We start from the raw sequence: 72,089 nt of genomic DNA, 5'->3' as shown, positions 1-72,089 counted from the left end.
TTCATTCCTAAAAGAAAATAAACGATTGTTTATCATCTTATATTGCATATTTAGGAATTGTATATCTACATCACGCAGTGAAACTTGAAAGGTAAACTTCTTAAGAAAGATCAACTGTAAAATAAACCTCAATTACAATAAAAATGCTTTAGAACCTAATGCACAACATCTAGAAGTCTAGGCTAGAGACGTATTCTAGCTTCATAAAGCCTGGTAACTATCATTTTCATTGTAGTTTGGGTGATTCCTCCTCTTCGATACAACAAGTTCCAGTATGGACTTGTGCTCCCACGTATCGTCGAGTATATACTGGGAGACGCCAATAAGCTATATCCTTTATCCTTAGGAAGTCGTGTCTGCCACCCTATCAATCGAAATGCACTGAACACTGCATTCAGGAAGATTGATTGCCGTACGTAAGAGTATATTGCAGTTTTTCAATTGGTTTGGTAATCCCTCTATCTAGATTACTAGAGCAGTCACTTTAATTCCTTTTCAGACTCCTTAAAATAAAAGGTCCATTTGAGCACTTGTCACTTCGGGCTCATTAAAAATCGAAGGCAACTAGAGTCATCTTTAGCTTTTTCTCGACTCTTAAAAATTGAAAAAGAAAGTTGTGTCAAAGCATCATAAAATTTATTTTATTTGGAATAACATCATTGTTCCCTCGTTGGTCTTAGGTTGAGAAAATGGAGTCCACCAATCAAGGATTTCCCCTTAGGTGGAATCCTAGTCCTTTATCTTCATGGGGAGATATTGGTGCCCCTTACATGGCTACATTGCCCCTTCCAGGATTGACAATTGGCCTACCAATATGGATTTTCTCGACCTCTGTCATTCAAAACACCTTAATTCCTGAATAATCGAATAAGCAACCAAATGATACTAGAGTTGTCCCCCCACCTTCTACTTCATTTGTTTCTCCCTCTCCTTCTTCCCCTTTAGTTGGTGAAGCTAGTGACACTGAAAACCAAGTTACTGAGAAGAAGAAGAAGCCAACGGCGAAAGGGGGCAACCATACATTGTCTGGAAAAAATCCACACACTGCACCATCCAAACCTAAATCTCCATGTGCAATTTGCAAGGGGGACCACTATCATCGAGATTGTCCTTTCATCCCAGGGATCTTAAGGGATTGGTCTCCCCGTTTGCATAATCTGGTGTCTTCAACCTCTGTCGATCATGTTGAGAGTACACCATCAGCGCCCCGGGAAATTTTTTTTTTGGACCCTATATTAGGTTGGGCGAACCTACCTATGGTTTAGTGCATGATTTTCACACATGGTATTGGACGCGATGGTTTTTCGGTCCATGGTATTGGATGCTTCGGCATGTATAAATATGTATTGTAACATTGAAAGGAAAATAATGAAAAATCAAGCTGGTAGTCCCAGTTTTGGGATCCAGGGAAAAATCTCTGTGCATATGTGTTTTATGGGTTATGCTCTCGCATTGTTTATTTTCTTTGTTTAAGAATTCGTATGCAGGTAATTTCTGTACAGGGTTAAAACCTACATTTGGTATCAGAGCTGTTTTGGCTTCAAGGGGACGCCTTTGTTGCTGAGGGGTTTCGCTCGGGCCTGTGGTAGACTCTGTTCAGTGGGAGATCTGCGAGATCGTTTCTGGTGGTGAAAGAAGATGGCGAGCAGTGGAAAGATCGAGATTGAGAAGTTCAATGGTCAGAGTTTTGAGTTGTGGAAACTGAAGATGGAGGATCTATTGGTCGATAAAGATCAGTGGATCGCGGTAGATCCGGGTACTAAACCATCGGGAGTGACCGATGAATAATGGAAGAAATTGGATTGGAAGGCAAAGAGCACAATATGATTGTGTGTCTCAGATTCAGTATTGCTGAATGTATCAGGGGAAGCTACGGCAAAGGCTTTGTGGGTCAAGTTAGGGACTTTGTACCAATCTAAGTCTCTGGTGAATAAACTGTTCCTGCGGAAAAAGCTGTATAACCTGAGGATGAAAGATGGAGACTCGGTGACAGAGCATCTGAATGCGTTTAATACTGTGGTAAGTCAATTATTATCTGTTGATATTAAAATTTCAGATGAAGATAAGTGCATCAGTCTATTGTGTTCTCTACCAGATTTGTGGGATAGTCTGGTTATTGCAATAGGTAGCAATGCAACTGCTTTGCAGTTTGATGAAATAGTCTCAGCCTTGCTGACGAAGGAGATGAGACGGAAGAATATGGACAACCAGAATGGTGATGCCTTGTCTGTACAAGGACGGTCCCAGAACAGAAACAAAAGTAAGTCATCAAGTGGGAGATCTAAATCTAGAGGGAGATCTAAATCTCCAGGAAAACCTACAAAGGTGGTGTGCTGGAAATGTGGAAAGGAAGGGCACTTCAGAAGGGATTGTAAATATAAAGCTCCTGATAAAGGAAAGGGATGTGATGATGCTCCTTCTGCAGAGGCGAAAACCACCTCAGATTAAGGTGGGGATGTGTACTTGGCTTCTTCAAGTACACATGTAGATCATGAGGCATGGTTGATTGACTCAGGTGCATCCTTTCACTTCACTCCCCATAGAGAGTGGTTCTGCGAGTATGAGAAATATGATGGTGGTGATGTCTTCTTAGGAGATGATAGGAAGGCTAGAATCATTGGTTGGGGAAAAGTAAAGTTGAAGTTGCAAGGTGGAAGGGTTAGAACACTTCCGGGTGTTCTACATATTCCTGCATTGGCCAGAAATCTGATTTCTGTAAGCAATTTGGATGATGCAGGTGTAAAGACAGTGTTCGAGAAAGATACCTGCAAGATGGTTCGAGGAGCACTGATATTGATGAGGGGAGTTCGGATTGGAACTCTGTACAAGCTGCAAGGTAGCACTGTTGTTGATGGGTGCAATAGTTCTATGGTTCCTGAAAATGGAGTAGAAAATCTAGTGGTCTCTGGAGAGAAGACCATGTTGTGGCATCAAAGGCTTGGACATATTGGAGAGAAGGGCCTTCGAATACTTCATGGTAAAGGTATGGTAGAAGGTATGAATGATAGCTCTCTGGATTTTGATTTCTGTGAAAATTGTGTGTATGGGAAGCAGAATCGAGTGAGCTTCCCCTCTGGTGGTAAGAGGACGAAACAGATATTAGAGCTTGTGCACAGTGATGTGTTTGGACCTGTGAAGGTTCCATCACTGGGTAAGTCTGTGTACTATGTATCATTCATAGATGACTTCTCAAGGAATACATGGATATATTTCCTTAAGAAGAAATCTGAAGTCTTTGAAAGGTTTAAAGAATTTAAGGCTCTGGTGGAAAATCAGACAGAGAAGAAGATAAAGGTGCTGAGGACAGATAATGGTGGAGAATTTTGCAGCAAGGAATTTGAAGAATTTTGTAAGAAGTGTGGTATAGCACGGCAGAAGACTACTCCATATACACCTTAGCAAGATGGAGTCGCAGAAAGAATGAACAAGACGTTGATGGAAAGGGCAAGAAGCATGCTCAGTGGTGCCGGGTTAGGACAGGAATTCTGGGCAGAGGCGGTGGATACTGCACGTTACCTGATCAACAGATCACCCTCATCAGCGTTGGAGGATAAGACTCCACAAGAAGTATGGACTGGTAAGAAACCCTCTCTTTCACATCTGAGGGTATTTGGATGTGATGCATATGTACATGTTCCAAAGGAGAAACGAACCAAGTTGGATAGTAAATCTGAAAAGTGCATCTTTATTGGGTATAAGGATGGTTTAAAGGGTTATAAGCTTTGGAACCCAGTCACACGGAAGGTTGTGTACAGCCGAGATGTGGTGTTCAGAGAGGTAAAAGATGTTATTCAATATGAAGTCCAACCTGTTGGATACCTATACTAATAGGTTTCATATTTCATGATTGGCCAAGGAAAGTCCAAATATGCTCTGCTTTGGTATAACAAAGATCCCATATTTCCCAGAGAACAAGAGGTGTGTAATCTGTTTCAAATATTGAGGACCTTATTTCAATTTTGTGGATGATTCAAAAGTTTAAACTGGATCATGCCATGTTTCAATTTTGAGTTATAGAATAGAGAAAGAAGTCTGTCCAAACTGTTTAATCTTGGCAGACAAGTAGTTTAGGTAGAGAAGTAAAGGTTCCCAACAGCTTAATCTGGGACCTTGGAAGAGATAAGGGTAGAAGTAGATAGAAAAGAATAAAGAAAAAGCCAAAGAAAAGAAATGGCAAGTAAGGGTTTGCAAGCCTAAATGCACCCTCCAAGGAGAAACAAAAAATGTTAGGAAAGTAGCTGGGTAAGCACTTGTGGTTGCAGAAAAGGTATTTTCACCATTTCACACATGTCAAGAGGTGTTTTGCCAAGGCAAAAATCTATCAATGTACAAAGTGGTGAATTCCATCAAATTACAGCAAGGAGCATGACTAACCTCCCTCTCCCCCTTCATTCCATTACTAACATTCCCTTTCTTTAGCTGAGATTTATGAAGAGAGATCATGGTTTTATGATGGTTCTTGTTCTTTCAGAAGCCACATTTCTTGTCTAAGATCTTTTCATTTTGATCTACTTTCAAAACTAAATCAACTTTACATAAACTCAGTAAAATCCCCTTCATTTGCTCCCCTCATTCATATTAACCTCTAATTCTACTATATAGCTCCCTTATCTTACCCTTCCCCTAATAATACTAACACTATGGTGTATAAAGCCCCAAAATCTTATAAATACCCCTTCCTTTGGCATTATAGCCATATGTTCTTCAAAAGGGACCAAAATGACCTCTGGTCACTTTGGTGAGCCTGTCCCACCCCACTCCCCCTTGCTACAAACCAACTTGCTCTTCAAACCACCATTTGCATTGAAAAACCCTTGTAAACCCTCTTTTACCCCTAAAAAACCTTTGCAAGAATTACCCAAAGTCAAAAACCCGCCTCTGGCGCATTTCCAAAGGGTTAGCGCGTAGTTTGATTTTATGAAAAACATTGAAAAACCATTTAAAAAACCCACAACCCAAAGTTTTGCCAGCGCATATAACCCGAGCATGTTGTTGCTCCGCCCACCGTCGGATCAAGTCCCAATGATCCGACGATCCACGATGATATCGGAGGGGCTCCCATGCTGGTCTTTTACCGCCCGAGAAAGTGACGTTGCGTCACGTCACGGGCAGGCCACGCGTCAAACGTTAAGGACTCTCGGAGCCGGGTCTGACAGTTCTGAGACCGTACCTAAACCGCCCCGAGAGACCGTAGCGGCCAGCCCTAACCGTAACCGCTACGGTCCTAACCGCCACCTGTTTCGCATCAATGCATCGCCATGACATGTCCGCTTGTCCTCGCCCCTGTTATTCGTCCACCTGGCCGCTGACATGGCTGCCACCTCATCGCCCCCATGGACCAACAGTGTATTGACACGTCACCCGATGACGTCAGCTGACGTCACCTCACCTTGACCCACGAATGACGTCATGCTGACGTCATCACTAAAAAGCGCCAAAATCATAAAAAAAAAGCCCATATTAAGCCAAAAAACGTCTATTTTTCCATTGTTTGCGCATTTCTCCACTGTTTTCTCTGCATGAGCGTTTACATCCTAAAACTCTGCCAACCTGCTCAATTGACCAAGGCGACCTCCAGAGCTCCAACCGTGCATGCCTATGCGACCTCTGTTCGTCAATTAACAGGTATTTATCGTTTTCTGCCCTCCATACGCCTGTTATTGAAATTGAAGTTACTCAGAAGGCTAAGGAGACCTTAAAAATTATATTTTCACCGGCCATTTCCCTCTGCACGTCCACATTCGCAATTGTGAAGCCCAAAGACACCAGCCGAGCCTTAATAAGCTGTAATTTCGCTCAAAAACAACATTCACTGCGTATTCCCGGCTAATTTCTTGTTAAGCTCAATTCACCCGCTGAAAGAGGACATAGTGAGACCATAGAGAAGCCCTGCTCCTGAAACAAACAGTATTTCAACTGCTGTTGTGTAATTTCCTCCTCTGGTCTCTGAGAAACAAACTGTTTTTACAGAAAAACTCTTCTATTCTGTGTTGCTTCCATTTAACTATCTACCTACAATTGTTGAACTTTGAAGAAGGCCATGGAGACTCCTATTGCTCTAAATATCAAGCCCCTCAATGCTCCTCACTAGGAATTAGCATGGAAAGCCCTGGGAGACATGGACTATCAAATGCTGGACTGGTTCCTTATGGGATCCAAATACAATATCCAGATGATGAACGAGTTGAAAGCCCAGCACATGAGTGGGGCAGACATCCTGGGAATTTGGGACTCAAACTTGCCCATCTACAACCTCCCCCAAGTAAATCCTATGCCAGAGTTGATCTACAGCTGCCAGGAATGCTATGACCAAAACCAAAGAGCTGTCATCAGCCCCACAGGCTCAGTCTTGTTCCACATCACCTCAGAGAGTATTAATGAGATGTTGCACTTCCATACTGCCAAGCAATTGACCCCCCTCCATATGCAGGATTTGATAAACAAAGGGAGCAAGCTGTCAGGTGACCAAATCATTAAGATTAATCAGCTGTTTGTAAGGCCAGGCTCTGACACCATCAGAACTCCTCCTATTGGGTATCACTACTTGAATGATTTGGGCAGGATGTTAGTGGATTTAATCAGTTATGTCCTAGGATTCAGGGGGATGGAGGATGTGGATGATAGCCTAATGACAATGCTGTCTATATTCTCTCCTGGTAAACCCCCAGCTGTACATTATGACTATGCAACCTACATTGCAGATAAAATCCATGAGCAGTTTATGAACTTGAAGAGGGAAAGACTATTCAGGTATACTTCATATATATACCATCTATTCTCGTTCTATCTGCCAGCCACCTTCTCTTTTCCTTTGAAGCAACTCAATGCCCAGGGAAGTCCAAGGTCAGTTGTGTTCTGGACTTCTGTTTTTCATCATACCTCTGTATCACCTTACACATACACTGAGTTTATTGACTTATTCATTTATCCAGTCATGACAATATTGCATGGTACTCCTCCTCCTAGACTAACTGATGACATGAGAAGAATTCTCCATTTGAATAAATCCTACAGCATTGGTAACTGGTACCTCTACCAGAACCACACAGTCATCAGAATATATGGCTGTGAGTTGACCCCTTTTAGGTTGCCAAGGTATGTCCCCATGAGGATTTTTGCCTTGGAATATTTCAGACAGTTTGGGAACTCAGACTACCTCCATTTTCAGAGCAAGAAAAAGAAGTCACAGCTAAAGGTGAGGAGCCAGCTGGGTCCTTTCCTATATAATAGAAAAGAGGAGGGGTGGAAAGAGGCAGACAGTATCCTGGAGGGCCTCAAACTGCAAACCAGCTTTGAATGGATACCCTATGACCCCAATCATTCTGTCTCCCTCAGGAGGATAAAATTTAAATTCGGTAGCTATGCACACAAGAGACAACCTGAGATTGAACAGTATGCCAATGTATCAAGTTGGGAAGAGGGTACCCTAGAGGAGGAAGTTACTAATGAAGAGCTACTAGAAAGAGAGGCTAGAAACATTCAAAAGGAAGCTGACTTAGAAACTTGTGGACAGGTTCCCCTCTCATACAAAAAGCAGCTTGGAGCAGCTACTACATCATCAACAACACAGCAGCAAGCTGCCGGGAAAACACCACAAACAGCCAGTCAAGATAAAGGGAAGCAGGTGGAGCAGCCACCCCCATTGACAGAAGAACAAGTGGATACATTGCTACAGCAGCTAGAAGAGATGGAGCAACAGGAACAAGGGCAGCAACAAGAAGAGGTACAATATAGTGAACAGCAGCCCTTGCAGCAAGAAAAAGTGATTGAGGCTCGAAGCTCCACTGAGCAACAGGCTCAGACAATAGTGCCTCCTAGGGCAGAGACTACTGTTGATACCTCGGTCCTCCAAACCCCACAAAAGGAGGACTTAACCAGGAAAAGAGATAGAGAGACTCCCCTGACTTCATCCATAAATCGGGGAGAGAAAAGACAAAGACTAAATGACTTTCCGGAGGATGACATAGCAGTGAGGCAAGCAATGGGCATGGGCACACCCAGCCGAGAAGTGTCAGCCAGTTCATTCCAGCATGAACATGATAGAGCTATGGGAGGAGAGGTCAGCTCCTCCAGCCAGCACAGAGAAGGACAGTCAAGCATCAAACAACAATTTATTGACATTAAGAGGAGAAGTGATCCTATTAAAGTACAGCTGTACAATCATTTGCTTAACCTGGCTCCTACCAATCAGCAAAGACTCATGTCTGCCTTTGATGTAAGTGAAGGCAAGATGATCATGAGTCACTTCATGCCCACAACACTGCATCCTCAATCTACCTCGGATTATCTAAGAACCAACATGGAGGTTATGGCTAAAGACATACACCCTATGGATAAGATCGAACTGCATAAACAAACTGGTGAAATGGTGTATGCCTCCTTGGCAGATGAAACATTGGAAAATTATAAATTGAAGAGCAACCTGGATAATACAGCCTCTCAGCTAGAATTGGAGAGAGCATCATCACAAGCCAAGGACAACAGGATCAAGTCCTTGGAAGAGGTAATTATAGAAATAGGACATGATCCTAAAGATGTTAAAGGCATCCAAGAACTCTTGAAGCTAAAGGATGCAGACATGGCGGCCTTAAGAAAGAAAATCAAGCTCCCAGCTACCATCCATCCTCAAACAGATGAAGTTGCCCAGCAAAGGCAGGAAAAGGATGCTACAGACCTACTGATATCCCTGTACAAGGAGCTGGTTCGGACTCAAGACCAGCTAGGACAATCAGAAGCTGCAAAGGCAGCATTACAGACAGCTTTGAAACAAAAAGAAGAGGGCCAACCCTCCCAGCCTCCTCCGGTGATAATCAACCTTGAGGAAGTCCAGCCAACAACTACTCCTCTTCCTCAACAGACAGGGCCTACAGCACCATCTACAGCACCACCTACAGCAACAACTACACCAACAACAGAGCAGACTCCTACTCTGGATATGCAGAAGCTGCAGGCTGAAATCCAAGTCCTTGAATCCCAAATGAAAGAGCTTGATGAAGTCAAAAAATCTTTGGCCAAGGTGAATGAAAAATTTGACAAAAGCAAGCAGAATGAGGCAGCAAAGGAAAGAGAGGTAAAAGCTCTAAAAAAGAGAATAGCTGAACTAGAAAAAGAGCTTGCACTAGAAAAAGTAACAGCAGAATTGAAAGCAGTCCTCTGGGGCAACATTGGTCGATCCATCACCAATCAGTGGCAGTATATTGAGACTATGGATGAGAAAATAGCACTCATCACGAAGGCAAACAGGGAGGTACAGAGAGCAAGAGCAAGCCTTGGCCACATGCCAGATGCTGCCAGCAGAATGATCAATATTTTAAATAACAAGACAAGCTCTCAGCTGGCCACAATAGGAATTACCAACAGGACTGAAACAATCTCAGTAGTTAAAAGAGTCTTGACACTAAGAAGCCTAATTGGAACGCTGGAGAGGAGAACATAGGATATGCAGACCGAGATCAACAAATTCCTGGACAGATTTGTGGCATTACAAAACAGAGGCCTCCCCGGCATATTAAGCAGTGTAGGAAGGCTGCTTACCCTGGAAAATTACATCAAAAGGGTTGATGCGCATGCTGCAGCACAAATAGCAAAACAACCCAGTACCTCAGCTGAAACAGGGCCAGCAACAGGGCAGAATTTGTATGATAGGGTGGATAACCTGTTCTTTATTATGAATGAAATTGATCACCTGTTTGATACCCCACCAAATTTCTTTAAGTATACAGAGGCAGATGAAACTTTGGGGGCAATCGTAAGACACCAATTGCCCACACAGGAAGAGTGGAGGAATTTGACACAGGTAATCTTATCAGGCCCGAACCTGTAGGGTTGGTTTTTTCTCCAGTTTATGGGCAGTCATGCACAGGCTGAACTTTGATAGATAAAATCTACAAGGAAGAGACAGATGCTGAGCCAATTCAGCAGAGCTATTTACTCACCACAGCAGCAGTCACAATCACAGGTGACAAACCCAGAATACAGCGTACAAGCCATAAAGTCGGGTTCTCCAGCATTTAATCAAAGTATCTCAACCGACTCAGCAGATCCCAAAGGCCAAAATATCTTCTGACAGAACATTAAGATGCCTTTATTTTGTATTCAATGCTGTAATAAATTTCTGATAAAAATATCTCAAAAGTTGGTGAGAATATTAAGTCTGAGATAACTTAGAACTCAGATATTTTGTAAAGAATCGCAAGTATATATTCACCCCTCGCAGAAGCTGAAGGGGTTGTTGTTATTTTCATTTTGGGCATCTCATTTGCTGTAAAACTCTCAGAGAAATAATACAAAGGGTGAATGGAATTTCCGAAGCTTGGTGTACCTTGATGCATTGTGATGAATGGTGGATGTTGCAGGATTCCAGAGTGTTTCATAAAACAATAAGTCTTTCTTAAATCTCTGTGTTACATGTTTTCGAGTCTTTTGTTCTCTTTTATTGTCTAAATGTTTTACACTTAATAGCAAAGTAGAAGAATAGTTCCAGGATTTAATCACTGATTACCCTGAACTCAATCTGAGCTATTATCCATGTTTTCTTCAGATACAGTGAATGAAGTGTAATTCTTAATTGCTGCACTTTAAAACTATATCTTTTACAGTGATAGACATCCCCAGGGATTCCAGTTTTGCTCCTGAGGCATCTATCTGTTTCTCATACCTAGTTTGGTGGAAATACTCGAATACTTTAGTGAAAATTCTTAATTGCTTTCACTGGTTTTTTCACCTGTTCGTGTTATAAAACAAAAATTTTGTTGTATGAAGTATCCAAATGGCCCTGTAAGTTTCACCAGTTCACCTCAAGGTTTCTAGACACCTATACAGCCATAGACTCCATTGCCCAATGATATTTGACTCTTTGAATACTACATCATAAGACCTAAAAGAAACTCTTCAACCAAAACATAAACAAAACCTGTGCATAATAGCTAGCCTAAAACCCTATCATAAACAGTTACAAATCATAAAGAGAGAGCCCTCTCTGATCACAGTTTGGCTAGAGACAGTGATCCAAAGATTGGTTAGTGGTTACCCCGGCCGTATTCCCTTGGGAGTCATAGGGAACAACCTGGGTGTTAACATAATTGGCGACTCCACTGGGGACCTTCATAAAGATTTTTCAATTACTATCTATCTTCCGAAGCTACCATCAAGCCCGAAACTAGCCAAGAGGCCTTAGGACTGTTTCTGTGCCGCAGGAACAGCTTTAGGGAAGAGCTGATTAGGGAATCTTCATCCTAGCTTTGAAACATATATAGCCGTTCCAAAATTTTCATCCAGTCCTTGCATTTATATAAACTTCTTGTACAAATTCAAAAGAAATTAGAAGCTGGCTCCCAAAAGAAACCCAAGCCACACTAGGGCAAACCCTGACCCTAATCAACCTATCATTGTTGATAATCCAAATATCATTCCAAAGAACATAAGGAGATAGCAAAAGCAGGAGAAGCCTGCTGATTCAGATATAAGTTCAGATCGACCTATCCTTATTCCTACTCCTTGCAAAGTTCTTTTCCGGTCCACCCCTAGTTCCCCTAGTTCATCATCAACACCGCAAAGCCCTCCTCTCCCATCTTCACCATTTGCACATACTCTTTCAACCAGTTCCCCGCTTGTTACTCATACCATTAACCCTGTCACACCTGTAATCCCTTTTGTCCCATTTATTCCTGTCAACCCTGTAAATCCCATAAACATGGCTAACAGGTATGCACCTCTGCAGATACCAGCTAATGCTCCAGCTCTACCCCAAGATTACCAAACCAAAATCTCATTTTTTGACTCCCATGGCCCTTTGACAGTTGTCCAGCATGCTAAGAAGATGCAAGACCACTTTGAGACCTATGAAATAGATGATAACAGCGTCAGGATGAGAATTTTTGTTCAAAGCTTAACTGGGGATGTTAGAACTTGGTTCAGATCCCTCAATGCAAACTCCATTGCAACACCTGATCAGCTTTACGAAGTTTTTGCTGAGAGATGGGAGAAGAAGAAAGATCCTCTACACATACTTGGTGAATATAACACTATTAAAAGAGGTCCCCAAGAAACAGTTTTGGAATATTGTGCTAGGTTTAACAATGTATATAATGCTATCCCCCAGAACTTAAGGCCCCCTCCTGATTTGGCCCTGTATAACTTCCCTGACGGTTTTGATTCTGATATGGCCTATCAGTTGAAAGAAAGAGATCCTCCAACCCTTGCAGAAGCTCAAAGGGTTGCAGTCACTGTAGAGGCTAACCTAATTGCTAAAAGAAACAGGGCAAAGTTGGAAAAGAAGACTGGCTTCAGAGAAGAGCCCTCGGGTTTTGATCAAAAGCTGGATGCAATACTAAACAACATGAAGAGATTGGGTGAAAGAGTGGAATCAGTTGAAAGAAAATCATCATGGGAGGCATCACAAAGCAACCCTCCTAGAAACCCAAATTTTAGGAGAAATCAGAACCCAAACATAGGAAAAACAAGTGCTGACCAGGATATTAGACCCCCTTTTCAAGAAAACTATGCAGAAACTTCCACAGACAATCAGCTCAATGAAGATCTTGAAATTAACTTAATGGGTTTGGATGGTAAAAGCCATGTTTTCTTAACACAAGAAGACCACGAGGAGGATGAAAGCAAAACATTCCAAACTAAAATAGGAGAATCCTTTGACTTTAAACAAGGATATGATACTGCTGTCTATGAAGTCCATAAAAAATACAAACTAAGGAGTAGGACTGTAAATGTAAATCAGCCTGAAAGGATAAAGGAGAAACAGCAGTTTAAAGAAATCTCAGTCACAGAACCTAATGACAAAACAAACTTGCCTACAAAAGAAGTAGTGGTTGAGGAGGTTACTGAACTACTGTCCCCACTACAACAGCCCATGGCAACCTCGTCCTCTCACCCTAACCCAAACATTACCCCTCAAGACATGAGTATAAGGGGCAGGTTTCAAAGTCAAGATGAAATCCAACAAGAAGATTTAGTGAACAAAGAAAAGACTGCTATCCGTGACTCTAAAATCCAAGTTGACAAACCTTTTGACCTAGGCACAGAGATTGGCAAGCTAAAAATAGCAATTCCACTCTCAGAGCTAGCCAAGCATGATATCTATAAACAGCAGATCAAGAACTCCCTTCAACTCACCAATAGCAAAGATGATGTAAATGTGCTAGATGACACTCCAGAATTACTGTTTGGCCCAGAGGTAGATGGAAAAACAATAGTCACAGGGGTTTTACCTTTTTATGTCAGCCTGCATGTTCATGATAAAATACTGCATAATGCAATGTTCGATTCAGGCGCCTCTCACAACCTTATGCCAAAAGCAGTCATGGAAAGATTGAATTTGGATATAACAAGACCATACAAAGACCTGTTTTCCTTTGATTCTAGCCAAGTCAAATGTTTGGGCCTAATAAAAGATTTATGTGTGTCCCTGGTGCAATATCCCAACAAGACCATTCTAATGGATGTTGTGGTCGCTGATATCCCACCCAAATATGGGATGCTGTTATCAAGATCATGGGGAGCCAAGCTCCAGGGCTCCCTGCAATTAGACATGTCATATGCAACTATTTCTGTCTTTGGGCAACCAAAAAGACTTTACAGGGAAACACTCATGAAGTATATGGTCAGCAGTGAAGAGAAGCCTCAAAATTTTCCAATATACGCTGTTCATTCGGACATAGACTCCTTCATCCTCTTCAATGACAGCGCAGACCTCTCAAACAATGACATTAGGACCGAAACACTCACACAAGAACAAAACATTGATCAGACAAGTAGCACCTGCCAAACATCAATCAGCCCAACAATACACATTAACCCTTCTCTAGTCGTCAAAGATTGTCAAAAAAGTGATGAAATTGTCCTAGAAAACAAATGGGAAAAGAAACCCCAACTCATGCTCACATTGCCATCCCATGAACAGAATTTTAAATCTTCTGTTCAGCAAGATATCCTGTGGGTCCTAGAATTTGATGGGTCAGTCAACAAGTTAGGGGCAGGAGCTGGAGTGTGGATATATAACAAAGAGAAAGGCTATGCAGAAGGCAGGGCTTATAGGTTAAATTTTAGATGCACTAATAACATGGCAGAATATGAAGCTCTCTTGCTGGGCCTAAAGCTAGCAAAATCACTACAAGCTCCTAAACTCTCCATCATGGGAGACTCTGATCTAGTAATTCAACAAGTAAAAGGAAACTTTGTCACCAATGACAAAAGATTGAGGTCCTACAGATCTGCTGTAATTGAAATATTAGAGACCTTCTCTGAGTGTGTTATCACAAAAATTTCAAGAGGCCACAATCTCCATGCACACAGCTTGGCAACGTTTGCCAGCACCTTCAAATTCCCATTAGAACCCAATAATTGTTTCACAGCCGAGGTCAAATACAGACCCTCTATTCCAAACAATGTCAAAGAATGGCAAGTATTTGAGGATGACATGCAAATAAACAATTTCTTGACTTTGCAACAAGAGTTCATGGGATTAAATATTGATATTGATGGAGCAAGTCAATCACAAATACTTGAGTTAGCAAGTCAATCACAAATACCGTTTCAACAGTCTGCTCACCCAATGTCACCTAGAACAACAAAACAATTACTGAGTCCAACTATTTTCAACAATGAAAACATTCAGCAAATTCACCAAATTGACTGTGAAGAGATGAGCAGCGCTGAAGCTGAAATCATACAACTTAAGGACAATTTCCTTCCAGTAGGCCTTACCCCATTAGAAGACATTTTTGATTCAAATGATGTCCCCAGGAAACCAAAAATGCAGCCATTAGATGCAGCAATTGAAGAATGCAACATTGGTACTACTGACAAGCCTAAAATAATAAAACTATCTGCTGCTTTGCCCCCTGATCAAAAACCCAAATATATTGACCTCTTTAAAGAGTTTCAGGATGTTTTTGCTTGGGGTTATGAGGATCTAAAGTCCTATGATACCTCTGTTATCCAGCATACCATTCCCCTCAAGCCTAATCAAAAACCATTCAAACAGAAATTGAGAAGGATCAATCCTATGCTCCTTCCTTCCATTGAAAAAGAATTACATAAAATGTTCAAAGCTGGTATCATAGCACCAATCAGGTTCTCTGAGTGGATTTCAAATTTGGTCCCTACAAGAAAGAAAACTGGTGAGATTAGACTTTGTGTAGACTTAAGGAATTTGAATCAAGTATCACTCAAAGATAACTACCCTTTACCCAAAATGGATCATATTCTTCAAAGAGTAGTAGGGGCTTCAAGGATATCATTGCTTGATGGATTCTCAGGTTTCAATCAAATCCTAGTACACCCTGATGATCAAGACAAAACTGCATTTACTACCCCATGGGGAACTTTCAAGTATGTGAAAATGCCATTTGGATTGAAAAATGCAGGGGCAACATTTCAAAGAGCAATGGACATTGCTTTTGCAAAAGAGATTCATGACTTCTTGGTCATTTACCTAGATGATCTCACACCCTTTTCAAAATCAGATCAAGAATACTTGAAACATTTGAGACAAATTTTCATAACATGTAGGAAATATGGCGTTTCCTTAAACCCCAAGAAGTCATTATTTGGCTTGGAAGAAGGGAAACTTTTAGGACACATTATTTCAAAAGATGGCATAAGAATTGATCCAGATAGGATACAAGCTATCCTACAAATGCCTCATCCAAGGAATGTCAAGGAATTGCAAGGATTCTTAGGGAAAATCAACTTTTTAAGAAGGTTTATCCCGAATTTAGCAGAATTAATCAGATTACTAAACAATATGCTAAAGAAAGATTCAAAGGTCAAATGGACTGTTGAAGCAAAACAAGCCTTTGAAAGTATAAAATTGGCCTTGACTCAAACCCCAGTGTTAACCAATCCACAGTTTGACAGAGACTTTATCATTTTCTCCTTTGCCTCCCAACATACTATTGCTGCTGTTTTATTACAGAAAGATGACCACGGGAATGAGAAACCTATTGCTTTTTTCAGCAGAGCTCTTAGAGATGCCCCCCTAAAGTATCAAATTATGGAAAAACAAGCCTATGCTTTGATCAAAGCTATTAAAGACTTTAGGATTTACATCCTCTACTCTCATGTTGTGGCTTATGTACCAAGTCCTATTGTCAAGGACATTCTCACACAAGAAAACTTAGAGGGTAGGAGAGGAAAATGGATTGCCAACATACTAGAATTTGACATTGAAATAAAACCCACAAAGCTGATAAAAGGGCAAGGTTTGGCCAAATTAATGACAGAAGCAAATTTCCAAGCCTTAGATGTCAACCAACTGGACAGTGAAACAGAGCTGGCGACTCCAAAGATCAATGTAGCCTTTGAACAATCTCCTTGGTACTCTGACATCTGTTATGTGTTACAAAACCTGTGTGCTCCCCCAGGACTGTCCAGAACTAAGTGTAGGTTCCTGAAAATGAAAACATCTAGATTTTGTGTGATGGATGGAAATTTACTTTGGAAAAACCATGAAGGCATTTTGCTGCACTGCCTAATAGAGAATGAAACTAACAATATCATGCAAGATTTCCATGCTGGAAACTATGGTGGACATTTGTACTGGAAGTCCACCGTGGACAAGATATTGAGGGCGGGTTACTACTGGCCCGTTATGTTCTCTGATGTTAAGAAATTTACAGCCTCATGCCACAAATGCCAACTATTTGAAGGCAAAAGACAGTTGCTGCCACTTCCTTTGAAGCCCATTGCAACGGAGAGACCTTTTCAACAATGGGGCTTGGATTTCATTGGGGAAATTCATCCCTCATCTTCAGGGCAACACAGATGGATTTTGACAGCAACAGACTACTTCACCAAGTGGATTGAAGCTGCCCCATGCAGACAAGAAAATGATTCAGTAATTATTCAGTTTTTGGAAAACAATATACTGGCTAGATTTGGCTGTCCAGACAAGATAATAACAGACAATGCTGCTGCTTTCAGATCCAAGAAAATGGTGAACTTCTGCCATAAATTTCACATTACTTTGGGCCATTCTACAGCTTACTATCCTCAAGGAAATGGCCTGGCTGAATCATCAAACAAAAGTTTAATAAACATCATAAAGAAAGTGCTGGAAGAGAACAAAAAGAACTGGCATAAGAAACTAGTAAATGCTTTATGGGCAGATAGACTAACAACAAAAAGATCTATTGGGACCAGCCCATATGAGTTAGTCTATGGATTAGAAGCCAAATTTCCTTCATCACTAGGAGTGCCGGTTATGAAACTTCTGCAAGAGAGCCAAGCAGAGCCAAATGATATGCAAAGGAGGATCAATCAGATAATCTGTTTACAGCAAACTAGAGAACAAGTTTTCAGCAGAGTGCAGATATTACAAGAGAAACTGAAAAAGGCCTTTGACAGGAGAACCAAAGCAGAAGATTTCAATGTGGGGGACAAAGTCTTAAAGTGGGATGCAAGAAGAGAAGAGAAAGGAAAACATGGAAAGTTTGACTCTTTATGGAGAGGACCATTTGCTATCCAAGCCGTACAAGGTAACAACACTTACTTCCTTAAAAGTCTGACTGAAACTGACTTGGATGAAGGTCCTGTCAATGGCAGGATGCTGAAGCACTACTTTGACTATTCCCCATGAATGGAAACTAAGGATTCATTGTATATATGCAGATGTACATATTATTTTCTGTTTTAGATTGTAAAATACAGTTTTCCAAGTGATTCACCAACCAGCTAGAGGCAAGTAGAATCAGAGGTCTTCCAAGAAAAAAGCACACAATTTTGACACATTTTTGCAGCAAATTTCAAAGACTGGGATGGGCAGCTAAGGAACAAGGCGATCTGACCTGCTGTTCTTGGTCTTTCAAAAGAAAAACCATCCCCATGTGGAGCCACTGTTGGATACCTATACTAATAGGTTTCATATTTCATGATTGGCCAAGGAAAGTCCAAATATGCTCTGCTTTGGTATAACAAAGATCCCATATTTCCCAGAGAACAAGAGGTGTGTAATCTGTTTCAAATATTGAGGACCTTATTTCAATTTTGTGGATGATTCAAAAGTTTAAACTGGATCATGCCATGTTTCAATTTTGAGTTATAGAATAGAGAAAGAAGTCTGTCCAAACTGTTTAATCTTGGCAGACAAGTAGTTTAGGTAGAGAAGTAAAGGTTCCCAACAGCTTAATCTGGGACCTTGGAAGAGATAAGGGTAGAAGTAGATAGAAAAGAATAAAGAAAAAGCCAAAGAAAAGAAAAGGCAAGTAAGGGTTTGCAAGCCTAAATGCACCCTCCAAGGAGAAACAAAAAATGTTAGGAAAGTAGCTGGGTAAGCACTTGTGGTTGCAGAAAAGGTATTTTCACCATTTCACACATGTCAAGAGGTGTTTTGCCAAGGCAAAAATCTATCAATGTACAAAGTGGTGAATTCCATCAAATTACAGCAAGGAGCATGACTAACCTCCCTCTCCCCCTTCATTCCATTACTAACATTCCCTTTCTTTAGCTGAGATTTATGAAGAGAGATCATGGTTTTATGATGGTTCTTGTTCTTTCAGAAGCCACATTTCTTGTCTAAGATCTTTTCATTTTGATCTACTTTCAAAACTAAATCAACTTTACATAAACTCAGTAAAATCCCCTTCATTTGCTCCCCTCATTCATATTAACCTCTAATTCTACTATATAGCTCCCTTATCTTACCCTTCCCCTAATAATACTAACACTATGGTGTATAAAGCCCCAAAATCTTATAAATACCCCTTCCTTTGGCATTATAGCCATATGTTCTTCAAAAGGGACCAAAATGACCTCTGGTCACTTTGGTGAGCCTGTCCCACCCCACTCCCCCTTGCTACAAACCAACTTGCTCTTCAAACCACCATTTGCATTGAAAAACCCTTGTAAACCCTCTTTTACCCCTAAAAAACCTTTGCAAGAATTACCCAAAGTCAAAAACCCGCCTCTGGCGCATTTCCAAAGGGTTAGCGCGTAGTTTGATTTTATGAAAAACATTGAAAAACCATTTAAAAAACCCACAACCCAAAGTTTTGCCAGCGCATATAACCCGAGCATGTTGTTGCTCCGCCCACCGTCGGATCAAGTCCCAATGATCCGACGATCCACGATGATATCGGAGGGGCTCCCATGCTGGTCTTTTACCGCCCGAGAAAGTGACGTTGCGTCACGTCACGGGCAGGCCACGCGTCAAACGTTAAGGACTCTCGGAGCCGGGTCTGACAGTTCTGAGACCGTACCTAAACCGCCCCGAGAGACCGTAGCGGCCAGCCCTAACCGTAACCGCTACGGTCCTAACCGCCACCTGTTTCCCATCAATGCATCGCCACGACATGTCCGCTTGTCCTCGCCCCTGTTATTCGTCCACCTGGCCGCTGACATGGCTGCCACCTCATCGCCCCCATGGACCAACAGTGTATTGACACGTCACCCGATGACGTCAGCTGACGTCACCTCACCTTGACCCACCAATGACGTCATGCTGACGTCATCACTAAAAAGCGCCAAAATCATAAAAAAAAAGCCCATATTAAGCCAAAAAACGTCTATTTTTCCATTGTTTGCGCATTTCTCCACTGTTTTCTCTGCATGAGCGTTTACGTCCTAAAACTCTGCCAACCTGCTCAATTGACCAAGGCGACCTCCAGAGCTCCAACCGTGCATGCCTATGCGACCTCTGTTCGTCAATTAACAGGTATTTATCGTTTTCTGCCCTCCATACGCCTGTTATTGAAATTGAAGTTACTCAGAAGGCTAAGGAGACCTTAAAAATTATATTTTCACCGGCCATTTCCCTCTGCACGTCCACATTCGCAATTGTGAAGCCCAAAGACACCAGCCGAGCCTTAATAAGCTGTAATTTCGCTCAAAAACAACATTCACTGCGTATTCCCGGCTAATTTCTTGTTAAGCTCAATTCACCCGCTGAAAGAGGACATAGTGAGACCATAGAGAAGCCCTGCTCCTGAAACAAACAGTATTTCAACTGCTGTTGTGTAATTTCCTCCTCTGGTCTCTGAGAAACAAACTGTTTTTACAGAAAAACACTTCTATTCTGTGTTGCTTCCATTTAACTATCTACCTACAATTGTTGAACTTTGAAGAAGGCCATGGAGACTCCTATTGCTCTAAATATCAAGCCCCTCAATGCTCCTCACCAGGAATTAGCATGGAAAGCCCTGGGAGACATGGACTATCAAATGCTGGACTGGTTCCTTATGGGATCCAAATACAATATCCAGATGATGAACGAGTTGAAAGCCCAGCACATGAGTGGGGCAGACATCCTGGGAATTTGGGACTCAAACTTGCCCATCTACAACCTCCCCCAAGTAAATCCTATGCCAGAGTTGATCTACAGCTGCCAAGAATGCTATGACCAAAACCAAAGAGCTGTCATCAGCCCCACAGGCTCAGTCTTGTTCCACATCACCTCAGAGAGTATTAATGAGATGTTGCACTTCCATACTGCCAAGCAATTGACCCCCCTCCATATGCAGGATTTGATAAACAAAGGGAGCAAGCTGTCAGGTGACCAAATCATTAAGATTAATCAGCTGTTTGTAAGGCCAGGCTCTGACACCATCAGAACTCCTCCTATTGGGTATCACTACTTGAATGATTTGGGCAGGATGTTAGTGGATTTAATCAGTTATGTCCTAGGATTCAGGGGGATGGAGGATGTGGATGATAGCCTAATGGCAATGCTGTCTATATTCTCTCCTGGTAAACCCCCAGCTGTACATTATGACTATGCAACCTACATTGCAGATAAAATCCATGAGCAGTTTATGAACTTGAAGAGGGAAAGACTATTCAGGTATACTTCATATATATACCATCTATTCTTGTTCTATCTGCCAGCCACCTTCTCTTTTCCTTTGAAGCAACTCAATGCCCAGGGAAGTCCAAGGTCAGTTGTGTTCTGGACTTCTGTTTTTCATCATACCTCTGTATCACCTTACACATACACTGAGTTTATTGACTTATTCATTTATCCAGTCATGACAATATTGCATGGTACTCCTCCTCCTAGACTAACTGATGACATGAGAAGAATTCTCCATTTGAATAAATCCTACAGCATTGGTAACTGGTACCTCTACCAGAACCACACAGTCATCAGAATATATGGCTGTGAGTTGACCCCTTTTAGGTTGCCAAGGTATGTCCCCATGAGGCTTTTTGCCTTGGAATATTTCAGACAGTTTGGGAACTCAGACTACCTCCATTTTCAGAGCAAGAACAAGAAGTCACAGCTAAAGGTGAGGAGCCAGCTGGGTCCTTTCCTATATAATAGAAAAGAGGAGGGGTGGAAAGAGGCAGACAGTATCCTGGAGGGCCTCAAACTGCAAACCAGCTTTGAATGGATACCCTATGACCCCAATCATTCTGTCTCCCTCAGGAGGATAAAATTTAAATTGGGTAGCTATGCACACAAGAGACAACCTGAGATTGAACAGTATGCCAATGCATCAAGTTGGGAAGAGGGTACCCTAGAGGAGGAAGTTACTAATGAAGAGCTACTAGAAAGAGAGGCTAGAAACATTCAAAAGGAAGCTGACTTAGAAACTTGTGGACAGGTTCCCCTCTCATACAAAAAGCAGCTTGGAGCAGCTACTACATCATCAACAACACAGCAGCAAGCTGCCGGGAAAACACCACAAACAGCCAGTCAAGATAAAGGGAAGCAGGTGGAGCAGCCACCCCCATTGACAGAAGAACAAGTGGATACATTGCTACAGCAGCTAGAAGAGATGGAGCAGCAGGAACAAGGGCAGCAACAAGAAGAGGTACAATATAGTGAACAGCAGCCCTTGCAGCAAGAAAAAGTGATTGAGGCTCCAAGCTCCACTGAGCAACAGGCTCAGACAATAGTGCCTCCTAGGGCAGAGACTACTGTTGATACCTCGGTCCTCCAAACCCCACAAAAGGAGGACTTAACCAGGAAAAGAGATAGAGAGACTCCCCTGACTTCATCCATCAATCGAGGAGAGAAAAGACAAAGACTAAATGACTTTCCGGAGGATGACATAGCAGTGAGGCAAGCAATGGGCATGGGCCCACCCAGCCGAGAAGTGTCAGCCAGTTCATTCCAGCATGAACATGATAGAGCTATGGGAGGAGAGGTCAGCTCCTCCAGCCAGCACAGAGAAGGACAGTCAAGCATCAAACAACAATTTATTGACATTAAGAGGAGAAGTGATCCTATTAAAGTACAGCTGTACAATCATTTGCTGAACCTGGCTCCTACCAATCAGCAAAGACTCATGTCTGCCTTTGATGTAAGTGAAGGCAAGATGATCATGAGTCACTTCATGCCCACAACACTGCATCCTCAATCTACCTCGGATTATCTAAGAACCAACATGGAGGTTATGGCTAAAGACATACACCCTATGGATAAGATCGAACTGCATAAACAAACTGGTGAAATGGTGTATGCCTCCTTGGCAGATGAAACATTGGAAAATTATAAATTGAAGAGCAGCCTGGATAATACAGCCTCTCAGCTAGAATTGGAGAGAGCATCATCACAAGCCAAGGACAACAGGATCAAGTCCTTGGAAGAGGTAATTATAGAAATAGGACATGATCCTAAAGATGTTAAAGGCATCCAAGAACTCTTGAAGCTAAAGGATGCAGACATGGCGGCCTTAAGAAAGAAAATCAAGCTCCCAGCTACCATCCATCCTCAAACAGATGAAGTTGCCCAGCAAAGGCAGGAAAAGGATGCTACAGACCTACTGATATCCCTGTACAAGGAGCTGGTTCGGACTCAAGACCAGCTAGGACAATCAGAAGCTGCAAAGGCAGCATTACAGACAGCTTTGAAACAAAAAGAAGAGGGCCAACCCTCCCAGCCTCCTCCGGTGATAATCAACCTTGAGGAAGTCCAGCCAACAACTACTCCTCCTCCTCAACAGACAGGGCCTACAGCACCATCTACAGCACCACCTACAGCAACAACTACACCAACAACAGAGCAGACTCCTACTCTGGATATGCAGAAGCTGCAGGCTGAAATCCAAGTCCTTGAATCCCAAATGAAAGAGCTTGATGAAGTCAAAAAATCTTTGGCCAAGGTGAATGAAAAATTTGACAAAAGCAAGCAGAATGAGGCAGCAAAGGAAAGAGAGGTAAAAGCTCTAAAAAAGAGAATAGCTGAACTAGAAAAAGAGCTTGCACTAGAAAAAGTAACAGCAGAATTGAAAGCAGTCCTCTGGGGCAACATTGGTCGATCCATCACCAATCAGTGGCAGTATATTGAGACTATGGATGAGCAAATAGCACTCATCACGAAGGCAAACAGGGAGGTACAGAGAGCAAGAGCAAGCCTTGGCCACATGCCAGATGCTGCCAGCAGAATGATCAATATTTTAAATAACAAGACAAGCTCTCAGCTGGCCACAATAGGAATTACCAACAGGACTGAAACAATCTCAGTAGTTAAAAGAGTCTTGACACTAAGAAGCCTAATTGGAACGCTGGAGAGGAGAACACAGGATATGCAGACCGAGATCAACAAATTCCTGGACAGATTTGTGGCATTACAAAACAGAGGCCTCCCCAGCATATTAAGCAGTGTAGGAAGGCTGCTTACCCTGGAAAATTACATCAAAAGGGTTGATGCGCATGCTGCAGCACAAATAGCAAAACAACCCAGTACCTCAGCTGAAACAGGGCCAGCAACAGGGCAGAATTTGTATGATAGGGTGGATAACCTGTTCTTTATTATGAATGAAATTGATCACCTGTTTGATACCCCACCAAATTTCTTTAAGTATACAGAGGCAGATGAAACTTTGGGGGCAATCGTAAGACACCAATTGCCCACACAGGAAGAGTGGAGGAATTTGACACAGGTAATCTTATCAGGCCCGAACCTGTAGGGTTGGTTTTTTCTCCAGTTTATGGGCAGTCATGCACAGGCTGAACTTTGATAGATAAAATCTACAAGGAAGAGACAGATGCTGAGCCAATTCAGCAGAGCTATTTACTCACCACAGCAGCAGTCACAATCACAGGTGACAAACCCAGAATACAGCGTACAAGCCATAAAGTCGGGTTCTCCAGCATTTAATCAAAGTATCTCAACCGACTCAGCAGATCCCAAAGGCCAAAATATCTTCTGACAGAACATTAAGATGCCTTTATTTTGTATTCAATGCTGTAATAAATTTCTGATAAAAATATCTCAAAAGTTGGTGAGAATATTAAGTCTGAGATAACTTAGAACTCAGATATTTTGTAAAGAATCGCAAGTATATATTCACCCCTCGCAGAAGCTGAAGGGGTTGTTGTTATTTTCATTTTGGGCATCTCATTTGCTGTAAAACTCTCAGAGAAATAATACAAAGGGTGAATGGAATTTCCGAAGCTTGGTGTACCTTGATGCATTGTGATGAATGGTGGATGTTGCAGGATTCCAGAGTGTTTCATAAAACAATAAGTCTTTCTTAAATCTCTGTGTTACATGTTTTCGAGTCTTTTGTTCTCTTTTATTGTCTAAATGTTTTACACTTAATAGCAAAGTAGAAGAATAGTTCCAGGATTTAATCACTGATTACCCTGAACTCAATCTGAGCTATTATCCATGTTTTCTTCAGATACAGTGAATGAAGTGTAATTCTTAATTGCTGCACTTTAAAACTATATCTTTTACAGTGATAGACATCCCCAGGGATTCCAGTTTTGCTCCTGAGGCATCTATCTGTTTCTCATACCTAGTTTGGTGGAAATACTCGAATACTTTAGTGAAAATTCTTAATTGCTTTCACTGGTTTTTTCACCTGTTCGTGTTATAAAACAAAAATTTTGTTGTATGAAGTATCCAAATGGCCCTGTAAGTTTCATCAGTTCACCTCAAGGTTTCTAGACACCTATACAGCCATAGACTCCATTGCCCAATGATATTTGACTCTTTGAATACTACATCATAAGACCTAAAAGAAACTCTTCAACCAAAACATAAACAAAACCTGTGCATAATAGCTAGCCTAAAACCCTATCATAAACAGTTACAAATCATAAAGAGAGAGCCCTCTCTGATCACAGTTTGGCTAGAGACAGTGATCCAAAGATTGGTTAGTGGTTACCCCGGCCGTATTCCCTTGGGAGTCATAGGGAACAACCTGGGTGTTAACACAACCAAAGGAACCTGAGAAGATAGAGTTTGAGCCAAAGGAGGAAGAATCAAACTCTGCAGCAGAGGAGGAATCAAAAGATGAAGAGCCACAAACTCCGGCTGTGAGAAGATCAGGTTGAGAAAGAAGGTAGCCAGAAAGGTATAGTCCATCTGCTTTCAGTTCAAATTTTTCTTTGTCTGTTACTGATGATGATCCCAGAACTGTGAAGGAAGCAGTGGATTCAGAGGATAGAAAACTCTGGAAAGAGGCCATGGTTGATGAAATGGCATCTTTGCACAAAAATGAGGCTTGGGATCTGGTAGAGTTGCCGGCTGGAAGGAAACCCATTGGCAGCAAATGGGTGTTCAAGAAGAAGACTAATGCACAAGGAAAGGTGGAGAAATACAAAGCTCGGTTGGTAGCAAAAGGTTATTCCCAGGTGCCGGGAATTGACTTTGGTGATATTTTTTCTCCTGTTGCCAAGGTAGCTTCTATTATATTACTTTTATCTATTGCTGTTGATTTTGATTTTGAGGTAGAATAGATGGATGTGAAGACAGCATTTCTTCACGGGGATTTGGAAGAGGAAATCTACATGAGGCAACCTGAAGGCTTTGCGGTGAACGGTAAGAAAAAACTGGTATGCAAGTTAAAGAAGTCTCTGTATGGGTTAAAACAGTCACCAAGGATGTGGTATCATAAATTTGATACATTTATACGGGGACTTGGCTTCACCAGAAGCAAAGCAGATCATTGTGTGTATTTTAAATTAATTGGTGACCGTGTTATTTATCTGGTCTTGTATGTGGATGATATGTTGCTGGTTGGAAATGACAAAGAAATTATCCAGGATTTGAAGACCCAATTGTCCTCCAAATTTGACATGAAAGATCTTGGTGCTGCAAACTATATTTTGGGCATGGAAATTAAAAGAGATCAGGCAAAGAGGAAGCTCTGGTTAAACCAGAGGAAGTATGTCGAGACAATACTACAGAGGTTTAATATGCAGGATAGTAAACCGGTGAAGGTTCCTATTCCCGTAGGTGTGAGGTTATCTGCTGAACAGTGTCCCAAGACACAAGAAGAGGAAGAGGACATGTCTCGTGTTCCATATGCAAGTGCAGTCGGTAGCCTGATGTATGCAATGGTCTGTACTAGACTAGACATTGCACATGCAGTGGGAGTATTGAGCAGGTTTATGTCAAAACCTGGGAAGGAGCACTGGACAGCAGTGAAGCGGGTTTTCAGGTATTTGCGTGGCACTAGTGATTATGGTCTGTGCTACCAAGGAAGACCAGGATTGGACAGAGTGTTGGATATTCATGGTTTTGTTGATGCAGACTGGGCTGGAGATCTGGATCAGAGAATATCTACAAGTGGGTATGTGTTTAACCTATTTGGAGGTGCAGTCAGTTGGATGAGTAAGAAACAATCTGTAGTGGCACTATCAACTACAGAGGCAGAATACATGGCAGCCACTCATGCAAGCAAGGAAGCAGTTTGGTTGCAGAGATTGTGTTCAAGTATGGGGTTAGTACAGGGAGCTATAAGAATAGACTGTGACAGCCAAAGTGCAATTTTCTTGGAAAAGAACCCTGCTTATCATTCAAAGACAAAGCACATTGATGTTCAGTATCACTTTGTGAGGGATATGATAGAAGACAAAAAGGTGTTGCTGGTAAAGGTGGACACTTTGAAGAATACTGCAGATGCATTGACAAAATCTGTGAGCTCTGAGAAGTTCTCTTGGTGTAGAGAAACAATGGGTGTTTCAGGGCTGGAAAAATGACTAAGCTCTCTTGTGGCCCCCTGTGGAAAGAAAACAACAAGTGGGAGATTGTTGGATTGTGTTATATTCTTTCCACGACCCTATATTAGGTTGGGCGAACCTACCTATGGTTTTGTGGATGATTTTCACACATGGTATTGGACGCGATGGTTTTTCGGTCCATGTTATTGGATGCTTAGGCATGTATAAATATGTATTGTAACATTGAAAGGAAAATAATGAAAAATCCAGCTGGTAGTCCCGGTTTTGGGATCCAGGGAAAAATCTCTGTGCATATGTGTTTTATGGGTTATGCTCTCGCATTGTTTAAGAATTTGTATGCAGGTAATTTCTGTACAGGGTTAAAACCTACATAGTGAAAGTGAAGTCAATAGACAGAAAGGAAGATGTAAATTTCCTTGTAGGTTGTGTGAAGGAGATCATGCCCTCCACTGTTGTCCTTTTCTAGATGAAGCTAAAAGAGTCTTGGATAATCGTCTTGATTCATCGCAGCGACTTCCTCCTGGATACAAGAAACTCTTATCGAGTCCATCGCTAGTTGAAAATCTGACCAACATAGCTTTGTTGTTAGTCAAAACACCTATCATTGAAGATAAACCCTCTAAGTCTACACTAGACCAAAGTCAATAGGTCGGGACGACAGTCGACCTAGTATTGTCTTGGGAAGGTCCATCTTCAGATGATACAGTCATCAAAGAGAATGAGAACGACACTGTTCAAATTCTTTTCGTTAACACAAAATCCGATGAACATGGGGGAAATCTACCCATTCCTTTACCACAAGAAGGAAGTTCCTCAGTTCAAGAGATTCATCTGGCCGTTTATTCAGTCCCTACTCCAAGCAATCTAGTCGTTTCCTTTGATTGGAATCTACTAGTGACACTCTGACTACGATCTAATGTGACATTTCGGATCATAGTACAAGCTTACAGAATGATCATGTTTGGCACTATTATAGATGAAGGGGCTTCCATGAGTATCCTTTCCTCAACTACTTGGAAAGCGCTTGGTTCGCCATTGCTTTTGCCTGAGATTCGAAACTTGTCAGGCTTTAATAAAGGAACTAGTCGACTGTTAGGGATCCTTCCAAATTTGCCTACAACTTTGAGAAGGAAAACCATTCATCTAAACGTGATGTTAGTCCAAGGGTCTCTAGATTACAATCTACTCCTTGGGCATGACTACATTTATAGCATGGGAACTATTGTTTCCTCACTCTTTCGAGTGATGTGTTTCCCATATGAAGGCAGAATGGTCTAGCTCATTGACCAGCTTTCATTCCTCGGTTCAAACATGGATAATAGTCAAATTCCATATCTAACTGGTCTTTTCACACAAGGAATGTCTCATCAACCTCCATCCTGTCCACCTGATGATCGCAAGTGATTCGGTGAATGTGAAAAACCCCAGGGGGCATACGCCCTAGCCTGCTACGGTAGGAAAATCCCAGATATAAGGTAGTTTTCCATGTAAGATATATGACTAGTATGACACACCCGACCATTTAGGAAAATGGGATCAGTCTAGAATAAGGTTCCCTCGTCAAAGATTATGTGATTGGAAGCTCCCACCACTCACCTTTGTCTATTTCAATGGACAAAGCCAAGGAAGTGTTTTGGCTGCTATGTGGATAAAACAATCTTTCAAATGCAAGAACTTCCATATGGTAACTTGGAAACTCTAATTTTTCTTTATACCTGGGGGCATGCAAACCTTTTTTATGCAAGTGAAAAGTGGCGAGCATAACTCTAACCCCGTAGTTTTTACTAAATTCAACTGCTCAAGTTAGGTGATTGGTTTGGTCAACCATTCACCTTTGCAAGGGTCAAATGGTACCAACAAAGTAAAAGATATGTTTCTACGAAACTGTCCTACCTAACCTCAGTAGTTCTTTAACCTTTAGGACAATAGTTGGTCGTTCCTAGCTTGGATATAAGAGGATCGGAGCAAAGTTTCACATGGGGCAAGGTCCCTAAAAAGTGAACCTACCAATGAAGAGATATCCTTATTATACGACTGGCATGAATAGGTTTACGCGAAGTTCAAGCTCGTTAAAAAATAAACCTAGAAATGAGCATATGTTCCCGCATAGTTTAAGCTCATTAAAACATGAACCAATCTTTCAGTAAATAACCTTTGTGATCACATTGCTATCAGGTCTTAAGCCTTGGTCGTGTTCTTACCATCACCTCCACTTTTTAGCCGATCATATGCCTCCACTTGATTGTTTACCCTTTTGAGGAATAGCTACGATGAGTGATTCTGTTAGCCACCTTGTTTACACTGCCATGATTGAAAAGTTCCAAACCTTACTTGGAACCAGCTACTACCTGAAAACATCACTCGTTCCTCAAAAACCGAGTTTTCTTTAAACCCTTTTCAGACTCGTTAAATATGAAAAGATTGTCGAGCATTCCAGCTCGTTAAAGTTTTTGGAAATCCCAAGTTTTCTTTAAACCCTTTTCAAACTCGTTAAATATAAAAATATTGTCGAGCATTCTAGCTCGTTAAAGTGTTTGGAAGTAACGAGTCTATTTTAACCTCTTTTTAGACTCCTAAAATATAAAATGATTGCCGACAAATTGGCCTCTCTAGCTCGTTAAAGTGATTGGAAGTGCCATCCCTCCTCTATATTTTAATGTTTCTGGACCTAAGGGATCATTACAAAAAAAGATCGAGTGCTTGTCTTTTTTGGCTAGCCAAAGTGATCGGAAAAGTCATCCCTTTTGTATTATTTTGTACTTTTTCAGATTTAAGGGATTATACTATGAAAAAGGACTACTGGAGTTTCCTTTCTGTCTCTTTTCACACTCTCTAAAACTAAAAAGGACCGAGTTATCTTTGTCATAAAACCCGTTAAAAAAATAGTGACAAACTTTTCCAATACAGACAAGAGTGAGTTTCAGTATCGCTAGGCTCGCTAAAACATAGCGACAGGTTTGCCCGAAGGGAAAAGTATAGAACAAGCATATTTTATCCTCCTCAAGATTGACAAAAGTAAAGACGTACTGGTTAGCAATGACTAGGGAAAAATTGGGAAGAAAACCTGAAGAATTTTATTGGTAGCAGTTCAGTCTTGAACATGACACTTTCACTCCATCACCATGATTGAGTCGGGTTGGATTATTCCGTTCACCGGTCATATCACCATTGGTCCTTCGTACCGTCCATTTTTGGGGTTAACGCTACCAATCCATTTCAGTGTTGCTAATATGTTCAAGAGAAGTCACTCAGAGAATTCACCAACCCAACTAACACCTCATCCGCTACAATACCTTCACGCTCCATTCTTTCATCACTGCCACCCTGAACCTTGTATCATCATATTGTTTTCACCTCCACAAAATCATTTGCCCATTTTGTGTCGTAGATGTGGGATTCATTAAGGCCCTCATACGACGGGTCACTTCTTATCGACATTAGCTCATTATCCAAGAAGTTGAGGAACAACCCTTTTAATACTTTGAAGCTTGCATGCCTCAATGGATAGTTTCTCACTTCTAGCGATAGGTTTACATAAATGGCCTTCGACTGAAATATTTTGTGTGGTGTTCGACATCGACTCATGTATTCACACCACGTGAATTGTACTGCAGTACCTTGAGGGTTGTTATCATTATCAGTGATTCCTCTCGCACATGTTAACAACTTTCATCATTTGCTAGTAATTACACGATGTCTTTCCATGTTCGACATTAGAACATCTTTTCACATGGATGGACTTGTAATTTGGGCAAAGATTGAATGAGTTTGAAGACCCGAGATCTATTTTCATCCATCCGGGCTACAATATATTCAGGAAATAAAGACATTAAAATGTACTCCATAGCTGCATAGATAATCATCCAAGCTAAGGGATAATGGCTCTACCAGAATCATCAGTCTTCCACACAGAAGATTGTCTTTCCTATGTACATGAAAATGAATTTATAAAGCTGAGCATGGGAATTTCCACCTCGGCTAGATCATGAAAATATTATTAAGATAATGTGTTGTATTGTATCTTATTACAGGTCACCTTCCAGTTCGAAAAACCTCAGATCCTCATCATAAAGCATTTCAACCGACATCAGAATATTTACAACCTCATGGTTTAGGGGGAAACTATTATAGAAATATTTGGGAATTGCAACCCCAATCACATATGTCCATAAAACAAGAGCTTCTAAACCCCTAAAAGTGTTGTTTCATAGCATAAAGGAACAAGGTCAACTGATTACATCATTTCCCAGAAGTTCTCCCTGAAAAACTACTTAGAAATGCTCAAAACTGGACCATAGAAACTACTCCATGTTGAGGGTGTGATGCATCTTACCTATTACACACAAAGGGTGTGATGCATACTGAAAATCCCTTCTCTAGGGTGCGATGAGTGAGAGCAAAAAAATGGTAGAGGCAGTTTTCTAGGTGGAAACCTAGAGAATCTTCTAGAAACTGCTCATTTGACACTTGCCTCTCTGAATTCACCCAGGGATTAGTAAGAGATCATGAAATCTCAAAGTGGAACCAAGAACTGTTGTGGGGAAAAATGCCTATGCAGGACGATCCTATCCACCTAAGGTGTGACAGTGCCTTAGCAAAAAACGAGTACAGCTACACTGGTTTCTTCCTTTATGAAATGTGAAAGAAGAGAGATCAATAGACTTATCGGTGTCTTCCGTTTGTCCCTCGATCCAATCTCCCTTCTCTTTGGGTGTTCACAGCTACTTGCCTTCTTGCTTATCTAGCTACAACTTCCTGCAAGATCACAAGAGAACAACTACTTGAGACAAGAGAACAACTACTTGAGACAAGAGAAGAACACTACACAAAGACAGATGTTCACATTCATAACTAGTTTAGGATTAGAAATAAACCAAATACACTAATACATTCATACATCAAAATACATCAGCATATAGGAGAAACCAAGATAGCTTTATTGATGAATAACAAGGTTCAGGAAGAGATACAACCCAGAGGGCTTCAATCCAGCATCTCCTTCCTAGCAAATGGAATTCCTATCTTCAGCCCCTTCAAAGCATTAAGCACCCAATGATTCTAGTCTCAAACCAACAGCAATTCTTTGCAATAACAAAATTCCAGCCTCTAGATCTCATGGAGAAGAGATCTATATATAGTTATTTTGGAGAGAGGATGAGTCAGCTTGAGATCTGACTAGTGTCCTCTCCCTCTCTCAGTTCTTGAGTCCACTTGGAGGTTCTTGCTTCCACTTGGAGATTTGGAACCTCTTACTCATCACCAGTCGAATTCCCTGAGGCAAGTGTCATTTTGGAAGCTTCCTAAGCATTGACACCTTGAGGAATGAGTTTGCCACTTGTCCAAACTCGCTCAACGCAGGTAGCTAGTGTTGGAGTTGACATTCAACGCAGGTAGATAGTGGAGCCACTGACATTCAGCGCAGATGGTCAATGGAGTAGTTGACATGATCCTGAATTGACTTGTTTTTGAGCAGTTTCAGGTGGAGAACTTTTGTGAATTGCTGTGGTTTGTTAGCCTTGTTCCTCTAGGGGTAGGAACAACATGTTTAGGTACTTTGGATCCCTTAGATTATGGACATTTCATGCTCAATGTTGTAAGGCACAAAAATGTCTATAACAAGAACTATCCGATAAATGACACTAATCAAAATCCCAGAAGCTAACTCACCCCCTACAAATATCTATATATGGATCCCTCATCCTAGAGATCTAAAGGATGGAATTTTGTATTTTGTAAGGAAGTTCTGTTGGTTTCTCTGTGAACCATTGTATTGTTAGGTGATCTAACTTTTCATGAGGTGAAGATGGCTTTCATGCTGGGAGGATGGCGTTGGATCAGATAGCTGTTTTGTAATCCTCTCTTCTACTACTTCTATCAATAAATCTATTTGAATTTTCCTCCATATACTTGTATATTTTTTAATCTTGTATTTGTGTATGCATCTGTATGGTTAATGTACATCTAATTCTACATTATTTATGGTTATAGATCTCTATTCTTTGATGGTATCTTGCTGTTTTGACTCTACAGTTGTTCTTTGAAGAGGGACAAGTGAGAAAGGAGTGGCAAAGCTCTATCAAAGGAGAGAGGAAACAAAAAAGGAGCCAAGTGAAAGACTGAGGTTGGTACTCTTTGCTTCTCTCTCATCTATATATCATAAAGGAAAACACAAGTTACTTTGAATTGTTTGTTTCTAAGATAGCTATGTGTCTTAGTGGCACTAGTAGATCTGAGGAGACACTAGTTTTCCCGAAAGCACATATCTTCAACTATGTTATATTCTATTGTATACAAGATTACTAACATTTTAGAAGTAGTTGGAGGATCTAGTGGAATAGAATCAGTTTGAGTAGTCATAGATTTCTTACTTACTATCCTCTCCTTTACAAGAGTAGCATATTTTTGTTTCTAAATTTTTGTAGACATATCAAGAGAGTTTTTACTTCTTGAAGTAAATGGCATATATTTTGCTTCCTCTATAGTTGGAATAATGAAGTCCCACATTCCATTTAACTCAATGGCTTCTTCTTTGGCTGGTGAGTGTTCTTCCAGTTCTTGATCGGATTCAAAATTTGAATGGTATTTTTAGGCTCAAATGTGGAAGAGGGATTCCATTAAAATGAGCAAAAAGGTTTCTTGGGAGTAGATGATTCTGCAACTTGTTTCTTGATTTTGACCATTTCATTAGACATGGTCTTTAACAATTTCTGAAGGCCTTCAAGGTCAAAAGGGTCCTTTGGAGCTTTCTTCTTTGAATCATCTTTGAATGTTACTTTATTTTATTTCCTTTCGTCTGTTTGTGACCTCTTTTCTAAGGCAATAAGTTTCTTCTTTCTACAAACAGAGCTTCTTTCATGTTTTCTACGAGGGTAGCCTTATTGGCTTTATCTACAAAAATCTGTGATATTAGAAGGAAGGGATGATATGTACCACTCTATTTGTACATCTACTGAAGGTTTAGAGGCAGTTGGGATTTTTTTTAACAACTTGTTAAATCTATAGTGGAAGCCTTTGATCCTTTCATCTGAATTTGCTTTCAGGTTGGAAAGATAATTGATTAAAGATGTTATAGTCCTGTCATCACCAAATTTCGCAAGCATTATTTCTTGGAAAGTATCCCAATTTCTTATTGAACCTACTGGAAGAGAAAAATACCAAGATCTTTTCGATCCTCAGAAAGTATAAGGAAAGAGTATCATCACAAAATCCTCATGTGAAACACCATTAAGGTTCATGGCTAACATAAAGTTATTTATATGTTCTTTAACAAGAAGACCATCATTAGGATTATACTTAGGTAACCATTTTTCTGGGTTTTATGGGAGAGAATTTGGATTAGCAACCGGTACAACACCAGGATTTGTCAAACATTGAATTGGTTGATTGGGCATAACTTGAGTTGGAGGCTGGGAAAATGGGAAGGCCAGTCTAGAAGTAGGTATGGATGGTGAAGAACTTAGTACTGGATTAGTACTAGTTAAAGAAGTGGATTGTTGAGAAGAGGTGGACTTAGTAGAAGTGAATGGGGAAGTAAATGGAGGGAAAGGTGAGGTGATCTCACTGGAATCTGACTCAGACCTTGTTGTGGTAACTTTCTTACATCATGAATGAATGTGAAACTCAAAAGGAGTTACTTCAATCCTTTCACTTTGTAATTGAGTTAATACACCAGTTTCTCATAATAAGGAAGTGAAACTTTCTTCAGAGGCTTCGGGTCTCTTGGGTTTCTCGACAGAAATGAATATCTGTTCCAATTTCTGTATCAAGGAGTGAAATTCGAGGGACTAGGCAGTGTAATATGAAGAAGGTTGTTGTCTTAATATTTCAGGAGATGAGGGAGATGTTTCTACTATTTCAGATTTATGATCTCAAGATTTTAAACAAGATCTAGAAGTAGAAGATGTGGAGGGGTTTTGACTCTTATGAATGTTTTTCAATTTATCTTTAGGTTTATATGCCATTCATAGTCGAATGAACCTCCTTCTAGCACCAAAATGTTGAAGCATCATATTTATTCTCCTCTAACATGGGGGATAATCACCCAGTACAGACCTTAAAGAGAACCCCTTTTCCGTTTGAAGTGGTGGCTACGACTGGGGATGATGGGACTAGTTCCCCAATGTGGGTTTTAAAATGAGAATGGGTGGTTTTGAAGCGACTGTAGTAAGAGTAATGATAACTAAATTGCCTATTCTATCATGCAAATTTCTAGCTAACTTAATCTAATATAAACCCGGGTATTCTGTGTAATATGCGATCTAAATATATATCTGTTTAATATGTGATAATAAATATCATTCACGCATTAAATAGAGATGATAACGTGTGAAGATAATTTCTTTGACTAAATAGTTAGTCAAATAAATGTATAAACTATATCACATATATTTAATGATTATATATGAAAATAAACACTTTTAACTAGGCATCATACAGTAGTGCAATTAATGCATAACAGAAAGAACATATTCTATATACAATTCATGAAAATGAAATGTTAGCATTAATTAAATAGAAACATAAATATTCATACAAGATAAGAGTACCATATGTGTGAAGTTCTGCTGATTTGACTAATGACATAGATCAATTCCTTTCTTCAAATAAAATTATTCTCCATGTATACAATAGTGCATCAACAAAGGAAGGTAGTATGATATTTAAAAGAAATTACCATGTTCCATAATTTCATCAAGGCATTCACAAACTCTTTTTTTTTCACAAAATCGGTTGTTGGCTTATATTCAAAAGAAAAAAGGAGGGAAACAGATCTCCAGTTTTACAAAATGATGTTTGAATATGGAGATCCAACAACAGATGCATTTGATGATTGAGTCAGCATTACAACTTGTTTCCATCGCTGTGAAGAAGCGAAATCCTGTATAAACTCTGACAAACTGTAATAAAATATAAGAGGTTTTGCACTTCATTTTTAATTTTTGCAGATGTGTCGTATTTTCCGCCCACTGAGGTTACGATCTTCACGCAAGCCACCATATATGAAAACTAGATCACCCATAGCTGCAGCAGCATGACGACAGCGCCTTGTGAGTTCGAGCGATGCTTCCCAACCAGCAGCATCTACACTGTATCTTCTTGTCCGAGGACTAATAATCACTGACTTCCTGTCGCACCAGACTCCAGCTGCTGTATCCAGAACTAAAAAACAAGCAGTGCAAATATCTTTTATTTCCAAGGGTTTATAATGGAAAGTGCGTAAAAAAGTTATGCCACTTGTACAGGCAAAATGGACTAGACAAGGACACATCAGAACCTCCTGTAAAGCGGACTCAGAGGAATACAAGGTTGCCAGAGGACTAAATTTGGGAGAGAGACACTCTGTCTGGGGGAGCTGAGATGCTGTGTTCGTAAAGCCATGTCCAATATGCGCCTGAGACCGATAGGCTGGAGATAGGAAGAGGTCAACAGGAGTAGGAAAACAATTGATTGAGAGCGAAATGTTGGAACCACTGAGATCGTAGAGCTTTGAGGGATTTGAAAGGGCGGTCCAGAGAGAGTCCGAGTTTGGTGCTGAAGAGGTTAAATCTGTGGTGGCCAATGCCATTGGATAGGAGGCAGAGATTTGGTTCTTCGCAGAGAGGCAGGGCAGAGAGCTTCGGAAACCACGAACAATGATCTGCTGTGGGGTGGATCTACAAAGGGGATAGAGCCTGATCATGGCAAGAAAAAGTAATGGTCAGTGTCATTGCACCGAAGGTTGCCAACAGGGTGTGAGCAGGCTTTATTTGCCAATTTATCTGCAGTTTTGTTAAGAGATCGAAGGACGTGGTAATAAAGATTGCCTTTCATTTGCTGGTCCAGAGTATGGCATCGCTCGATGATTTGCTGCAGACTCAGATTTTGGGCTTTTCTGTTGCTTATCATCAGACCAATGATAATGGCAGAGTCTCCAATAATAATAGCCTTGGATATACCAAGTTTCTGAAGCTGAAGCAAACCTTGAAGGAGGGTGAAAGCTTCAGGCCTGTTGTTTGAAGCATGGCCCAGACCCCATTCATATTCAGTTAACACATCTCCATTACCGTTGCAAATAAGACTTCCAGCCCCAGCCATTCCTGGGTTGGATTTGGAGGCTCCATCGAAAAAAAGATAATGAGTAATGTTATTCCTGAGCCATCGAGCAAATTCTTCATCTTTCATCCTGATTTTCCAGCTACATCTGGGGCTGTCTCTGCTATTGGGATCACGTATTTTTGTTCTATGCTGCTTCTGTCCAAAATATGCCCTATGTAATTCCTTTCTTCAACTGTTAGGTCGAGCACCTTTAGATTCCCATGACTTTTTGTGGATAAAGTTTCCAAGTTGAGATTCCAAGCTTTGTTGTAGAGATTTCTGACATTAGTTATTGTGCCTTTGAAGATCATTCTATTTCTTGCTAGCCAGATGTTCTAGAGATGTGTACAGGGCAAAGCATTCTAGACCCTTCGAGCTGTATTGTTTGCTTTTCTTCCCCACGGGTAGCTCTTTTTTCATATGCGCAACACTTCAAATATACTAGTGCCATGCACCCAGGGGGGATTGTGACTCCAAAAGGCTTCCTTCCAGTAGGCTGAAGCAAAAGAGAAATCTATAAATAGATGTTGAATTGTCTCTTCTTCATTTTGGCAGTTTGGACAACATGATGGTCCAATTATTCCTCGCTTTCTGAGGTTCTCAGCAGTGAGGACTTTCCCTCTTAAGAGGATCCATAAGAAGAATTTTATTTTTGGAATGGTTTCTTCCTTCCAAACAAGTCTCCAATGTGCCTAGATTTCCGTGCGATACTCGTTGGTGTAGATCTGATGATAAGTAGCCTTAATAGTGTAGATAGTGCCTGAAGGATCCCATCAAAATTGATCAGCAAGGTCGCGTTTGGTGGGTGCTATACCATGAAGATAAGTTTTCAGGTTGTTGAGACTGATTTTGCATCTACTGGTATATGAGGGAAACTCCAACCTTTCCAGGTTTGGGAGTGGGCTTCCCATTGAGAGATCCGGGCCAGAGTTTGAATACCTACATTGCTGAAAAGAGCTAGAACTTGTTGAGTACCAAGTTATTGGCTTATGGGCTATTGCCCCATTATTTTGTCTTCTCCAATTCTTATGTAGCTGCCTCCTTTGGGCACTTTGGAAGTGTTTTGGTCAAGAAAAGGTATAGCTTTCTTACACATCCTCCAGATATTAGAGCATGTTGTATTGGGGAGCTCATGTTCCAAAAGCTGGTGCCTTGGGTGGCTGAGGTATTTTTTTTCGAGAATAGTTTTCCACCAAGCATTCCTTCCAGTTATGAGTCTCCAAACTAGCTTGCCAGCAAAGGCGATATTTAGCAATTTAGATGATCTGATTCCCAGCCCTCCGTTCTCACATGGCTAAGTGACCTGCTTCCAGCTTACCAAGTTGTATTTTTTGTTTTCATTTCTCCCTCCTTGCCAAAGAAAGTGACGAAGGAGAGAATCCACTTTAAAATGGAAGTTAGCGGGGGCTTGTATAAGTGCAAAGCAATACAAGGGCAGGGACGAGAGGCCTGCTTTCAAAAGAGTTATGCGCCCTGTAGGGTTAAGCCAGGAAGTGCCCCAATGTTGTATCTTCCTTTTCATTTTGTGAATAATAACTTCCCAAGTTGTAGCTTTCAAGTTGCTGGCACTTACGGGCATGCCCAAATAAGTAAATTGTTCCCAATTCATCTTACAAGGAACCCCAAGAGTACGAGCAATCCTATGGAGAACATGTGCTAAAGTGTTCCACCCATAGATACAGCTCTTAAGATATTTTATCAGACCTCCATAGTAGCTCATGTATTTGTCTAGGAGGGTTTTAAAATGACAGGCTATGATGTTTGAAGCTCCCCCCATTAGAAGAGTATCGTTGACAAACTGAGAGTGATTGATGTTTTTGACTCCATTATCAAATTTGATCCCAGTGATGAGGCCCATGTGATGATTGTAATCCAGAGCTCTATTAAAAGACTCAACCATTAATATAAAGAGATAAGGTGAGAGAGGGCAGCCTTGTCTAAGGCCTTGAGAGGATTGGAAGGAAGGTCCAGGTCTACCATTTAGAAGAGGGTAGATCCAAAGTCCTGTAATACAGGCTTTGATAAGGCTAATAAAGGATGTGGCAAATCCCATTTTTTCAAGCACAACAAACAGGAAGGAATGTTTGACATGGTCAAAGGCATTGGCCAAGTCTAACTTCAAGATGAAGCCTTTCTCATTTCGGGTTTGATGGGAGTGTATGGCTTCTTGGACAAGAAGGATGGAGTCTGTAATTTGCCTATTGGCCAAAAAAACCCCCTTGATTTTCAGATATGAGAGTGGGGAGGATAGGTTTTAGATGAGTAGCTAAGATTTTAGTCAAAAATTTATATGATGAGTTACACAAGGATATTGGGCGAAAGCGTGAGAAAGTCAAAGGTCAATTTTCTTTAGGGATAAGGGCAAGATGGGTGGCATTAGTGAATCCTCCAATTTTGCATTTACATTGAACCCATATTAGCATTTTGACAAGATCTTTTTTTATTACTCCCTAGTATGTTCTATAGAAATAGATAGGAAAGCCATCTAGACTTGGGGATTTATCTGGCTGGAGAGCCCAGATGGCATCATGTATTTCTTCTTCATTGATCTCCTTAGTCAAGTCTGCATTAATATCCTCACTGACTCCTTTGGGCATATGCTGTAGGAAGTCTGAATAGTCCTATATTTCCTTTGTCTCAGTTAGGAGAGTGGTGTAATAGGTTGAGGCAGTTTGCTTGATAGCTTCTTGGGTTTTTTGAGGGCAACCTTCCTCATCATTGATCATGGTGACATTATTTCTGACTTTCCAGACAGTTTCTTGCTTATGGAAGAATGATGTATTTTTTTCTCCTCCATGAAGCCAAAGCTGTCTTGACTTAATTCTCCATTTCTTCTCTTCTTCTCTATTAACCTGGTACAACTGATAATATATATCACTTTCTAATGCTTTATCCTCTTGGGACAACCCATTTTCCTCAATTTTTCTGTGAATTTCTTTCAATTTATTTTTCAGCTCATCTTTGACATTTTTTGGTTCTTTGTTATGCTGCTTCACCCATTCCTTCAGGGCGTGTTTTGTATTCTTCAGCTTGCATTCCAAAATGAATCCCAGTGATCATTCTATATGATGATGCCAGGCTGTTTTCACAATCTGATCCACAATAGGATTGCTACGCCAAAGAGAATTGTATTTGAAAGGCAACGGCCCCAATGGACAATGTGCTTCAAGAACAATGCTAATGGGATAGTGATCGGAGGCTGAATAAGGCAGAATATCAGCATGAGCAGTGGAAAAATCAGAGAGGAAAGAGGTATTTACCAAAATTATGTCAAGGCGCTCCAGAATGTTATCTCTGCCCAGCCTACGGTTGTTCCAAGTGAACCTCCAATTTTTTGGGATGATATCTACTAAATCGCACTCTTGCATGATGTTTTCTAGCTTTGCTCTATAAGGATCATGAGTAGAAATGCCTCCTCTTTTTCGTTGGAGTGTAATATAAGATTTAGATCTCCCCCAAAGATGATATTTCTATTGTCTTAAATTTGGATGTCTTCCTGAAGTGTGGCCCAGCACTGATTTTTATCTCTGAAATGGTTCAGAGCATAAATGTTATAAATGACTATTTTCTTATCCTCTGCTTGTTTTTCTAGTGTGACTTTGATCCAACATGGATTGATAGTTTTGGATGTGCATTTCCAAGTATTTTTGTTCCACATTGTGGTGATACCGCCAGAAGCTCCTCTTGCTTCACATATTTGTTCCTCATAGTGCCTGAGCTATTCTATAATTTTTGTCATCTCTTGCAGTCTTTGCTTTGTTTCCTGAATCATTACAATTCTTGTCTTCTCATGACCTGTGAGATCTTTTAGGGTAGCAATTTTTGAGGGGTTCCATAGTACCCTACAGTTCCATGATATGACTTTAATCATTGAGTATTTTGGTTTCGGAGGGATGCTCGTCCCCATTGCTCCTTATGTGTTTTTTCATTGCTATTTTTCCCCAATATATAAGTTTCTATGGGATTTTAAGTTCCCATGGCGATGTCTTTTTAAGCATTTTCGTCCCTTTGTTCTTTACTTGATTTCCTACTAGGTCCTTTCTTTTGAGATTCTTGATTGATTCCATTCTCTTTCGAGGAGCTTCTAGTAGATCGGGGTGGGGGTGGGGCGAGGGAATGGGAGGGGGAGGATTGAGAAAGAGAAAGAAGGATGGGGGGGTCAATTTCAAGGGGGATCAGGGGGTCATTATCAGGGAGAGAGAGGGCGCCAAAGGGATTTGAAGAGATCAGGGGACAACCAATGGATGGCCCTGAGGTGGGGAAGATGGGTGGACCAAGAGGAGAGGAGGGAGAAGCGACAACTAAGGAGGAGGCTTTGAGGGGAGCTAGAGGGGGATTAGGTTTGGGAGGGGCAGTTTTGGGAGGATCTTCAAAGTTTGCTTTCAAGCCAGAGGCAGTCTTCTTTTTCTTTACAGTTTCCCATTGTTCTTCTGATTGAGCAGGTTCAACATTAACAATTTTAGAACAGTGATTGGCAAAATGGTTGTATTCGTGGCATACCTTGCATTTGAAAGGATTTTGTTCGTAGTCCAGTTGCTGAATATTCATCCAATCATCCACTTTTAGTTTGATTGCTTCTGGAAGACCCTTGCCGAGATCAACTTCAACGCATATCCGTGCACATGCCAGCATATTATCCTTAGGCTCACACTAATCAATGTATTTTCCAACATCATCGCCGATGGCTCGAACCGAGTCATCTCCCCAGTAGTGGAGTGGTAGGTGCGGTAGACGAACCCAGGCCGGAACACAATTAGAGACATCTAGCTCAGGATCGAAATCTGGAGTCCATTTGTTCAGGTACAGACCACGAGAGTCCATGAAGTATAGCCCATTTCTGAAGATTAGGTCCGTGTTTACTCTAGATTCAAAGTGGAAAGTATAATAACCTTTTCCACAGAAACGAATGCAGATTTTTCAATTAACATTGTCTGCCCAGTTTCTTTCGATCCATCCTTGAACAGTTTTCAGGGAAGGCCATAGGCCGGTGAACTGTTCGATGAGCCCCCGCTCAGCTAAAGAGAGAGTAGACATTCATGGTACTGAAGGAGGAAGGAAAACCTCTTGCAACCCATCCAGTTTCTTGACAAACTTGGACAGTGCAGGGCGAGCTCTCTGAGGCTGGAAAGATTTGACTAAGGCAGAAAACGCATCTGCAGCAGATTGGAGGCACGCATCTGCAACGGCTTGATCAGGGCCCTCCGTGACAGGGTTCGGAGAGGCCATGGGAGGCCAGAGGCCAGAGGCCTCGAGCTGCAAAGAAAGGACCAGCAGTCGGCTGTTAGGTCAGGGGAACGCGCAGGAGACCCGCGCTATCTTTCGACTCAATTGGGGATTTTATCAAGGCATTCACAAACTTACATAAGTGAATTCTTTGCAAATGTTTTTGATAAAATTATGTACCCTTCTCTAAATGCATGAGAAGGTTATAAATATTATGCTAACTAATGTGCAAAAATAGATTATAGAAAAATATGAGGAGGTTTCAAACAACCTTCCTCATAACTACGAACTAACTCTAAAAATAAAAGTGACATGATGAGTAGAGGTTAGGAACATGACTTCTTGTCTACCAACTTCTCCTTTAGGTCGCACATATCGGACATTGGTTTCACTTGAGGAGGTGACCCAAACTACATTTTGACCTATCTTGTGAAGATAAAATCTGTTAGAGGTGGAAGCATCCTTTGAGATGAATGGAGTGAGCAATTGAGTGTCATGATTTGTTTATAAGGCTTGACAAGGTATTGCCAATATTCCTTTCTGTTAGCCTTTGATAACTTTGTGATTGCTTCCATTTGGGTTTTCACCTTTGCCTTCTAGTTTTGATCCAAGTCATTTAAATTTGGCAACGCCTTTGAATTGCCTTCTTTCATCAAGTTGGTAGTGTTCAAAGTGTAATTTACTACTTTTACTATGTTCTTTTCCACTCCTGCTGCTCTTTCCACTGCTAACTATGCATGTTTTATCCGCACATCCCAATCTGTGAACAAAATGTCCTTATGTGTCTCCTCAATGTCAAGAATATTAGCTCTCCTTCCTTCTTCATTTTCTTTCCATTCAATGAATTCAAAGATCTTTGCATTTAAATCCTTTAAATCATTCCTCTAGTCAATCGGCTTATCCCTCAACTAATCATTGGTGATCAGATAAGGAGTGACATGCGACATTATTTGGAAAAATAAATCTTGTTGTTTCGATAGAAGGGAATTTAGCTCTAGTGCATCTTTGATGAATTCATCGATAGTCAAGACATCTTCATATTTTTCCATGGCTTCTTGAAATCCTTGAATTTGTATGTTCCTCATAGAAATGTCTGCTTCATGGGTTATCTTTAACACTTCCATATTCTGCTACAATTAAGTGAATTGTTCAGCAGCTTGTCGGTTCACATTTTCTTTTTCAATTTGGAATCGTTGCTCGACCTGCGTTATCTTCTCTTCCCTCTACCTTAAAAAAAAAGATACCTTAGTAGCTTTATCCATGGTGGCAGTAGCATATGCCCCTGTAAACTGTGACATTTTTGTTAATTTTTCAGTAGGATTAGAAGGGATATCCTTCCAAACTATGTCCATCGGCTCATTCCCCATTGGGATCTCAGGTGTTTCCACCCTCCTTATTTTCCTCTATCTTCTCACAATAGCCTTTTGTAGTGCGATGTAGAACACACCTAAAGGAGGAATTTTAGTCACCTTTAGGATAATTTCCGATGTTGGCAATGCAAGAATAATTTCTGTATGCTTTGAACTTGTCCCTTGCTCATCCAACGAATCAGACTTTGAAGTCTTCCAAGTTTGCAGAGGAGTGTGATATTCCATTGTTTCCTTGGAATATGCTATCTTAGGAGTGCCTTTTAGTGTCTCCTTGAATTGGTCCCACCCCTGCTCTAGATTTCTACTTTTGATCTCGGAACCAGTATCTTTAGTTAGGTTACTTATGACCTACTTTTCGGCTGACCTCTTGCTAGATTCCATCGTATTCTCGGTGTCCTGGTGTTTCCCTATATCCTATGCTTTCACTATGTCTACTTGAGAATCTATGCAAGAATTAGGTCCCTCTTTGTTGATAGTTACACTCGATGTAGGCTTGTCCTCGACTCTTAACAAATGCAATGGAATTATTTGGAGCCTTTGATTTCTGAATTCCTGAAACGTTTCAAAAACTTCAAGACTCAAATTGGCCTTCACCCAATTGAATGCTTGTTCGAATGATTCAATAGATTATAAATGATCTTTGGAATCATTATCCTCATGATTAAAGGGCTCAAACATTATTGCAGTAGTAATATTATGTGCAGAGTATGGAGACTGAGGCTCTCTAGGCTTAGTGATTCCTTGGTTGCTTGGTTGAAATTGGCCAATGAAAAATAACCACACCGAATGGGATAGTATGGCCACAAAGTCTTCGTATAATCTTTTAGGGTCTTGGTTAATCCTTTACCCACAGTCTAGTGAGTTATTTCTCTTACTAATAGATAATTGAAGACATACAAAGGGAGTACATGCAGGTCAACTATACTGCCAAAAACTCTGATATATGTAAACCATTCTTCAACAAAATACTTGCCTACCACAAGAAGTTTTGTGGTGTATTATTTGGAAAACCTATGGGATCTCTTAACTAAAATCAATTGAGGCAATAGTAAAATAACAACATGGCATGCTTTTTAAAAATGGGGTATATAATGGGATTCCCAAATCTATTTATGACTAAGATGGTTGGGGTAGGGTTCCTACAAAGTCCATTTCCACCCCATGATTTGAAATTTAGTGTAGAAATAGATGACATCCATGAAATAAGCACTGAAATAGAATGGATGAAATTTCTCTATGGAGGAGTATTTCTTTTGACGATACTCGGAAATGGCTATGGCTATATTATTAGATAGGATAGTGGCCCAATTCATTATGTGGGAATTAACACAAGAATCAATTAGAGGAATCCATTCTATGGAAAACTTGGTATTATTAGGTAATCCATATAACCTACATAACATAGAAGATGTGTAGTTATAGGGATTTTCCAAAGAAGCTACAAGATACATACCCGTTTTATTATATTTGAACTTGTTTTCGAGTACCCTCCAGCCTTGTACTATCTTTAACGGTTCTTCATTTTTCTTTGTGAAGTTGGCCAGGTATGATTTATCATATATGTCCTAAGGGCCAGGTATATGATACATTTGCTTCAAGTCTTCAACATTGAATGATCCCATTAGCTCCATATTCGAGTTCCTGAATAAACTGTCTTTAATACTGAGATTTTCGACCACCCATTTAGTCATATTGGTATATGGGAGTATTTTTGCTCCTGATCCTATTCTGTGAAGGGAGGAACAAGAAGCATCTTTGAAATGGACCCCCAAAGGTTTTCTTGAGTCAGTATTTTCCCTTATGGCAGTAATTTTAGGATGCTCATCTTCAAGCCTGTTTCATATGAATTCCCATGCTGTCGCTACTTCATCATCACTGCAAACTATATCAGTGAATATAGGTGACATCTATGATAACTCAAACTCTGTAATTGTTTTCTTCTTCTACTTTTGCATTATTTTTTACAATGACATATCTTTTGAATCTTGCCTGAAATAAAAGAGATATATTAACACACACAATGGAGGGAAGTTATGGTAGAGAGTTCTTTGAAATGACTTTGAATCATGGGAATATTTTACATCATATTTCAGTGTTAACTAGCCATAACTTGAAAATATCAATTCCTCTCCTCGAGCTACTAAACATTAATTACTTTGTCAAACCACTCACTATTACATTAAAACTCAATGACTTATCATCTTTGAACAAACTCCTGCTGGTATTTGGAAAAATAGCAGTAAGATCTCTTCTTACTACAGGGAATTTTTATCTTCCCCTAGTTGTTGCCCTAAACTCCCCCATCCTCCGAAAAACATTTGGTCCACCTTTCTAGTCAAATTCTTTGATGGAGCTTCCTCCTTCAATCTCTATGCTTTTGGAATGACTATATGCTAGGGTCCTAAAATTTACTTCATATTTCATTGGTTTTGTGGTTCAGGCACTAATAATTGAGTGTAACTCCTAGCTTTGTGGTTTTTGGAGACTCTAAATATATGATTGAATGGGCCAATAGAATTTGCAAATTGGATGCCCCCTCGCTCTCAAATTGGAAACAGAGAGTTAGTGCCCTGATGCAAGTCTTCAGTTCTCTATCCATCTCGCACATATACATGCCTTGGATAAATCCTCTTTGGAGTGATACTCCTAGACATATCCTCTTTCAATCCTTTTTCCAATAGTGTTTTTGGGAATTTAGTATCGGATAATACTAATTACCTAGATAAGTAGTTGTTTCTAGAACAATAGTTTAAAGTGTTTTAGACTTTTCCTATAAGCAATAGACAAGATGAGAAGATAGAAGGCCTACATGTAGTTCCTCTTTCCTCTTGTCTCCCTTGTATCGATTCTGTCACTCCTTCCCATACATAATTCGCTTGAGAAGTACCCTGTAAACACAATAGAAAACAAAACTCGATCAAAGCATATGACCTATTGAATATAGGTGAAAGGAATCAGATAAAATTCACACATATAAGCATTCTAAAACAACAAAAACATATTGGAAAAAGGTTCAAACAATTTATTAGATGGAAGAAGGAAATACAACCATTGGTGTTTGATTCAAAGCCATTCCTCCAGATTGGATCCCATCCACATCACATCAAAAGCATGACAAACTTGTAGCATCAAAATACTTGCTTCAAAGCCAAATCTCATAGCAACATTATCTCCTTACAATTCAACATAGTCCAGCCCCTGATCACTTAGATGAGTGGTTAATTTATAGGAAGATGAAGGAGGTTTTGTCATTAATGGTGGCATTGAATGGCCTTCCATACTTGTAATTAGTTCCATGGAGGAAGGAATGAGAGGACAGGATGCACCTTAACTCATTCCTCATCCATTTTCGAGCTCATAGGAGTTGATAAGTTAGGGAAAATTCTATATGACTCCAAAAGAAAAGAATGTTCCTAAAACTCTATGCGAATTTCACTCATTCTCACCGAGCATAGGTGAAAGGAAGCCTAAGTGCTCTACAGAGCACCTTGTCAATGGACTTAAGTGTTGTATAGTGCAGCTTCATAAGGGCTTACCTGCATTGTTCCCTCTAAGGGCTATTTCTAGATGTCTTCAAGTCATGAAACTGTCTGGGAAGGAGGCATTCAAAGGGGTGAATTTTTTAGGGCATGAAGCAACTGAAATTAGGGTTTGATGAGCCCTAAAACACTGACCTGAATGTTAGGATTTGATGTGCCCAAATGGATCTGTAACAGTTGCCCCGTAAAGCATGAAGTTGGAAAAAAGCCAATGTTGAATGAAATGCTTTACAATGTGATGAGGAGGTATCAAAGTGGAAGGTGACTTGCATCAATTACAATACATATATCATCATATTTGATTTTACATGAATTTTTGAGGGAAGGCATACCCATGCTTAGCTTATAAACTTTCATTACATGTACATAAACATTCGTCTATGGATATAGACCCGTGATTGGAATAACCATCAATGTGAAGCCATTGTACATATGATTTAGTACTCCTAAAATCGCAGCCCAGATGGATGAAACTAGATTTTTGGTATCCAATCTCATTCAACTATTCGCTCAAGTACGAGTCTTAACCATGTGAAAATGTGATCTGAAGTCGAACATGGGAAGACAACATTTGATTACTAGCCAATGATGTAAGCTATTAATAGATGTGAGAGAAATCACTGATAATGGTAATGATCCTCAAAGTACTACAGTACATTCTGCATGGTGTGAATGGATGATTTGATGTCGAACACCATATAAAGTCTTTCGGTCGAAGGCCATTCATTTATGCCTATCGCCGGAAGCAAGAAACCTGCCATTGATGCATGCAAGTCTCAAGGTACTGAATGGGTGTTTCTAAGTTAACTTCTTCGATAATGAGCTGATGTCGACAAGAAGTGACTTGTCGCAGGAGGGCATTGAAGTATCCCACATCAATGACATGAAACAAGTGTAATGATTTTGGAGACGGAACTCAACTAACGATACAAGGTTTAGGAATGGCGGTCATGAAAATGAAGGTTTATGGTACTGTAAAGGATGACTTATCTTAAACATATCAACGACATTGAATGAATTGAAAAAATTGACCCAAAACCAAAGTAATGGATGGTGTGATAGACCATAGTGTGATAACCATCAAGTAGATAACCCAACCCAAATTATTTGATTGAGTTGGCAACATTGACCCAAAAACAAAAGTGATGGATGGTGTGATAGACCATAGGTACGATAATTGTCAAGAAGATAATCCAATTGAAATAGTCACGGAGATGAAGTGAAAGTGTCATGTTCAAGAGCGACCTGCTACCATATAGTGGTTTTCCCTCTTTTTCCATTTTCCCCATTCATTGTTGGCCAGTACCTCTTTATTTTTATCAAGCTTGAGGAGGTTAACATATGTTTTTTGTATAATTTCACCCTTCGGGCGAATCCATCACTATTTTATGTTTTAACGAGTTTAACCACAAAGACAACTTGGTCCTTTTCATGTTTAGAGAGTTTGAAAAGGGACAAAAGGAAAACTCCACAAGTTCTTTTTCAAAAATTAATCTCTCAAAGCCCAAAAAAGCATAAAATAATCAAGATACATGTCATTTCCAATTGGTTAATGAGCTGGAAAGGGCAAGTGCTCGACAATCTTTTCATATTTAGAGAATCTGGAAAGAGCTTAAAGAGGACTGCAATTTGAGGAATAAGTGGTGTCTAGGATAACAACTACTTTCGATGATGTTGTAAGTTCTCAAAACATTTTGATTTATGTGAAGAGGTTGGCTAATCTGACCACTCATTGCAAAGATTCCTAAAAAAGGTTAAAAAAACCGAGTGAAAGCGTATGATCGGCCAAAGGGATGGTGGTGATGGGATGGAAAAGACCAAGGCTCATGTAACAGAAGCGGCTGATAAAATGGCAATCTCGAGGGTTAAAAAATGGAAATGGGTTCATTTTTACACAAGATTGAACCATAGGGAACTATGCTTGGATTTAGTTTCATGTTTACATAAGCTTGAAACAAAAATTATGCTTGAATTCAGTTTCATTTTTACATAAGCTTGAAACGAAGAACTATGCTTGAGATTGGTTTACATGCCCCCATCATGATGAAAGGGAGAGTGTCCTGTAACCAAATGGAAGTCGCTGCAGTGAATCGGGACAATTATCCAACACCTTTTTGGCGTCGTCCAGATAGGGACAAAGGTGAATGGGGTGATACCCTTCACATAACCTACAGGGAAACTTAACTTTACCCCCAAGCTTCATTAGATTCACCTAGGTAGACTACTTGTGGCTATCAGGTGGATGGAATGAAGGTTCATTTACGAGATCAAGTGAAAGACTCGACTGGGATTTTATGAGATCTACTCAAAGAATTGACTTGGAACTTTGATATAGGGGAGCTTGTTTCATTTTTTAATGAGATTGAGATAAGACAAAGAACTCTGCTCAGATTCCTTATTTCATTTTTTAACAAGATTGACACAAGACAAGGAACTATGCTCATATTCCTTGGTTTCATTTTTTAATGAGGTTGACACAAGACAAGGAACTCTCCTCAAAGACCCTTATTTCATTTTTTAATGAGGTTGACACATGACCAAGAACTGTCCCCATAGACCCTTGTTTCATTTTTTAATAAGGTTGACACAAAACCAAAAATTGTCCTCGTGGGACCTGTTTCATTTTTTAATGAGGTTGACACAGTAAAAGAACTATCCTCATGCTCCTTATTTCATTTTTTAACAAGGTTGAAATAGGAGAAGGAACTATCCTCATGGACCTGTCTCATTTTTTAATGAGGTTGACACAATGAAAGAAATATCCTCGTACCCTTTGTTTCATTTTTTAATGAGGTTGACATAGTAAAAGAACTATCCTCATATCCTTGGTTTCATTTTTTAACGAGGTTGACACAAGACAAGGAACTGTCCTCATAGAACCTTGTTCATGACTCATAAGAGGTCATGACTTCCAGGAGGTTCTCATCTGATGGGAGAACAATGCTCTAGAAAGAGAGATCTGGTTCCAATGCCCCTAGTACATAATGTACAACATCATTGAATTAATCGTCAGTTGATATAGGTATGGAACAGGTTGCCACATGATTAACCCGTGGCAGGGATGATACCATTGGTACAAAAGGATCATTTAGGGAAGATGATTGACTGGAAGACATATTTGGACGGGGAAATGAAAGATGGTCAACTTTGACAATTTTGCCTTCATGCGGGAAACACATCACTTGAAAGAGTGTGGAAACAATAGATTCCATGGCATAAACATAGTCGCACCCTAGAATTAAGTTGTAATCTAAAGGGCCTAGGACTACCATCAAATTCAGAGAAATGATTTTTCCTCCCAAAGTAATAGAAAACTGAGGGAGAATCCCTACTGGTTGATTGGTTCCTCTGTTAAAAGCCAACAGATTCTGGGTAACAAGCACAAGTGGTGGTGAACCGAGTGATTTCCAAGCAGTTGAGGAAATCATACTCACTTATGCACCTTTATCTATAATAGAGCCTAATACAATCATATTACAAACTTGTACTATGACCTAGAAAGGCACATAAGAAGGAAGACAGAATCCTGCCTATCGATTCCAATCAAAGGAAGTGACCAAACTACTTGGAGGGGGTCTCATAAGAACGGGAGAATTAACTCTTGAGTTACGAGAACAGGGTGATTTTCCTCCTGTCTTGATGGAACAGATGGATTACCCCCAACCTCATTTGAATCTGAAGAAACAAAAAGAACCTGAGTGGTATTATATTGACTCTCTGTGGGAAAGGTACGATTTACTGAAGGTGAAATCAGGTCAACTATTACCCCAACCTATTGATTTCGGTTGGGTATAGACTCATAGGATTCACTTTCAGAGAGAGTGGGTTTGACTGGTGGTTGATTTTAGTCAGTCAATTCAAAAACTAGTGAAGGATTAAGGGATAGTCTCATGTAACGAAATGGAAGTCGCTGCGGTGAAGCAGGACGGTTATCCAACACTTTTTTGGCTTCGTCCAGATGGGGACAAAGGTGAATGGGGTGATTACCTTCGCATAACCTACAACGAAACTTAACTTCACCCTTCTTTCCATGAACTTTACTATCACTAGTTGATGGCGTGTCACCAGCATGATCTCCAGAAGTTGATGACACATGATGATGTCAACGAGAAAACTATTCTTCTAAGATCTGAGGAATATCTGGACAATTTCAAAGAAGATGGTCTCCTGCACAAAGTTTGCATGGATATCGAACTTTGTGAGACCTGATGGAGGGTTTCTTATTAGAGGTTTTATTCAAAGCAATGGTTTCTTGGTTGCCCCTCTCCTGAATTTGCTTCTTCTTCTTCTTCCCTTTCTTCTTCTTCTTAGCCACCTGGTTACTAGTACCAATAGTTTCACTAGGAGAAGAGGAAGAAGGGGAGGAAGAAACAATTGAGGAAGAAGGCAAAGGGACAACTTTAGCATCAACTAGAGCTTGATTTTGTCTAGTTGGAGGTGTAATCGATTGCGGATAAATCACAACATTTTGAACCAAGGAGGTTGAAAACAAACATGCTAGGAAGACAATGGTAAATCCTAGAAGGGACTATATATCCATATGTGGAGCACCAATATTTCCAAAAGGAGGAAAGGACTAGGATTCCCATCAAAAGGAATTCCTTGATCGGTGGACTCCAGATTATTTGCCATATATCTCAACCTAAGATCATCTAAGGAGTGAGGATGGAGGATGTTATCCATGGTCAATTAATTTTATTTTAATCAAAGTAACATAACAAAACAAAAGAGGGATAATCTAGGAAAAAGGTTTATCAAGCAACTGTGAACTGCATAACACCTATCGACGAACCGAGAATTACAGGTAAGCAATCTCCCCAAATGCTATGTTCGGTGTATCACAGTGTACAAGGCGGCCAACTCAGTTACCTAAGGATGGATAGAAACCTAGTGTTGTCCTCCCATGTATACCCAAAAGTATGTGGAGGCGCAACCCGTATAAGCGTTGTCTAATGCAAAACACAAAGTGAGAGAATTCCCATATACTTTACGTACTATAACACCACCCTATATACCCGAAGGTACATGGACAAGCTACGATATACTCACGTACATGGAATGTTGTTTCATAATGCTTATATGTGTGAATTGTATCTGATTCCTTTCACTTATATTCAATAGATCGTATGCTTTGATCGGTTTTTGTCTTCTATTGTGTTTATAGGGTAATTCTCAAGCAAATTAAGTATGAGAAGGAGTGACAGAATCGATACAAGGGAGACGAGAGGAAAGAAGAACTATAGGTAGGCCTTCTACATTTTCATATTATCTATTGCTTTATCAGCAACAAAACAAAGAGAGAAAAGTTGGCAAAAAAACATTCCAAATATGGGAATTTCACTTAACATTGATCAGTAGGTCAAAGAGGGCCTAACTGCATTGTATAGCACTATCTCTCACTCAAGGGTGTTATGCAGATCACTATCCCCTGACCAAGCCTGCGCTGATATCTGAGAGGCCACTTAAGAATCATCTAACCTCAATTTTTGACCAAAACTCAATGCAAAAGTGCTGAAATATAGTCAATGAACACAAGTAGGGTCTACAAGAATGTCTGAGGAGGTGAACAAGCTACTAGGAAAGGTGATAGTTTGCCCCAGTGGCGTCAGCAATGTGTTTTGGAGAATTTAGTATCTATGGATAAATATTAATTCCCTAGATAAGTAGTTGTATTTAGAACAACAGTTTAAAGGGTTTTAGACTTTTCCTATAAGCAATAGATAATATGAAAAGGCAGAAGGCCTACCTATAGTTCTTCTTTCCTCTCGTCTCCCTTGTATCGATTCTGTCACTCCTTCTCATACTTAATTTGCTTGAGAATTACCCTATAAGCACAATAGAAGACAAAAATCGATCAAAGCATATGATCTATTGAATATAAGTGAAAGGAATCAGATACAATTCACACATATAAGCATTATGAAACAACACAAACATATGGGAAAAAGGTTAAAACACTTTATTAGATAGAAGAAGGAATTACAACCATTAGTGTCTGCTTCAAAGCCATTCCTCTAGCGTGGATCCCATCCACATCACATCAAAAGCATGAAAAACTTGTAGCATCAGAATACTTGCTTCAAAGCCAAATGTCATAGCAGCATTATCTCCTTGCAATTCAACATAGTCCAGCCCCTGATCACTTAGATGAGTGGTCAATTTATAGGAAGATGAAGGAGGTTTTGTCATTAATGGTGGCATTGAATGGCCTTCGATACTTACAATTAGTTCCATGGAGGAAGGGATGAGAGGATACGATGCACCTTAACTCATTCCTCATTCATTTTTGAGTTCATAGGAGTTGATAAATTAGGGAAACTTGTAGATGACTCCAAAAGATAAAAATATTCCCCAAACACTATGCGGATTTTGCTCATTCTTGCCCAACCCAGGTTAAAGGAAGCCTAAGTGCTCTACAAAGAACCTTGGTAGTGGATTTAACTTCTCTGTAGCACACCTTCATAAGGGCTTACCTACGCTGGTCCCTCTAAAGGCTATTTCTAGATGTCTTCAAGTCATGAAACTATCTGGGAAGGAGGCATTCAAAAGGGTGGCTTGTTTAGGGCATGAAGCAACTGAAATTACGGTTTGATGAGCCCTAAAACATTGATCTGAATGTTGGGATTTTATGTTCCCAAATGGATCTGTAACAAATAGGTTCCTAAAGAATCTGAACACATCGACATTGGAGCGCTTCTTCTACACTAGAGCCTTCTTCTAAAACTGAGTATTGACATTTGTTCTCTTGAGACCCTTCTCAAATTTCTCCTATTCTCTTTAATGCACCACCTAGAATGAGAAATATTTTGATAGATGGCAATCAAGGGAATCTTAATGTTTTGCAGTGCAACTATGTTCTATTAACCTAACATCTCTCTCTTTCCCTTATGCTTTTGTTTCTTCTTTTGTAAGGACATAAGACATTTGAAGATGATCTTGAAATGACCTTCGTTCTTGTATTCCAATGAAGATAGGTAGGTCATGTTGGATATCTCTACCTTTTGGATTTATCTTAATGAACAATTTTTTCTATTGGAAAAAAGTTACTAGACATCAACAAAATTCCCCTCTTTATAACAAAACAATCAATACAAAGATGCAAAAGGTCTCTGCATTATGTGGGAAGACTTAACCAATTTTGGAAAAACTAAGTATAAAAATGGTAAATCATTTTAGAAACTTAAAAATATAGATTTGTGCATTTTTACACTTAATTTTATTATTTAGTTAATATTATATTTTTATAAAATTATTAAAATTTTCAATCTATTTATAATAGAATCCAAAATAAATAAGTGCTTAGATGATTAATTACTAAATACAAAAAAAAATTGATATGCATGAAAAATTGGTAACTTTGCCCATTGGGTTTTCTTTTAAAAAATTTGATATTTATTTTTATCTATTAATTAAATATGGTAAATGTGATATTTACATGTGATTTTTTAATATTTTGTTATAGATATAAAAATTACTTTATGTTAATATAATTTTTTGTGGGATACTTAAGATGTTTTAGTTTTAGGTTTTATCATAAAGTATGGTTGAATGATGTGGAGAGAAATGTGTTTTGTACTTCTTTGGAATGATTAAAGATATTTTATCATTTTCATTGTTATTATTAAATTAATTTTTTATTTGTTGCAAATATATAAAATTACTAAATATAATTTTTAAATTCTTAATTAGTTTGGTCAAACCCATTATCTATAAAAAGAATAATCTATCGTGAGAGAAATAACCCATTTTCCCTCAATTCAAGGTATTTTCATTAATGTATGAATATATGAAACAAAAACAACCATTTAAGATTGGATATATCTCTACAACATGTTTTATTCATAATTAAAGTAATAAATAGATCTATTTTATAGAAATCCAGATCTATAATCAATGTAACAAGTGCTGCGGTAGTCCCTGCCGTAAGTGAATGGTCTCCTTCAAGCACAAATGAATGAAGCCCTTTTTTTATTTGTGCACCATTTCTCATGCTTTCGGCAAAGAAGCTAGTTGACATCAATTCACGTGGGTGTTGCGCAGGACGATCATACTATCATAACGGTGCTTAAAAAAGTCTTGGATAATATTTTACAGGAGCTGTGGATTGTTTTGCTTCTTTAACGATAGATGCACAAGTCGATCACTGGAAGAAGGTTGGAATTTTAAATTTATGTTAATGTAAATTCGATAACAGTGATTATTTTTTAATACACTCGACTTTAGGTTTTGAATATTTTAGAAACGGTTAAATTTCTTTGTATTTATATATGTAATTTTTTTTTATAATAATTTCTTTGTATTTAGATATGTAATTTTTTTATAATAATGGATTGAAAGCAGTGATTTTCAGAAGAAGAAAAATATGACATTCTATTTATTTTAAATTTTCATTTGCAATTAAAACGAAAACTATTCAATATTCAATATGACCAAGAATTTTTATTTACAATTAAAAAAACTATTCTATATTCAATATGACCTATAAAAATTAAGCTTGTTTAGGAAAATAATCAATGATTAACTCACTGAGATCATAAAAAATGATATGTTTGGTTTTTATAATTATTTATTTGATGTAAAAATCAGAAAGAAATAAAATTACTAACTTTTATATTAAAAATAGTTTTTATATGAACCTCCATTATATACATCATTTATTACAGATATAAAGACACCGAACGTAGGAAAAGACCTGGGGCAAGCATTTGGGGAGTGCATGCAACCCACCTGTCACATCATTGCTATTTCATAACCTCATAAACTCTTCCTAATTTCTTAACCGATGTGTGTGTCCTCTCCTGTTAGTGGGTAACATTAAAGTAGGTTGTATATTTCACACATGTACGTTATTTAATGGGTTTGCTATGATAACTCCATGGATGGAGGCACTTTGAATTCCGATAATGACTGAGAGAAAAAAATTGGGACTCAGCAATTGAAAATTATACAAAATGCATGGACGCCACTCACCTTCAGCTCAAGGAGAGTGTGTTGAATGACCATCAGAATATCAGTAGCATTCTTCTACACCCGGCTTCCAGAGAGGTGATTTATCATTAATTAGCAGCACTGCAACAGGTTAGCATTCTAGCAATTTGATTAGGGAAATATATTTTTTTGTTAATGATTACTTGTAATCATTTTTATAACGAAAACAATTTTGAAGAAGCATAACCAAATTCTATGATAACACTTCAGGAAATTAAAAGAAGAAAAATGAAGAAATCAAATACCTGTTGAAACTGCTTCACAGGGGTGAAACTCTGAAGCATCTGGGCACGTGCATCTATCAGGTGGGATCCCACGGTGGCTGGCTTCCCTGACACATCTTCTGGGGAACCAGAAGGTAGATAATAATATGGAAATTAAGGGACTAACAAACATATATAAGAGTTGAATTAACTTTATAAATTACATTATAAATATCAGAATTAATTTTATGGTGCTTGCCATTGAACAATTTTAATAGAAGTTAAATGATGGTCAAACATTAACACAAAAGTATGGCTGAGAATGGATCCCGTGTAATGAACCTTCTCAAAGATCACAATATAGAAATTGTACTTAACTAAAACTCTGTAAATATAGTCAAAACAAATTCGATATGAACCAAAAAAAGAAAGTAGAATATACTATGACAACGAAAGTGGTCTCTGTCAAAAAAATATAACTAAGTTGCCGAAGGCAACCCCTGAAGAGCAACCGGGTGGGTAACAATTAGGAAAATGGGTACCTGTAAAAATTTACAAACAACGATTTAATGAGAAAATTGTACACCACCGAAATTGGTGTTACCAATAAGAATGTAAACAAAAATCTTTTAACGAGAGAAGGACTTCACCTAATATAGAAGCAAATAACCCTGCTATCCAACTAGAACATATAGAAGAAAAACAAACTCCATTATATGCGGAAATGTTAAGAATGTTATGCGTGAATGAAAGAGAATTCAATATGAAATGACAGTCTGAAGTATTTTATGTACTATGGTCATATAAAATTTAAGGCTAGAAAAAAAAACGGTAGAGAGAAAAACAAAATAGTTTAGGTGCCATTTCTTGTATCCGAAATAAAATTAATGAATCTTCCTTTCTAAATTCGAAGAAACGAAGTATAAACCTAGAGAGTTATGATAAGGAAAACAAATTAATCCCCTATAACGCTAAATAATGGTCACAGGAAAAAAGACTTGGAATCCCTGAGGGAAATTGCAGTCTGTATAATGAAGACATTACAACAAAATGTAAAAGCTATGGAAACAATCTTCGTATCCAAAGTTTCAAATCAAAGAGAAATTAGAAGGGTCCAGAGAAACCTACCGAAAAATCTGTACAATGCACGATTCTAAACTATCTAAACTATGCCGGTGGCTTAAAGGTTTTCATACAAGTCGTCGAACCTTTGCGGTTACAGCCACAAAGAGTTGACTGAAAATTTAAATTAGGAAAGCGAAGACTTGGGGTTTACCCAGTTTAAAATAAACTACTCACTAAACTAAGAGCAATGTAGATTAACTTTGTGTGAGGGAAAAATAACCCATTGAACAAAATCTTCAGGACCGAGCAAAAAACCCTTATCAGAGAGAAGTTAACCATAGAACTTCTTCGAAAACATTGGGAAATGAGGAATGATGGTAAATTACCTATTGATTCCTGGTGGATGTTCACATTCCTTTTTGTGAGAAGTTTATATAGCAGTCATATTCCTTACAGCTTGTCATTTCAAAGGATTAGCAAGCGAGACCAAAAAAATGATATGCCAAATACATCATACAAGCATAGAAGAAGAACGAGATTTCCTTTATACGCAGAGTCAGGGTCAACTAGTAATAACATTTCCCTCCGGACAGAAGGAAAAATAGTCTACTTTGGAATGCCAGATGGTGAAACCATGGAACTGGTAGAACCACAAACACTTGTTATCTGCTCCTTAGGAGATGGAGAAATGTTGTAGAAAGTTCGGGTCAAAAACCCTCTTTCAGAGACGTCGACAATCACAAAGAAAAAACATGCAAAATACTAAGATTTTTGTGGTAGTCCATTAAAAACTCTTAGAAATCCTAAGTATAATGATAATCGTCAATTTCATACGATTATATCTGACTGTTGTCACTTGAACACAGAGGAAAGAACTACGTGCAGTCACAGCAGTCGTCTCGCCTAAGCTTGGAGTAATGCCACAAGCATGTTGATGGCTTCGGTGTAGATCAAAAGAACTCACCAGAGTTAGGAATGAGTACACAGAGCTGAAAGGCTCCTCTCAGGGTTTTCTGCTTGTGATATAAGCTTTGACAGGGTTCCATTCGCTGACAGGTGGTCAACATGCAAATATCTCTATGAACAAATGTTTAAATTAGGTACTGACTTAGCCTGGAACAGGCCAACATGCCAAGAAAGAACTTAGGATAAGATGATATTGCAAACTTTGCGTCCACAGCCTACCACAATGTACTTTGGGTAAGATGAGATTACCTCAATATTTTTGCATCTGGCAACGTGAAGGCTGCAATAAGTACTCAATTGTTTGCCGAACCAAAAACTTTGGTTAAAATTTTGTTGAATAAAATTGGGAGCATCAAACTTAGGTTAAAATGTGAAAACACGAAAAAAAAAAAAAAAAAAAAAAAAGGTCAATCGATCGTAATAAGGACTAAACCAATATAAATCTATCTTAATTTTAAATGTATAGATGTGAAAATGAAACTAATTTAAACCACAAAAAGTCATGATCTTTTACTGGCACCTTTATTCTCTCCTCAATTTCATTACATATGTGATCATGTACAGTACAGCACAATTAAATGAAACTAGTGGAGGTCAGCGGCAAAAAAATCCAGCAAATCAAACCAGTTCCAGAAATCTTGAAAAGTGTAAGTTCAAATCCAGTATAATACTTCCCGCAACCAATACAAATAGCGTATAAAACTTTTACCCTAATCCGTGAAGTAAGAAGAAAAAAAGAGAGCAGAGAATCAACCCAATTTAAAAATCCTTGGCATTTACGTGATATCCTTACTCTCTACTCTATTTCACTCCATAACCTCTTCCCCCTCCATTTCTTGAGCTTCTTCCGAAACATTGCACCATCTTCGTTACAAGACTCAAAGACCTGCTTTAGCTCTTCAATGCTGGCTATAAAAGCGTTATGATATCCTTTCAGATCTCTGAAATACTGCTTCTGGGAAAGCTTCAACTCACATTCTTTCGGCAGCAAAACATCTGGATGTTGTTCGCCTTTGAATACACTCTGTGCCCAGTTCGTCGCACGATTCCCAAAGTTTAAATCCTCTCCATTCAACAGAAATTCCACAATACTCGTTTGATCAGATTCCTCCAAGTCTGGAAGCAATGCAGAAAGTTTGCTTCTCTCTGCGGGAGTAAGATGTTCTATCCACGTCGGCACAATTAGAATATCTGTCAGGTTGTCCAAATCAAGTATTTCCCCCGGCAAACTTATCGTTTCTGCGATTCCCGGTTCTCCGATCTTATACTTCTTGCTCACACAATGTTTTGTTATACCGATCACCACGTCCGGTGGCCTGCAGAAAAATGAATGATAGTATTAGTATAACAAGTCAAATTTGGAAATAAGGTGAAAAGAGAATACCGATCAGATTTGTACACCCTTCTTTTTTCTTCTTCCTTTTCTCGTAATTTTTACGGAAGACAAGACGATGCCGTTCGCAGTATCTACAGTTGTCAGCACACCGCCATTTCTTGTTGTCAGACCTGCAGCACCGCAGTTCGTCTGGCAAATCGCACTTATCTCTCTCTCCTCATCCTGATGATATTGATGGAAACTCAGTTCCTTGATACCTCGAGGTCCAAGCAAATGCCTAGTGCGTCGAATTTCAATTCCTATCCCAAAAGTATGTACTTGAGAGGTCGTAGAATGACAAAGATAGGGTTTGTGTTGTGGCCTTTATAACTAAATCCCCGTGAGTTCCCAAAATTTCTAATGTATTAATATATGGTCTCCCGAGTGGGTCTTATCAAGTTTTAAGTCCGAGGGAATTTGAGGGGTTGAGGGGTAAATTGCTTATCATGATTTACACGTCAAATACAATTTGAAATTTTAGAAAATCGTCCCAAAAAAATTTATCAAAATTAATTTAGGGGTGTGAAAACCACCAAATTTGATAGGTGTGTTTCAGAAGTCTAAACCTTATGGGGTGGAGGATATTTAATAATATGTTATGATTAAATATATAAAATAATAATTATTTAAAACAATACATTTTTTAAGAATTTAGGTTAGTTACTAAAAAAATTTGAAAGTATATTTAAAGAGTAAAATTTACCTTCTAAACAAACTTCCACAATTTTTTATTAATAATTAATTAAATAACTAATCTAAACAATGAAATTAAAATGCTATACTTTTAAAAAATTTATTGCCTCTAAAGGTATTCTCAATTTAATATAGTAGAAATAGTGGAATAGTTAACATGGTCAAAATAAAATAAAAGTAACCCTTTTTTTTCAGAAGAAAAATCATAATATTTTATATTCAAGAAATATAAAAAACTGTATACATATCAAAATCTATGATAATCAGCTGTAAACAAACAGCATGACTGGCTGTTGCGACAGCATATAAACCTCTGTAACCATTCATGATAAAGCCAGCAAAAAGGACGAGCCACCTGCAGCCGATCTGAGGGTAACAAAAAGTCTGGGCGCCATCATCATCTTTTCAGAGCGTTTCATATGGATCAAAAAACGCTATTGTAAACATTTAAACAGAGCCGCATGCAAAAAATCTATAGAAACACTACATAGTGTGAAACAGGACCCAATAGACGAAAAATAGAAACAGATCAGACCCTGGTTTTAATCTGTGGAGGGCATATGGCCCGTGATTGAGATGAGGACGGAATCGAGGGGCTTCCTGTAATTCTGAAAAATGCATGAGTTGCGCCACTTCCATAGGAACCAACAGGTGAGGATAAAAAGAGAGCGCCAGGACGGATTCTTTGCGCTCCACCAATTGAAAGCATCCTGAACAGATAAAAAAACTTGATGAGGAAAGCCATAAATCAAAGATAATTCATACCAGATTGATGATGAAGCGGCACAGCTGAAGAACATGTGCGAGTTGGATTCAGCTTCCGAAAGACACATTTGACATCTGCCCGGGCCCTGCCACCCCTTAAAAATAACCCTATAAAATTAAAAGTAACCCTATAAAAATAAAATAATAATAACAATAAAAGTAAATTTAACATTGTCATAATACAATTAAAAAAAAAAACTATATAAATTTCTTGAGATGCAAACCTCTTTTAGAGTGAAAAGAGATTTGATCCATAGCTTCGTTTTAGTCAAATTTTGTTAATCTTGGGGATTCAAGTTCTTGAGAGGGTGTTGAGTCCATACTTCATTTATAAATGAAGTATGGAAAATTGTATAATTATTTTTTATGGAGAAAACAAAACATAAAACATTTGAAATTCTCCTCCATAAATCATATAAATGAAAATTTAAGAGAAATATTATGATCTCACATATAATTCTAGTATCATTTGAACAAAAAGGAAGTTTTGATAACGTGGGGACTTGTATGCATCTGTCGTGGTCATAGGTTTCGATCGGACCCATTATCCTCTCACATCGTAACTGCATCACTATCGGAGATTGAGATGGAGGACGAGCTTGTAGACTTTTCGAAGGACCCTTATGATTCTTTATCCATCTGGATTGAGCCTCCACATCGGTCAGCATCTATGGATCCACCGGCGACACGAGACATACCGCTTTCTTGGTCGACGAGTCTAGGGTTTCCCGACATATTCTCTCGAAAACCCTATCCTTACTGAATTGGTCTTTGTTCGTGCAGACAATCTTGTATCTATGGGAACCACATTTCATTTCGACCCTGATGACCCCGTTCTCTCTAATCTACTGGATTATCCCATCCCTTCCTTGTCCTCGATCCATTTTCTGTAATATTGTCTCGACTTTCACCCTCCGATGACCTCCTCTACAGATCCGAGCCCCTCTAGGATTGTCACCTCGGTTCCACCTACTCACTCTATTTGACCCTCTTGCCCTCCCCACCCCTCCTTTGTTCTTGTTCTTCCATTCTCTGGCTATTTTGAAGGAGAACCCATCGCACATCCTAATAGCCATATCGAAGCTACCAGGGATAGTACAACCTCAACAACCCCTTCCACTAAAGCTGCTAACCCAAAATCTAGAGCTCACAAGCACAGGGTTAAAAGTCCAAGTGTATCAAGGTGAACAACAAGGTAATCTAGCTAATTCTCGGGAAAGGGCTTGCTATGGTGGAAAGGGATTTGCTCCTTAAATGAAGGAGTCCTCTTTTCGATCCTGAATGGGAACAATTAGGTGTAGGCCCAATCTGGGTTAGGCTGCTAGGATTTCCTTTGCATCTATGGTTGGAGGACATATTCAAGCACATTGGGAACACACTGGGTACATATCTCGACCATGATAAATCCTTCATTGAGATAGGGAAGATGAATGTTTCTTGTATCCTGGTACATCTGGATACCCATGAAGGATTGGAGGAGAACATGAAGATTCAATGGAAGAATATGACCAAAGTTCAAATTTTGGATTATGAAGGAGTACCATTCCATTGTCAGCATTGCCACAAGGTTGGCGATCTGTATAAAGAATTTCCCCTGCTGACCAAATACCTTGCTTATCTTGTAGCATTGGTAAGTTCGGGTAGCCTCCGCAAAAGAATTAGGAGTCAATGAATGAGGGCCCATTGAAATCAAATTTGACCGTGGATCCTCAAAGGAAATCGATTGTAGCTCCACAACTACCTTCCCTAAGGGTCACTAGGTCTCTCTCTGTAGCTATGGGTCATCCTGTGGGTATTGAATCATTCCTCTCTAATCCTTTTGTTTTGATTGAATCATTTGTCTTTTCTCTTGCACCTTCGAGGGATGTTATTCAATCTGGACTCAATCTTAATTCAGTACCCTACCCCTCTACTGATTCCCCTGTTATTTTATCTAATCCACCACCTTCCATTCCTACGTTCCCCTCGTGCTGCCCTTCTTCCCTCGACGTATTCTCTAAATCTCACTCAGGCCACCGATATAACCTGTGATCTCTTCACAAGCTTGTCTCATCCTCTTATGGAGGACTGGGTACATTCTCCCCCCCACCCTTGAAGATCCCAAAGATCACTAAATCCTCTAGGGGTATACATTCCAACAAATTTGAAGCCATACAACAAGTCATTCTCGAGACGACTGAACGTAGGAAACTATCCATTGATGTGCTTCATAGAGCAAGAAATAACCCCTCCTCTATCCTCTTATGAATCAGTTCTCCTTCAATTGTTGGAGGTTGGCGAACCCTGCAAAATGATTAGCCCTTAGGAGACTATTTGAAGTTGAGAAGGTGGATATGATCTTAATATAGAAGACTCTTGGTGACTGTGACCATATTATCCCTATTTTGGCTTCAATCTTACCAGGTTGGACTCTTCATGCCCTCGATGCCTGTGATCGTTCTGGGGGTCTTTCTATTCATATCAATTCAGGACATTAAGAATCATCAATGTGTGGGGTAAAAGGGAAGGTGCTTTGGTAGTGTATTTACACTCGAAACAGATTGGGATGGAACTTTGTTTGGGAAATATCTCTGGACCCTGTCACAATCGTATGGTATTTTGTGAATTTCTATTAAATTCTTCCTTTATGAAATCTGACAACTTCATTTTGGGTGGTGACCTCAATTTATGTGTTGGAGTTACAGAATCATGGGGATCCCATGCATAGTTAGACCCTCTCTCTAACATGATCAACCCATTTTTGGAGCATGACCATTTTATTGATATTCTGGTGACATGTCTACAACCTCCTTAGATGAATGGGATAATTGGGGATGCTATGCTTACCTGGAGGCTGGATCGATTTTTTATTAGAGAAGCTCTCCTTGACAAACTTGTTCTGTGTAGACAGTGGGTGGGATCAAGGAGTATATCTGATCATTATTCAATATATATTGATATCGCTAGCTCCATGTCCAATCCAAAAGCACCCTTCAAATTAAACTCGACTTGGCTTATGGATGAGAGTTACACACAACTTCTCAAATACACTTGGCTTGCAGATCAACTTTCCCAGGATAGTTTTCCTCTGCTAAATTTAACATTAAGCTCCATTGTCTAAAGAAGAAAATGCTCGAGTTGAAAGGGCTAAGAGAAGACATGATGAAAATTTGCTCAATAATATTGAAGAAGAACTAGCTAGATTGGAAGACCTTAGCAGAGGATGCTTCTCATCCGTTGAAGCCAAAGATCATATCATTAAGCTAGAATTAGAAATATTTAGAATCCTCAAGGAAAGGGAAGAAATATGGAGGCTAAAGAGAAGAGCTACTTGGCTTCAAGCTGGAGATGATAGCACCAAGTTCTTCCACCAATTTGCTAAAGTACGAAAAACCATCAACACGATTTGGTCTCTGGGAGGTGAGGAAGGACATACATATTCTTCTTTCAATCAACTTGCAACAATGTCCACCTGAGATTTTGGTTGAATTTTCAAAGCTCAAGAGGCCACATTGGTGGAAATCATCAAAATCGTTGTTCTCTTTCCCATATTTTCTGATGATGATACAGTAGAGGAATTGAAAAAACCTATCTCGATGAGGGACTTAGAAGCTATACTCAAATGGTTTACAAAAGATAAGATCTGCGGACTGGATGGCTCACCAGTTGACATCTATCTTATCTTGCTTGACCTACTTGGTCATGATGAGCTTCAAGTAGTTGAAGAATCCAGGATTGATGGTCATATGTATCATGCCTTTAACTCTATATTCATTGCACTCACCACCAAACCAGATTTTCCCCGCACTTTCTTTAATTACAAACCTATCTGATTATGCATCAGTATTTACAAGATTATCACCAAAATCATTGCTAATGAGATTAAGCATATCCTCTCTCACTATATTTCACAAGAACAATTTTCTTTTTTGGAAAATCGATAGGTTGACGATGCCATTGGCATTTCACAGGAAGGGATTAATTTTATGCATATCAAAAACATCAAGGGTATGATCCTCCATATTGATCTTACAAACGCATTTGAAAGGATCGGTTGGATATAAATTTGGATGCTCGTGACACACCTAAGATTCCCTATCTTTGTTATCAACTTGATTCCCCACAAAAAATTTCATGCTGAGAGAGGACTCAGGCAAGGATGCCCCTTATCGTCCCTACTCCTCTTTTAGTAATGGAGGCCCTGAGAAGGATTAAGCAGAACTTTGGGACACTGAAAGAAATCAACATAGCTGATAGTTTGATCATAACACATCTCCTCTTTGTGGACGATCTTCTCATTTATCTTAATGGATCTATCAGTGATTCCACAATCCTCAATAAATTGCTCAATCTCTTTCATAAAGCAACAAGTATGATGTGTAATATTCTGAAACCTACTTTATCAGCTCTAGAATACTCAAAGCATTAGTTATTTTTTTCCCCTCATACGTTTCCTTTCCCCTCCTAGGATTTTGGAGAAGGATTCAAATATTTAGGACTTTGTCTTAGACCGCACAAATATAGAATTTCTGAGTGGACTTGGCTGGTAGCAAAGATTGAGAAAAGAATGAATATTTGGCACCACAGATGGCTCTTTAGAGGAGGTTTTCTAGTCCTTATCAAATCAGTCCTAGAGATGATTCAAGTATAGTCGATGTCATTATCTAGGATTCCTAAAGGCGTACTCTCTATAATTCAACAAATTTGTTAGAAATCCCCTTGGAAAGGTTCCAAGGGAGGTCAAACCTTTGTTTGGACCAAATGGGATCTTATCACCCTACCAAAAAAAATGGGGAGTTTGGGGATTAAAATATCTCTCATGTTTCTCCAAGCCCCTTGCTACTAAATTAGGGTGGAAAATCCTCACTTCCGACAACTTGTGGACCAAGGTTGTCACAAAGAAATATATTAGTCCTATGTGGCCCATTGAGTGGATTCAAAGTCCATTAGTGAACATGGCTCGCATCTCCTCAATCTGGCGCGCTATTCAAAAATCAATTGATTAGATTCAAAATGGATTGGTGTTGGCTTAAGGGGGCCTGAACGAGGTTCAGATTTGTTCACACCAACAAACAAAACCCTAGTTGTTGGCCCATTCGATAATAACCTATGTAATGCTAGTTGCAATCTCACCCGAAGTAGTATTGGGGGATGCTAGAACCAAGTTTATGCATCCAGAGACATGTGATAAGTGATATCAAGCCTTCATAGCTTAGTTCTCCCTTCACATAGACTTGTATCCTTCCTTGGTCCACTTCTGTAATTCTTTGGAAACAACCTCTACACCTTCATGAAGGCCTACGATTAGACCTTATAGATCCTAAAGAGGAAAATTGTCCACTTTCACACACTAATTAATAACCCTAGATCTTCCTTCATGGAGATCTATCCAATTCATCAGAAAGAATAACATAATTAACCCTTATCTTCCCAAAAATTGATAATTACTTAGTTCATGTGTAAATATTAAAGATTTAGTAGGTTCGTGAAACATTTACACATTATTCCACAAAAGACATATCTTTAAGTGATAAAGCATAGCATGAACAAAAATAAGAATAATACTCAAAGGCAAGGTATTTCTCTCAAAATCAGTATTTATTTAGTTCAATGTTCATATTACAAACTTCTCTACCCTACACACTCAGCTGCAAGGGTCCACGCATTCATCTGTGTACTTACCAAGGCTTACCTCGCACTTAGCTACAGTAGCTTTCCCCTTTTTCCTAAGTAAAAGAAACAAAGCTTTCCTGCCTTATCACTTGCCCAAAACAACAATCCCCATCCGCAACTATCTCTAAGATTCGCTATGAATCAACTATATATAGCTTCTTCCAATACAATACAATGGTTCATAGACCATGGGTGAGACTCAAAACTAACTTACTACTTACCTAAACAAGGGGCTAAAGCCCCTTTCATTCCTTCTTTGTTATGCGCTCCGCATCTGCATTCTATGGAGACTTTACAAAATCTACTGCACAAATTGGTTAAACCAACCCCAAAAATGACCGTAGGGACCCTATCCCAATAGGTCCCTATTGGGACAGGGTCCCCTAGAGTCACTTTTGGGGAAAAATCCCAAGTTTTGGGGCTGAAAGTCAGACTTTATGTGATGTAAATTGTAAAGTCTCTGCAAGTTATCATCACAGACCACGTTGATGTAAAGTTTCATAAAGAGTTTTTACCCTTATTTTACGTAAGACGTCTCAGCTTTAGAATATATACCCAAGGTTTGCAGACCATGATATTTTATAAAAAGGAAAGTCTTATAAGAGTCTAAGGCAATTTTTGCTAGCGAAAGATATGAATGTAATGGATCCGTTCAAGTGAAGAGAAAAGAGTCTTAGAGTAGAAGAGATGCTCTATAGCTGTGTGTGTAAAGGCCTAGAGTAGAGTTAGTAGCTGAGTGAATGGACCCCTGCACCTCAGTGCGCAGGGCAGTTTTGAGTCTGGAAGCAAATATGAAGTATCGATAAAGAAACTATTCTAAAAATATTTGTGTTTGACGCATTTACTTCTGTTATGAATGAATGCGTTTATGTTATGATGAATATTGGACTCATGATTTAATACTGGATTAATGCATGATTCTGCATGGTTTACATTGTTATATGAATGTAAGTAATAATATTTGATTACGCAAAGAATATCTTAATGCATGCTAAAGATATCATACACTTAAGCCGATCTGCGTAATAAGAAACTTATGAGAGATTACAAAGGAATGTAAATGGTTGGTTCGCCTATTTATGGTCCGCGAAAGATAGTCGTAGACCTTCACAAAGGCCTAGAGGATGGTAAGATGGAGTTATATCGATAAGCCTCAAGGGCTTATCAATCTATGTTGAGGAGGTTTAGAGCATAAAATGACATCTTAACCATCTTTGGGTGTGGAAACTTGTTTCCATCATTCCCCCATACTACTTCAGGTGCGACTACAGTTTGCACTCTGTGGATTGATGCCGAAAGGGGAAGTAGTATAAGGATTTGTTTGGTAAAATTAACTCTGAACCTAGGTTTGGACCCAATAAGCGAACAAATGGTTCCATTGTTGAGACCAGGATCTGCATAAAGGAGATGTGTGATTTTGCATCATTGGAATCCAACAAAGAACTAAATTGAAGACTAGTTGGATAGAAAGATCCATAAATTCTCAGTGCAAGAGAATAGGATCCTACTATTGAGGAAAGAATAGTGGTTGGACAAGTATCTGTGCACAGAGATACACAAAAGCTTCTTCTGTTCTTGTTGATTTGGGGTAGCATCAGATGTGCTCTAGCCATGAAAATTGGTGGAGAGCCTAAAGAACATGAGATCTCCAATACCTAGAAAGGGTTTAGGAAGATTCTAAACAGTTTGGTAGATATCAAAATAATTAATATTTTTAATGGAGTCCCTAAGTCTAAACTAAGGGAAAATAAAATATTAATGTGAATTAATATAAATCTATGTGAGAATGGTCCAAAAGTCATGGATCAAGCTAGATCTAATATTAGATATTGATTAGGGACTTAATCTTGGCCATTGATTTGTCAAATGAGAAAACTATAAGAGGAGGCTTGAGGGTCACTTGCAGAACACACCAAGAGATCAAGATTTCAACTTTTTAGGGTTGGGTTTGCTGAGAAATTTGAGAGAGTAATCAAAGTTGCAACTGAGCGGTAGTGAATACAGAGGGAGAGAGGTGGAGATAACACCAAGACGATAAATGCAGTAGCTAGAGAGAGGGACACAGAAGCATCCAGGGCTCACAGAGAGGAAACCAGGAGCTACGTAGTGCCTCAGAGGGCTAGAGGACTGATGCAGTGCCTCCAGAGGTTGATGCAGACCAAGCCATAGTGATGTTGGGCTAACATTGGGTCCAAGAGAGGCTGACGCAGTCCCTAGAGGCTGACGTTATGGTTTTTTGGGGTAGATTGGAGTTGTGGAGCAGCCAGAGTGTTTATCCGGGGTTTCAATAGGAATATCTGCTTCGGAGTAGAGAGGTACTACTGCCGAGACTTTTCTCTATTGGGTGAGACAGATTTGGCACCCAGATTGTATTCTAAAATTGCTTAATAAATCAAACCCTCATATAGTTGCACTAGTTTTCCCGCATTGGGTTTTTCTGAGGACATTAGCCGAAAAACAGTGGTGTAACTTGTGTGCTTGTTTTTGTTTCCTTCAGTTGATGATCTATAATGTGTTGAGCATCCAATTGTATTTATTTCCAGTATTTACATGTTAATTAACAAAACAAGTAGGTAGGAATAAATCAGAATGTACATGAAGGGTTTCTAACAGGTTAGACTTAGAAATTCAAACATGGTATTAGACGGTGGTTGCATATCACAGGAGAACTGAGGACATCAACCGAGCAAAGCAACAATAGTAGAAAACATATTTCTCGAGTGACAAAAGTTTTTCCTAGGACAGTAGTAGCAAGGAAGGGGTGACGCAGTGCCTATGTCATCAGGATTGAGCTAGGAAGAGGTAGCGCAGAGGCCGAGGGAGGCAAAGATAGGCTCACGTAAAGTTGCACAGAGGCCAGTATGGTTGACATAGTTGGCTGAGAAAACTGATTTGCCGGTGCTAGGATTGTGCAAAGTCTAGGAGCTTTAACCTTCAATTTGTTGGTGTTTAGGAGGTTGTGGGTAAGTTATAGAGTAGAGCTGGTGGGGTACTGTAGCCAAAACAATACCTAACATGGCAAGGCCAAGGAGGAGGGAGTTGTACTGAGGATTTCTAGCCGAGAAATCTGGATCAGTGGTGCAACTACACTAACGATCAAAGTGGGGGGCATATCAACATTAGCAGAAGGGTTTCCAGGAGGGCAATTGAGGCTCAGAGGGAGTCACACCAAGAACTTCTGGGAGGGAAGTAGAGGAGCAGCAAGATGGAAATGAATGGGGTAAGAGACCATGACAGACTAGACAAATCCTGAAACTTCGTAGTGTGGAAGGCCAGAATCCTATTTGTTCTAGATAGGAATGGTGTCAAGCACTTTGCCTTGAGGATGATAGCTATCCAAGTTGACCTAACTAATAAAAAAAAGTATGAGGAGGCAATAGAAAGGGCATGAGCATCATTCTTGATGGGGTTAAGGACCATGTAGTACAACATATTGTTGAAAAGGAAACAACAAATGAGATGTGGGAGGCCCTAATGAAATTGTACCAGCATACTTCTGTGCAGAGTACGTTGTTACTAGAAAATAAACTGTGATCATACCAGATGCAAAAGGGAGAATAGATCGACCCCTTCGTCGGCCGATTGAAGGAGATTTGAGATTATTTGACTTCCATAAGGGCCACGCCAGATCAAGAATTAATGGTGAGAACAACCCTACATGCACTCTCAGAAGACTAGGAGGTGTTTTTCCAAAGCATATTGGGCAGGGCAACCCTTCCATAATGGGAGGAAATGTGGGATACTCTTCACTAATAATAGATTAGTAGGTTGAGCAAGGCAAGAAGCAGCAACAAGGGGATCAGAATCAAGAAGGAGGAGGAGGCAGATGCTGCCCTAGCATCTTAGGGAATGAAAAAGAAATGGAAGAGGAAGGACCTCTCCAAGGTCAAATGCTTCCACTGTGGGGAGTTAGGTCATTATGCAACCTAGTTTCCAAGGAAGAAGAGCAAGGGAGAGGCTTCTGAGACCAAGGTTGTGCCAGTAAGGGTAGAGACGGAAGTGGAGACAGACGATGATTATGTCATGAGTGCAAACACACATCGAGCTGTAGTTAGATGGAATACAGGTGATGAGGGGTAGGATCCTCAAGGTACCCAACCTCTTGAATTAGACCTTGCTACAGGAGCCTATAAGAGGAGTAGCAGTACTGGCGAATGTTAGTAGATATGGATGTAGATGGAGCGACAGAGGGAGCTACAGTGTATGATTCCCAGGAAAAAATGAGGAAGCAGTGCGAGATGCACAAGAGTGTTGCACCAGTGAAATATGGCAAAGAGTGTTGTGCAATGATGTGAGATGCATGGAGTTGTTGCAGCAGTGCAGAGGTGATGGATTGTTGTTTAAGAGAAATCAACTATGCATACCAAATTGTTCTATGAGAGAGAACTTAATCAAGGAGAAACATAGTGGTGGACTTGTAGGAAATTTTGGTATAGATAAGTCTTATGAGGAGTTGAACAGATTTTATTAATGGCCTAAAATGAGATCTGAAGTGGAAAAATATGTGAAAACTTCCAAATTTTGTCAATATGCAAAGGGAAGAAGCCAAAACATAGGTTTGTATGTTTCATTACCAATTCCAGATATGCCTCGGGATATGGTAAGTATGGATTTTGTTTTGGGCTTACCAATGACTCAAAGAGGAAATGATTCAATTTTTTTTGGAGTGGACAGATTTTCAAAAATGGCACATTTTATTCTATGTTATAAAACTAGTGATGCTACTCAAATTGAAAATTTATTTTGAAAGGGGATTGTAAGATTGCATGGCTTGCCTAAGAGTATTGTCTCAGACATGGATTCCAAATTTGTTGGATATTTCTAGAGGACACTATGGAAAAAGTTGGGAACTAAACTGAGTTTTAGTTCTGCCTATCATCCACAGACTGATGGACAGACTGATGTTGTGAATGGAAGTTTGGGTAATCTTTTAACGAGTCTTACTGCAGAAAATCCAAAGCAATGGCATCAAGTATTGTCATAGGCTTAATATGCATATAATGACTCACCTAACAAGAGTACAAGACAGATTCCATTTCATATAGTTTATGGAATGCATCCAACAGGAGTGTCTAAGTTAAGAAACTTGGAAAAAGATGAGATGAGAAGTGTAGAGGAAGAAGATTTTGCTTCAGAAATACAAGCAATACATTAACAGGGGAAACAATAGCTATGAGATAGCAACATCAAGTACAAAAACAAGGCAGACATGAGAATAAGAGAAGTGATCTTTGAAGTTGGAGATTTGGTTTTAGCACGCCTAAGGAAGGGAATATTTCCAAAGAGAGAGTATAACAAATTGAAG

This window comes from Pinus tabuliformis, chromosome 3_2, assembly GCF_031772625.1.
Source record: "Pinus tabuliformis cultivar Carrire ecotype Pingquan chromosome 3_2, CPIR1, whole genome shotgun sequence".
NCBI classification, from domain to species: Eukaryota; Viridiplantae; Streptophyta; class Pinopsida; order Pinales; family Pinaceae; genus Pinus; species Pinus tabuliformis.
The sequence above is the reverse complement of the archived record's forward strand: the minus strand, read 5'-3'. Positions refer to the sequence as shown.